This window comes from Gymnoscopelus braueri, assembly GCF_963280865.1.
Source record: "Gymnoscopelus braueri genome assembly, chromosome: 5".
In the NCBI taxonomy this organism is placed as follows: domain Eukaryota; kingdom Metazoa; phylum Chordata; class Actinopteri; order Myctophiformes; family Myctophidae; genus Gymnoscopelus; species Gymnoscopelus braueri.
In genome coordinates this window covers 23,236,889-23,308,977 of record NC_137606.1, presented here as the reverse complement: position 1 = coordinate 23,308,977, position 72,089 = coordinate 23,236,889, and the positions used below count along the sequence as shown (strand labels likewise).

Sequence of the window (72,089 nt, the reverse complement as noted above, 5' to 3'; positions counted from 1 at the left end):
GTGCATGCGTGCGTGCATGTGTGTTGGGAACAAATTCAACATGTTTTCTTGCCTCATCTCTGTGACCTTACAAATCCAGATCACCATAGCTAGGAGACCGATGCTGTATGCAATGAACGTCATACTACCGGTCCTCTCCTTCCTGATTCTGGATGTGGCTTCCTCCTTCATCAACGAGGCCAGAGGAGAAAAACTGGGCTTCAAAGTCACCCTCCTGCTGTCCATCTCTGTCTTACAGCTGATTCTCCAAGACATGCTGCCCTCCACCACTGAAAAGTTACCACAGATAGGTGAGGGAACCTTTCACACCTGGGTCTACAGAATACACTGGAGAATAGAATTCTGAGAATCAGAATTCTGTGTTCCCCTCATTACCAATGCCGGTGTCACTCTGCCCTTATTGTAGCTATGTACTGCCTGGTAATCTTCACATTGATGACCATAAGTGTCCTGGAGACCATGTTGATAAGCTTCCTGGTGGACATGGATGGTCAGGATGCTCTGAACTCCACCAACGCCTCTGAGGAGACTCTGGAAGAAACTGACCTTCACAAAGGTATGTCACACACTCTAAAAAGATACTCGCCTCACATTGCTCCATCAAAACAAATTAAGGATACAAACTATAGACAACAATGGTTGTTTGTTCATCTGTTGTTAATTCATAGATATATCCTCGTAATAGATTATAACTTTGGATAAATGATTTAATCCTTTCAGAACCTGTTGCAGATGGTGAGAATGGTGAAGACAGAACAGTGAGTGATGCTGTGCTGCTGAAACTGATCCTAAAGGAGGTGAAAGAGGCTCGTCAGGACTGCTTCTCTGCTGCTAGGACAGGACAAGACAAGAAGAAGTGTGGATACTACACTACACTGGCCAGATACATAGATAGTGTGTTCTTGGTAATGCACATTATTACCGTTGTAGCATTTCTGGCGTACATGTACAATGTGTGGTTTTTTCATGCATTTGCATAGTAATAATAGGATTATACATAAAATAGATGACCTGTCTGTCTCTGTATCTATCTGTATGTCTGTCCCCACAAAAGTAGACCAATCAACTCAGCTCAATCTTCTACTTAAATCACAACTCTGAGCTCACACTGCTACGTACAGTGAAACACAAGACCAAGCTCCATAGGCAATGTTTATCAATGTTAGCATACAAAGCTCACGTTAGCATGTGAGTACATCATTAGTGATGTGTGGGCATTTTTAAGATACTATATGCATGTCACTGTACTGTAGTTCAGTGTAAAAGGATAGGGGGACGCAATTATCCCACTAGAATAAGATCTAATACATCTTTTCAACTTAGATTTTAAGATGTGGATTATTAAGAGATTCAAACCAGTTAACCAGACAACTGATACATAATTTATCTGTCTGAAAACTCTGTGTCTATATTAAAAGTGTAACTATTATAATATACTGGGGCATCCTGGTGGCTTGAATTAAAACATGGTCATGACCACATGAATGTTCAGTTCATAACCATCCCCTCTTTTTACTTACTTGATGTCTCTCTGTTTTTAACAGTGAATTACATTTTTAATATGATGAAAAATAGTGATAATGATGATGTTGATTCAGTGTCATAACTTCACAGAGAGCTGACTGCAAGGGCACTGTCCATGGAAACAATATCAACCACTTATTACTACAGCCAGTAGAGCCTACAGTTCAGTGTTTTGGCTTGCATCTGGAACTTTGGGAATTAAACGATAGTAATTCCAGTGGTGAAAAAGGGCAGAGTAACTGGACTAAATGACGCAAGTTTGCTGATGACAACACAGTGATAGGTCTTATCACAAATGATGATGAGCTAATCATAGACTACAGGAGGCCATGCAGAGAACACTCCCCCATCCAGATTGGCGACGCTGCAGTGAGTTCAAATTCTGAGAGAGTATCACCTGGGTTGTATACACGGAGCGCGTGCGGTGAAAAAGGCACAGCAATGGCTCTGCTGTAATTGTAATTGTACTTTCTCAGGCAAATAAGGGCTCTCAGGGCCCCAAGGTCCTGAGAGCCTTCTACAAGGGCAACTAGTCAGCATCCTGACTAGTTGCTGTACTGCCTGGTATGGGAACTGTACTGACCTCAAGACAATGCAAAGGGTTCTGTGGACAGCTGAGCGTATCAGCCGATGCGACTCTCATCATACAAGTCCTATGGTGGAAATTATTTAAAATAAACTAGAAACACTGTCACCGTTATTTGCCGTCAAAATTGTGTCAAATATATTATATCTAGAACGAGGTCACGGTCGCTATGTGTTGCTATGGTAACATAGTACACGTTTTGACCGTGCTGAGACCGTGCTGAAACAGGCTGTTCATACTATTTTACTATCGAACCACCACAACACCTGACATAATATTTATGAATGTTTCTTTGTCATGTCTGTTATCACATCTCAATGTAAAAACTGTTTGTCTGACTATTTACACTGGTAGAAATACCTTCCAGGGAGGTATTGACACAGGCTGTCTATTTAATTATCATGGCTTGATTAGGAATTATATAAGTTATAAATCTGATGAAGCCTGATGTGACAATAATAGCGAAAATATGAGGGAGATGAGTGACACAGGCCAGGTTATGATGGATACAGGATAGGTGGGCACTAGGGACATCTGGGCACCTCAATGAAAAATTACCAATTTTGTCCAAAATGTTACAAAATAAAATATTAGTAAAATGATGTTAAGTAATGTAAAGTATACATGATGAGAACATGCACGGTACATCATTATCAGACTTAAATGTATCCTTCAACTTCTTGTGTATGCCCCAAAATGGTTTTGTAGCAATTTGTAGCAATTGTAGAAATATTAGACCTTAATTGTCGAATGTTTAAGCATGTTCTAATCATGTATATGTGACAGGGTTGGTTTTGCAGTGTCCATAGAGTTGATTAGGAAATGACCTGCACCTGGTTAATTGGGTGCAGCCTTTAAAAGGCAAGCTGCAGTACAGAGTGGGACAGAGCAGTGCAGAGAGAAGAACGCTGTGGAGAAAAACCGATGGCAGAGGATGGAGACCTGGCTGGAGGGAAGACAAGCCACCATGGACGGGGGCTGGAGTCGGGCCATCGAGGACATGGGCACCCCAGCCGGGTAAATGGTTGCTTGACACCAGGCGGGGGGTGCAATCTGGGAACCCATAGTCAAAAGAAAGGAAAAAACTGCGCCCTCTGCTGTTTTTTTCCTTTGAATTTGACTCTGGGGGGACCTCCCATTAGAATATGGATAATTGGCCGTTAGGTCCGCCCTCAGCCCTCCACTTCCGGTCCACGTGTCTTTGTTTCAGAAGCCACTCAATTCGGCAGAGGGGCCAAGTTAAGACTTGCCCCTCTTCACTCTAAGTACCCTCTCTGTGACACGTGATGTGTGGGGAGCTGTATTTGTTTTAACTTTTTTATAATAGTTATTGCTGTTATGTTATTAGCTAATCAGCTCCACTTAAAGGCTCCGTTTTGGGACAATTAATTTATTTCTGTGGAACACGTCCTCACCTGGCCTGTTTTGATAATCAGCGCATGCTTTTATATTGTCTTAATACTTTAGAATTCTTATTTGTGTGCACATGCATTTTCCAAATATTCCATTTTGTTACATTTTGGACAAAATAGCCAATTTAACACTGAGGTGCCCACTCTTCCTTGGTGCCCACCTATCCTGTTACCATTATGATGACTGCACACAAGTGCAGAGTTTCCCAAACTTTCGCAGCTCGAGACTCAAAAGGGACATTTTTGTTAACTAAGAAAATAGCCGTTCTACAAGCTCACAACGCATCGCATTATGACGTGAGTTTATCACAATATTTCTAGTCTATTATTCTATTGAATTTATTAGTGATGTTGTGGTTGTACAATACTAGAGGTTCGGGCCGCTACATGGCCCGAACATCTAGAGTTTGTCAGTCCCTTTTTTTTATGGCCATAAATCAAGATGCCTGATGTCATTAGTATGCCAAACATAGGTATGGCCAATTTTGTGGCCATATATGGAGATGAGTGATTTGTTTGTGCCTCATGCCATGATGACACATTGACAACACACTCCATATTTGGGCGGAGCTGTTTTGGGAACTCCTTAGTATGGTTTTGGCTGAGTCATGGTGACATGAGTGTGATGGCGTGGTCCAACCGCCCGCCTGTCCTCCCTTAAGCCAATTTTAATACAGGATTAGTGTATTTTATTATTATTAGTAACTTGCATTTGAATAACAAATGAATGATAAAATGTTTAACATAGCCTATTGATGATTTTATGTTTTATCAACTGTCATTGACATTTTCAGATTCTTCTTTAACTCATTGACTGCCAGAGTTAGAACATCGTCTATAGCTGCCCTGGCCAGCGATTACTCGATAGGTAACCAATGTTGGTGTAACTGTCGGATAACAACACTCACAGCAAACAAACAAAAGACCGTACGGGGCGTAGAAAATCTGCGAGTACAAGAAAACCTCCAAATGTATAGATAGATTCCACAGAACCAATTTAGCAATAGATCACAGATGCAGTGGGATGGTTTTAGGAAATGCAACCAGAGGAAGGGTATATAGAGCTACATTTAAAATATGTAGGCTAGATTTTAATGATCCCATATACCTTGTATATGCTAACTGGTGCTTAGTCTTTCAATTGTAGTAAGACTACAATCAACTTTAATGTATCTATTCACACATGGTAATACATGTTTTGTTCTTGCTTGCAGTGGAAGACAAGTTGCATGGTGTATCAGCATGAAGTGAACTGAACTTTGATTATTTTTGAAACGAAGGAAGGAAGTTTGTACAGAAAACACCTGTACAATTGTAATGTGAAAATAAACCTGAAATTCAAGTTCATTTCATTGTCATCAATTTGAAATATAATACAGTAACAGTAACATTATTGTTATTATTATTAGTAGTAGTAGTAGTAGTAGTAGTAGTATTATTAATAACAAGCAGCTACATGTTACCAAAGATTATAATTCATTACAATTATGATTAATTAATTACAAACAAAGGTCTGCTGTTTTTCTTTACCCAAAATATTGTGTTTCATTTGGAGCAGTTGCCTTGTTGCTCATGGGACTGTTACCCTGTGTCTCATCATGTTGCTGGTTGATGTTTATGTAGTCTGTTGATATTGATGAAAACAATTATCTGTGTATCAGAGCCTTCAGAGCCACTGGCAACAGGCTGCTAAAACGTTTCCCCCCTGAATAATTAACCACATGACCACATGACGACTTAATAAATATCTGGCCAGATGGAAACGCTAACCTCTTCACTCCTAAATTATTTCTCTAAATGAGGTTATACTTTGCAAATGTTACTTATTTATTTTTTCTCTCTCTCTCTCTCTCTCTCTCTCTCTCTCTCTCTCTCTCTCTCTCTCTCTCTCTCTACTCAGTGGTGCTGCAAACAGGGGTGCAATGTTCACTGGACGGCCTTGCACGCCTTGCCGGAACCTATTTGACCAGGAGCACACGCAGGCACACGCATAGATTTAAAACTACTTTAAATTCGCACCTCAACAAAGTTTTCAAAGGCTCCCGACTCACACCTAGTGAATTAACATAGGAATAAGCCTAGATGCATATCAATTGTCCATTGTGTGACTTGCAGTGTAGGTGTTAAGCGACGTGCGCGTCACGTCATTGAAATAGAGTGCAAGAACATACCAAATGAGCATTGCATGCCTGGCTGCAAAGTAACTAAGTACAGTTACTCAAGTATACAAGTGCTTACAATGCACAGCACAATGTTGAGGTACTTTTACTTTACTTCACATTTTTGTTAATTTTACTCCACTACAATCATCAGCATTTGAGTTACTTGTTTCTTTGCAGATTTTATTATTATTATCTCCGCCATTTACAGCACAAGCCATTCAGGTCTGAAGTTCCCCATTCATTCCTCAAACTCTGCCAGTTACAACGCAAGCTCCCCACATCTCTATCTCCTCATTAACACATCGGGTGCCAGAGGTTTATTAAAATATTGTACGTTCAGTGCCTGCTATTCTTCCATCCACTTACGTTGATACGTTTCGTGCTGTAGAAGCCCCGATGAGGAAGTGCATGTAAACACAGCGTGCGTGCAAGACGGCGGAGGGTCCCGACTAACGGCTGGAACAATAATATTTCTAACGCGATCCTCCATTGCAGAGTGATCGCCGATCGAAAACGGCTCACTTCCACCACGTTAAAAAGAAATGGAGATATTAAGCTTTTAGTCAAGGAGTTAACATTGGAGAGGCCGACCGGAATGATTTTTGACATGGATCCACATCCGGCCTCTCCTTCTCAGAGACTCCTTGGATGATCCCAAAGTTTCGTTAGAGCGCCCCACGTGGACGTTAATTCTCAATAAGTTAATTCTCAGCAGCCGTTGTTGCGCGAACCCCCCCCCCCCACCTAAGTGGTGCTGCAAAAAAAGCAGTTGAAGGTTTCTCCCTACTAGGCACCGAAAAAGCATATGACACAGCCTGTCAGCTGTTAGAAGAACGGTTTGGAAACCTATTTCTAATTGGGAAGTCCTTCATAGACGCGGTACGCATGGCCAAAGATAAGCTCTAAAGATGGCTATGAGCTAAGAGATTTTGCCTATTTCCTCAAGGGCTGCGAAGCTGCAATGGCTCACGTTAACATATTGAAAGTTCATAACAACTGCAATGAGTTCAAACTTCTGAAATTGCCAGATTGGTTGGTATCCAGATGGAACCGCAAAGCAATGAAAACCAGAAAAGCAAACACTGAATACCCACCATTCAAAGAATTTGTAGACTTCCTGACAGAATGATTATTGTTCTTGTGCTTGTGTGGTAAATGAAGCATAATAGCCATATAGATGTGGAAAGTTACCAGGCCCAGCTGCTTGGACTCAGGTTCAGAATCATTCGGTTTATTCAGCAACAAGTACAACAGCATAAGACCCAGGGAGCCCCTGTCCTACAGCCCTTCGGCTCGGACTGGGCACAGCACTGACTTTACAGTTCACCTTTTAAACCCTGTCGCTCTCATTAGAATAACAGGCAGTTCCATGTGTGTGTGTGGAAGTGAGACCCCCACCTAGACGAAGATCAAGCCCTTAAGTCCTTTGAACATTGGCCGACCTGATTAGCAACTGCATGCCAGCCAGGAAGGATGGGAGTGGAGACAATGGCCTAGACCTATGGTCTCTCAGGTTAACAATGGAGATGTAAATCACACTTCACACCAAGCAGAGTGTGCTTGATTAGCTATGCAGACGCTAGGCTGGGTCTGTCTGCAACATATGATTCTTCTTAGCTTTAGTTAAGTTACTTTTAACTTTTCTGGTTTAGACTTAGTGTTCATAAATAAGCAATAAGGTCTCATAATACACAACACTTGCATGATGACAAGTTCAACCAACAAAAAAATGAAGCCACTGGTCAGTGACACTACACTTAGAATAAGGCACACCAAAACACAAGGCCAACTAAGTCACGCGCATGTACATAAGAAAGTCACATTCAAACATGTACTGTGTTCTTTTCATAATTTGGTTGCAAGAAAGCCCCACATTTCAACTAATGAGTGATTTTGGTGGGAGTGTAAGTGCTAACTATAAAATACTAAAATTGCTAATTCATAATAAAAATAATAAAAATAAATAATTGATTTCATGTAAGGTTAAAAAATGTAAAAACATTGTATTGTATATGTATTCAACTTTATGGCGCGGAACGTTCCCTGTCTGCCAGTAGCACACACGGGACCCATATTGACTGATGCATGATTGCATGTCATTACACACGGGTAGTGCAAACAAACCTGTTTTATGAAGCTCATCAAACAGTTTGTCATTTCATCTGTCTGTGAAACATTAAGCAGACTGGAACTGTAACTACAGAGGCAGTAGGCATAGACTTAAGTCAATGTTTACATGTCCATATATTATTACCTTACAATAACTAAATCATGCAACCCCAGCATAATTGGCATAAATGATGTAATAAATAAGCTGAAATCAGGAAATAGCTACAGTATAGACATAAAATATGTTTATTATTTTCATATCCAGAAATGTGTCATCTTGCCATATCTAAATCATGCATCCATTTGTAATTAGTATGATTTTCATAAACAATGTCATAATTTGGCAGAAACCAGGACTTACAGTAGATCTATTTTTGCTAATAATTGAGATAGGTGATCTGAGAGTCTAAGTCTGTTTGGATGTTCATAATTTAATCTCTTCCAATAACTAAATCATGCAACCTTTCCTTATTAGTATTATATGCATACATTATGTAAACAAATAATTATCATATCAAAAAATGAATACAAAATTACTACCAAGATTATGTTATTGTAATAGCAATAAACTTTATAGTGCACATCAAATGTGCACAAAGAAATGATGACCAAGTATAAATATACAAACAAAATGAACACTAATTAAACTAGTCTTGATGGCATCTTCCATTACACAGTTTTGTAACCATGTTAAATGAAGGATCTCCATCTCAGTCAATGACACTACTACACTTAGAATAAGGCACACCACACACAAGGTCAACTAAGTCACGTACATGCACATAAGAAAGTCACATTCAAACATTTAATTTGTTATTTTCATAATGTTGTTGCTAGAAAACCCCACATTTCAAATAATGAGTGATTTTTATGGGAGTGTAAGTGCTAACTATAAAAATACTAAAATGGCTAATTCATAATTTCATAATATGAATAAATAATTGATTTCATGTAAGGTTAAAAAGTGTAAAAACATTGTATTGTATGTATTAAACTTCATGGTGCGGAACGTTCCCTGTAAGGTTAAAAAAAACAAAAACATGAAGTGATTAAAACTTTCTGGTGCGGAACGTTCCCTGTCTGTCAGTAGCACACACCATTATTGATTGATGTCATTACACACGGGTGGTTTAAACAAACCTGTTTGATGAAGCGCATCAAACAGTTTGTCATTTCATCTGTCTGTGAAACATTAAACAGACTGGTACTATAACTACAGAGGCAAGTGTGTCCTTGATCACACCTGGACTTTTTGACAATGAGGCTCCATCTCCCAGCTTGATCAACACATCTTCTGGATTTCAGACCAAATAAGGTTATCTGATCTTCATCTATTTTTATGATACTGATATTATACATCATTTGCTTGTACATACATTATACGTTTGTAGGCATAAGGAAGCTAAAGAGAGAAAAAAAAAGCTAAAGTGCACTCAATGAAAGTTATGTTTTGTATGTCAATGTTTTGAAGGTCCGGGGACCCCCAGGGGTCCGTGAGGGGGTTCCCACAGCATAATAACAATACCCAGGCATGGTAACAGTGGAGAGTAGCTCAGGCCTGATGGTGGATTTGAAATCACTGAACTAAAGGCTTCAAAATGGGTCTGTATAGAAACTGTCACATCCCCTTAGTTTTTTCACCTCCTTTTTGACTGGAGAGTAGCTCCAGTCTAACAGACAGATAACAGCCATCTGGCCAAAAGGGGGAGTTAACCTCTGAAGCTATTTAAAGAGAGGCGGGGCGTCGGTGAAAAAGGGGTGGAGTTTGGTAAGGAACGCTTTGTTTGTGGGAAAAAGGGGGCGGGTTTGCTAAAAAACGGTCTGAAACGCGTCATCATTTGTTGGCCGTCCACCGATTGGTTGTGATATTGCCCTGACAACCAATCAAACCCCTGACTGTCCCTTCGGGCTATAGCATCTAGCTCCATGTAGCCCCTCCCCCGCGACAATCTCGTGTGTGTGTGTGTGTGTGTGTGCGCGCGCGCGCGCGCGCGCGTGCGCGTGTGTGTGTGTGTGTGGGTGTGTGCGCGCGCAGCGTGCGTTATTGTGTTTGCCAGAAATATTTTCGTGTTTTGGTTTGTCTGACAATGGATATACTACTGATCTTAAGACAATCGTCTGTCACGACCGTCATTGATGAACTTCAACCTGGTGTTTGCACTTTCTCCATTTACGGCCCTACATCTACATAAACGTTCAGATTTCAAATATAAATGTAGTACTTACCTCGTGGCCACGGACGTTATAATGATGTACGGTTCCTCAACAGTATCCGTTTATTCCGTGTTGTTCAATAAAAAGCATTTTAATCCGATCGACGGCCATTTCCTCATACAGTTACAATGTATCAGAGTGCAATACACCTCCCAACCGCTAGGGTCGCTTAGTTGAAAGCATGGAGAAAATTCGGAGAAAGAGGCCATTGATCGAATTAGAATGCTTTTCATTGAACAAATACGGAAGACACAGGTACTTCTGACGGCCCGTATATAATTGTAACATCCATGGCCATGGGGTACGCACTTTATATTTGAAACCTGAACGTTTATGTAGATGTACGGGTTGTAATGGAGAAAGTGCAAAAAACAGGTTGAAGTTCGGCCATGACGCTGGTGACGGACGACGCGATCGTGTTTCCACCCACAGTGATGTGTTGCTTTTTTCCTGTATAGTTGTTTTGACAAGGTGTCATCTGAACTACTACAGTACTAGGCTAATGTTAACCTTGCTATTTATAGTGTTATGTGCACACTACAGTAGGCCTATGTTCATTATGTGAAGGCCTGTAGTGTTATGTGGCAGTACCTTTTTTTATTTGACAACTTCAGTACTACTTTGTAGATTTTGATTATTATTACAAAACTTACATTAACCACTTCACCCCTAAAAACATTTCGTCCATTCGAAAAGAGCCGATCTACAAGCTCACAGATCTTGTAGATCTGCTATTTTCAAAAGATGTCACACATTTGACAGCTTGTGCAATGGGATATTCTGCATAATGAGTAGCCTACTTTCTAGTTTTGGTACTTTAAGTACATTTAGATACCAATGTTTTTGTACTTTTACTCAAGCACATTTTTAATTCCGGACATTTACTTATAACAGTCATTTTACATTTTCTACATTGCAGTATTGATACTTTCACTAAAGTAAAAAAATGTGCATGCTTTTTCCACTGACTGTATGTCCAACCACGAGGTTAGTGCCAGGGACCACCATAACATTTGTGGTCTAAAAATGTTTGCAAAAACATTGCAAGTTTTTCACATTTTGTCAAAGTTTTTGAAAATAGCAGATCTACAAGCCCACAACGCGTCACACACTCTCTCACTGGATAATATGTATTGCGGCTGATAACAAACCCAATATAAGATCAGCCGGCAGGCTAAGCCTGGGAGATTTAAAACTGTATGACGCGCATTAAAAGATTCAATTCCAAACGAATGCTCCAGTTTAAAATGCTTTACTTTCAAGTTCAGTGTCACCAATTATTACAATTTACAATGAATAAATAATGTAATAAATATGTGCCAAGAAATCGAATAATTTAAACAGTGAGCAATAACCAATAAAACAAAAGCGGTCAACAAAACATAGCTCTCCCAGCTCACCCTGCCTCCATGGGCAAACCAACCAATAAAGGTGAGCAGGTGAGAGCCATTATTTATAGCCACTGAGGCCACCCATAGCGACACTCCCACCAACCAATGTGCCAATGCGGTGCCTTTGTCAATCACATCAATTTGTGCCCATTTGGCTCCTACAATATGTTATCCAATGTATTCATTCAGATCCAAACTATGGTAAGTACGTAGCTAAGCTACCAAAATGCTATATTTCACCATAGCAGATCCAAACTATGCCATCAAAATAAAGTATTAAACGTAAAAATGCAATATTTCACAATAGCAGATCCAAACTATGCTAAGTAGGTAGCTAAGCTACCGATCGTCCATACTGCCAGTAAGTACATGTTGACCATAAATAAATAAACTTCCCTCTATTGCCTACATGACGAAAATGTGCTAATATATATATATAAGGCTAAATCACCTGTTGTCGTGGGTTCCTTTTGTGGACCTGTAATGTTCATATAACCATCATAACAATAACTTGATATAACATAGGCTACTTGTGGCCACAATTTTGTAAGAACAAATAAAACATTATCAACCTGTAGATTTGTGTTACTTGAATGCTGTGATTGGTAAGCTAGGAAGACATAGTCTACTATGTGGTCATTAGCCTAAATGACTATCTAGGCCAGTGATTCTGGCTCTTTAATTTTAAGGACCCCCGTTTGATATGTACCAGGGCACAGGCCCCAATTTTTTCAGCCAAGGACCCCTTAGCTGACAGAGAGATGAAGCAGGGATACTGATACAAGACCACCAACAGGAGACTCAACCTTTACAGACATATATACATATTATTTTACAAATATTTTGTAGATTTATTTGGTAGATTAGCATTAGCATATGGAATGTGGCCAATCAAAACTGTCATTTATTATGAATAGCCTCATTTACATCGATCAAAACATATGACAATGTCATCTAATGACACTGCTGTGCAATTGATTCTGACGATGGGAAATGACTCAAATCAACGTACAGACGCATAGTACCCCCAAAGCTGAGCCACGCACTCTTATTAAATCATGGTCAATATTGCTTAATTTCTGCTCAAAGTTGAACTACAGTGAAGATCTCAGGCGTAGCAGGTCGTGGTTAACGGAGACAGTAGGCCTATGTGGACTGGAGTGCAGATCACAGGGGCTGAGGGGCCAGACTTGACGTTGAAGGGTAGAGCTCCACCATGGGAATTGTACAATAATAATGAATTTAAGTACATCCCTGTAATTTGTTAGCCCCTTTGTTACTTAACTCACATAGCTGACAACATGGGTTAAAACACAACACTTAATCTCAAAGTACATTTCTTAGCAAAACAACACAAAGACAGCTTCTTGGTTACTGTGAAATGTTATGCAAAAGGACAACGTGTGAATGAATGAATTACACTCTGTGTGTCTTTGCTCAAACACAGTGTACTTTATATAAAAGTTTCACAACAAAACAATTACATACAATCTGACATTCTTAAATATAAATGCACAATATTTTAACAGCATCATGTTCACAGGTTCTTAATGGGGCTAACAGATATCTAGAGCTCAACAGTAACTCAAGATCTATTTGTCTGTCTAGGGACGTATTCATGTAGTAAATGGTGGCAATCACTCGACGCGACTACGACACATCAAAACACGCAACATTGATACTGACTTTGGGTTATTTATGAACACTCACACATTAACATACACGGGTTAAGTACCACACAGTACCGGTTTCCATCAGCCAGGCCTTGAGACACTAGCACACACATTAGCTCTTGTGATATGGCTGCTAGCTACTGTAGCATGAGTTGTTGTGGCGTAACATTTGAAGGTTATTTAACTGCATAAAACACAGAAACACACAAAAAGAAAATAACGCCAATCATACGAAAACATACATAAATATATAAGCAACATACACAAATACAATGAAGGCGTTTATCCCACAGAAAAACCATTAGTCATGCACATTCATCTTACCAACCATCTACATGCAATGCTTTCTCTGGCGCTGAGAGTTAAATGATCAAAACAACCATTTGCGCACGCGCAGGATCAACTGTGACGCACTCTTCAGGATTGAGGACCAAAGCAATCGATCACAGACTCACCAAAACAACACACTAGTCGATCCCAGAACTATAGATCAAGTATTGAACGGTTTTAAACGTACCCACACTCATACACAAAATAAGGAAATGACCCACAAATAACTGATCCCCCTAATGAAGTTAGGTAGGTAAAAAAAAAAAAGTATGAACTGGCAGAGGCTATAACTTCCCCTCGCGGCTTGGTAAGTATGATAATGATGAGACAGAGGAGTTTCAAACAGATGCAGGTTCTGAAGCTCCGTGAAAACTAGTAAACATGTGATACAAAATATATGCATTAAAGTCAAGTCTAAAGTATCACAAAAACATAATTCATCATTGGTTGTTTGCCACCGATTGGTTGCTGCAACTTGGATTCATGCAGGGAGACGCCCCCTCTCTGGTCTGAACATTTTTGAACGGCGGCCATTGTTGCCTACAGGCACTGCAGAGAAGTAGACAGACTATGGAGGCATCAGAATGTTTTATTAAATTATAGAATGCACCAAAACATTAATAAGTGTCGACTTGAATCTATTTAAGCCACAATAAAGCCCCGATTTTATTTTTGATATGTTTTGGACATATTTAGCATAGTTTCAGGTGATTTTCTGTGATCCTTTGTTCATTTAAGAGCATTGAAATGTCACCTTAAAATACATTTTCATAAATTACAGAATGTACCTAAAAAAAATTAAGTGTCCAATAAATATAAAGGTAATTTAGATAAAGTTCCGACTTTATTTTTGATATTTTTTTGGGGTTTATTTAGCATAGTTTTAGATGATATTCTGTGCACATTTTCTTCATTTAAGCACCACTGAGCTCCTCATGCCGTCTCTCTCTCTCTCTCTCTCTCTCTCTCTGTGTAGCGTAGCCTAACAGTGTGTGTGTGTGTGTGTGTGTGTGTGTGTGTGGGGGGGGTGTGCTGCTGCTGCTGCTACAACGTGTGCGACAGAGTCTCCACACAACAGTGTCCAACCGAGTTATACTTCTCCAGTACAACGGTGTCTAACCGAGAGTTATACTTCTCCAGTACAACGGTGTCTAACCAAGAGTTATACTTCTCCAGTACAACGGTGTCTAACCGAGAGTTATACTTCTCCAGTACAACGGTGTCTAACCGAGAGTTATACTTCTCCAGTACAACGGTGTCTAACCGAGAGTCCATGCAGATCACAGTTGACAAATATTATATATTATCGGAGCTATTATTAATCAGTGGTGGAAAAAGTACTCAAATGTTTTACTTAAGTAAAAGTATCACTACTCCAATGCAGAAGTACTCTGTTACAAGTAAAAGTTTGGAATTAAAAATGTACTTGAGTAAAAGTACAAAAGTATTGGTATCAGAATGTACTTAAAGTACCAAAAGTAAATCACAAAAATGTTTGAAAATAGCAGATCAACAAGCTCACAACGCGTCGCTTGTAGATCGGCTATTTTCAAATAGCCTATGTATAAAATAGGGCTTAAGTGGTTAATGTATGTTTCATAATATCATCATTTATATCTGAAAAGTAACTAGTAACTAGAGTAACTAGTAACTAGAGAGAGAGAGAGAGAGGACACACAACTTTGCGTGCAGCTCATTCACACCTCGCGGTTAATTCGCTCATGCGTTAATGTGTCAATAACGCGCTAACTTTGACAGCACTACTTCTGTGTCTTTCCTCCAGGATCCTTCTCAGATCATGAACACAGAAGCCACGTCCTAGCTCTCCAGTCACAATGACATCTATTGTATGTCATTCGTCCTTGTTTAATACAGTCTATGGTTCGAATAGTGCAGGCATCACACTGTGTGCGAGCACTATGGACAGGCTATCCAAAGCACTTCTCAGCTCAAAAGGAGTTCTCTGTGGACACACACATAAGGAGGGGGTAGATTAGAGCAGTGGTTCTCAACCTGTGGGTCGGGACAGATGACAGTTAAGTGACAATTTAAGGACTTTTAAGACCTTTTTAATACCTACACAATGATTATAATGTATTAAATGAAAAAAGACGATTAATGCATCAAAAGTAATCAACAAACTATACTATAAAAACTGGTCGAACATTGGCCAAATTGTCAAATAATATAAGAGGCATTTGTATTTATTTTTTAAATAGCCAATCTACAAGCTCACAACGTCTCGTGTTGCGAGGCGCTGTGAGCTTGTATTGAGCTGCTATTTTCACAATATTTGTCTGTGGGAACTGAGTCAAACTAAATTCAATGCCTCAACTCCTACAATTCCAAGTGCTTGTCAGGGTGGGGGGTCCCCAGTTCATATATGATTATTTTGGGGGGTCGCGTCCTGAAAAGGTTGAGAACCACTGTTTTAGAGGGTAGCTGGGCTGCTGAGGAGAGAAGGTCACGTTAAATGAAATAAATATAACGGACTAATATACAATAATAATACATAATAATATATAATAATAATATTATTAAATATAATACCATATAATAATAGGTATATAGTATAATAATAGACTTAAATACAATATATAAAATGTATTCTACCTTCTGATCGCCTTTAGCATGCCTGTAATTTGAGCTTTAAAATCAGATAAAAAACAAACAAAAAAGTGTTCATTCCAGACAGAGCCGAGAACATGAAGGCCCTTTTCTCAAATCCATTGCGGGTTCTCGGCTACTGAGGCAAGTAAGTAAAGTCTCATAGGCTGGGGAAAAAAAAGTTATACCCATGTTGGGCACAAAAAGGGGGTTTAACTGATATGAGAAGTTTATATAAAAATAACAGTTATTTACTTTCGATTCAGTGCAGTTTAGCAACAGCCCCATCTCCCATGTGTTCTCCAGACACAGTAGGCTATGGTCCTTTTGCCCCTGAGGGGAAAGCATTTTCCAGCATTAATTATGACATTTCCTTGATAAATAATACATTTTATCATTAGACTCACCCGATGGCAGCGGCAGTCATGCATGGCAGCAACAGGAGCAGTAAGAGATTGATCAAGATCAAGGACATTTCAATATGTTACACATCCTGTCTGCTTGCATTTCTGTGTTACAGTTTCACGATGGCTCTAAACATAGCTGCGTTGGTAGCACTGTTGGTCTTCTATGCCTTGATCCTGGCGATGGGGGTCTGGGCTTCTAGGAAATCCATGAGGGAGGAGAAGAAATGTGTGGGATTCAGAAGTGAAGTCACCATGATAGGGGGACGCAACATCAACATTTATATTGGCATCTTCACAATGACAGGTGAGAAAATACAATTTGTACGACGATGCATATGTCATAGATCAGGGATTCACAAACCTTTTCATGTCAAGGACCCCCAGATTGATGTGAACGCCGACCCCCAATCCGAAAAGCTGTGCCAGGGAAACTTTTCACAATTATTGAAACATTTCACAATTGTTCAATATTTCCAAATGTTTCAAAAACAGATCTACAAGCCCAAAAATATATGAAGAAATGTAATTATCTGAAAAAAACATGCATTGTTATAGCCTTCCAAGAAAATGGTTTCACAAAGACTGGTGGCGTCATCTTTACATCGGTACGGCTGGGTCTATACAGTAAGTCATCGCTCTCCACCAGACTTTGTCAGCTCGTGAAACCATTTTCTGTATTTTTGTAACCAACATCCCATTGTCAGCTTTAGGTAGAGCAATAATTCTTTGTGAGATTGCCTTTTCCCATGACGCCCCTGTTCCCATGCTGTAGTTTGAAAACCATTGGTGTTGGGCAGAAACCTTGGCCCTCATTTATCAAAGTGGTGTAGACCAAAAAAACAGGTGTACGGCGAGATCGCCGCAATTGTCGGCATTTATCATTCAATCGTGACTTTGACTTGAGCGTACGGCACGCGGAGCAGCATTGTCTAACAATTTGACAAGTATCTGGACACATGTATCCACTCCAAAATGTATATCTAACACACCATTAAATAATCCCTATAAGTATATAAACTTATATACAGAAGATACGTCCTCTGGAGTTGTGTGCAACCTGGGCTAAGGATAAGAACCAGACGCTCCAAACCTGTGCCCAGCTCAGGTGATCTTCACCCTGTTAGTTAGGGAATTTTAGCAAAATATTTGGACCATCTGTGAAAAAATTTACTACCAATAGCTTTCTTCACCAATGTGTTCTTATAGGTGTCTAGAATCACCTCTCAAAAAGTTCAACCCCAAATCCTCGTGGAAAATCCTGGAGAGCCAATCAAAGTTAAGGAGCCCAGAGGGCTTGGGTGAAAAATATGAAAAGAAATAAAAGTCTTGTGAGGTGTCTAACTAGGGGTTTTCAGGGGTGCTGAATCCATTCCAACCATTATTTTTGAGTAAAAATGTCTCCCTGGCCATCTAATATTGGTATATTGGTTATTGTTAGTGTATAATCAGTGTATAATCAATGGTAGGGGATTGGGGTGTTGTTGAATTGATTATATTTTGAAAAATAAAATAAGAAAATATTGCTAAACACTTGATAAGAGTGTACACCTACTGTGCACATGCTCAGTGGGATACACTGTCTGCATGTGGGGAAGGAGCGGGAGTGTTGCATCCTGGCAAATATGTCTGGACGATTTTAAGGTACGGTAGTTTATCTACTTTTTGGCATTTATTTTCCTCTGCTGGCAAAACTTTTGATTACTGTGAATTTAGATGTCAATTTTCTCTAGCCTATTGCTTACATTGAACAATCATTAGTTAAACAATCATGACACTTGTCTTTTAGTAGACAACATGGAAGAGGATTCTGTAGCTTGTGGCTTAAGGTGCTTCATCTGTGGTGGTCCTGAGACTGAGATTCAAAAGCTCTCAAAAGTCACCCAAAAAGGCTATGCACAGATGTTGTCTTATTCTGAGAGTGTGGATGATGCAGCATTAATCAGAAGACTACATGAGGACTGGAAAAACTGAGATGACCCCAAACTAAGATACCATTTGGAATGCAAAACCGAGCTATACAGTCGTGCAAGAGGTATATCCACTGGAAATCGTACGTTTTTTTCAATGTGATGAAAGTTGCCACTTGCAGATTTCAATCCTATTCTATGTTGTGAGTGACATCATAATTTAATAAAAACTTTAAACATAATCTATTCTTTAGAGCAAGATGAGCAAGACCAACGGCCAGACAGGAAGAAAAGACGCAGGGCATTGTCTGGGTCAAGTAGTTCAAGTGCTAGCTGGCACACTTGATCTACCATAATACTTGCATCCTTTGCAATGAAGGTATCAATGCTGGCACATTGAAAAGAAACCCTGGTAAGTCTTTTGTATGTAAGATTCAAATGAATTTTGATAATTGTTTTTCTTGCTCCTCATTGTAGGCTTCCACTCAAAGTAGAATAATTTAATCATGCACATACTGTATGTGGCTACCTTTTATCCAGACAGAGCTCGGCAGTTGTATCGTGCACCTGATAATGTCTACCAGGACCAACTGAAAAGGAGTTTGATGCAGAAAGCAAAGCGACGAGGTGATGACTGGGGACGTGAAGTCGCTGGTCGCCTGTCTGGTATTATAGATTTGGTGGCAGAAGAGGCAGTATATCATATTCGATGAAGAAGAGACTTTGAGAACCCTGTTACAAAGTCTAAGGTAACATTATATGGATACGCAATACAGCTGTACAATACAACTCACATTTATTAGTCCCCCTCATTCCTGGACCCATATCAATCTTGCAGAATAAATTATTTTGAAATCAAAAGTTTCACTATTAAAAATTATATTTCTTCCCTCAGGATAAGAAATGTGAGTTGTATTGTACAGCTGTATTGTGTATCCACATAATGTTACCTCAGACTTTGTAACAGGGTTCTCAAAGTCTCTTCTGCATCGAATATGATATACTGCCTCTTCTGCCACCAGGCGACCAGCAACTTCAAGTCCCCAGTCATCACCTCGTCGCTTTGCTCTCTGCATCAAACTCCTTTCAGTTGGTCCTGGTAGACATTATCAGGTGCACGATACAACTGCCGAGCTCTGTCTGGATAAAAGGTAGCCACATACAGTATGTGCATGATTAAATTATTCTACTTTGAGTGGAAGCCTACAATGAGGAGCAAGAAAAACAATTATCAAAATTCATTTGAATCTTACATACAAAAGACTTACCAGGGTTTATTTTCAATGTGCCAGCATTGATACCTTCATTGCAAAGGATGCAAGTATTATGGTAGATCAAGTGTGCCAGCTAGCACTTGAACTACTTGACCCAGACAATGCCCTGCGTCTTTTCTTCCTGTCTGGCCGTTGGTCTTGCTCATCTTGCTCTAAAGAATAGATTATGTTTAAAGTTTTTATTAAATTATGATGTCACTCACAACATAGAATAGAATTGAAATCTGCAAGTGGCAACTTTCATCACATTGAAAAGAACGTACGATTTCCAGTGGATATACCTCTTGCACGACTGTATAGCTCGGTTTTGCATTCCAAATGGTATCTTAGTTTGGGGTCATCTCAGTTTTTCCAGTCCTCATGTAGTCTTCTGATTAATGCTGCATCATCCACACTCTCAGAATAAGACAACATCTGTGCATAGCCTTTTTGGGTGACTTTTGAGAGCTTTTGAATCTCAGTCTCAGGACCACCACAGATGAAGCACCTTAAGCCACAAGCTACAGAATCCTCTTCCATGTTGTCTACTAAAAGACAAGTGTCATGATTGTTTAACTAATGATTGTTCAATGTAAGCAATAGGCTAGAGAAAATTTACATCTAAATTCACAGTAATCAAAAGTTTTGCCAGCAGAGGAAAATAAATGCCAAAAAGTAGATAAACTACCGTACCTTAAAATCGTCCAGACATATTTTCCAGGATGGAACACTCCCGCTCCTTCCCCACATGCAGACAGTGTATCCCACTGAGCATGTGCACAGTAGGTGTACACTCTTATCAAGTGTTTAGCAATATTTTCTTATTTTATTTTTCAAAATAGAATCAATTCAACAACACCCCAATCCCCTACCATTGATTATACACTGATTATACACTAACAATAACCAATATACCAATATTAGATGGCCAGGGAGACATTTTTACTCAAAAATAATGGTTGGAATGGATTCAGCACCCCTGAAAACCCCTAGTTAGACACCTCACAATACTTTTATTTCTTTTCATATTTTTCACCCAAGCCCTCTGGGCTCCTTAACTTTGATTGGCTCTCCAGGATTTTCCACGAGGATTTGGGGTTGATTTTTTTGAGAGGTGATTCTAGACACCTATAAGAACACATTTGTGAAGAAAGCTATTGGTAGTAAATTTTTTCACAGATGGTCCAAATATTTTGCTAAAATTCCCTAACTATGTGGATTTATTTGGGCCATGGGAGATCGGAGATATAACCATCCTAGCACACACCAGCCTTCATCCGTTAATGTTTATGCATTCACTCATCAATCACTCCACAAACGTTCAGATTATGACTGCCTTGCCGGGCTATCTCTCATTAACGTGGCTTCACAGCAGCCCGTTACTCACAGGGAATACATGATTGCTCTATTTTAGTGTAACTCTAAAGCAAACTGTGCATGTCGGTAATGTGTTAGATTAATATATACAAACATACTCCATTCATGACAATGGGATTGGTGTCATTCATGTAGGCTGCTAGCCTACTTGTTAACAATTGTACCGTTACGGAATACATGAAAGACTGCTGTTTACACAGTGTGGAAAAATGCTACACAGTTGGGCTTGCAAGTAGGGGTGTGTGTGTGTGTGCGTGTGCGTGTGTGTGTGTGTGTGTGTGTGTGTGTGTGTGTGTGTGTGTGTGTGTGTGTAGTCGGATGCGGACATGACAGGCAGCGAGGCGGGTGGGGGAAACTCGTTCTTATTGGCTTTCCATACGTTGTTTGGTCGTATTCCGGTCGTTCATGTCGTAAAATCGGGGCGTTTCGAGAATATTTAAGGGCGTGTTATTTAAATGATGGTCGGTTTCTGCCGTCAGATTTATCAAAGCTCAGACCAAATGTACGCTAGGATTGGCTGTATAGGATTGCTTGATAAATCCCACATGGACGTGAGCGTAAACTCATTCCTGCGCTCAAATTTAAGCTGGTTTCTACGTTCCATTGATGAATGAGGGCCCTTGTATCTCCATTTCATCTTTATAATAAAATAAAATGAATTCCCTACTTTGTACATAGCGTATGACAGCTTTGTGCAAAAGTACTGAAAAGATGCAATGCGTTGTGAGCTTGTAGATTTGCTACTTTTGAAAATGTGTGAAACATTTAGCCTATAGTGACATGCCCAAAATAGGGACATCAGGTTGAAAGTGGTTAATGCTGCGTTCACACCGGCGGCAAGCTGAACAATGAATCAACTTTTATCGTCAATGTTATCTCTATGCAAATCAGCTTTTTAAATTTTTTGATGAGCTTTTAAAAGCTGAATTCTAGCCAATCAGAGCACAGCATGATCTGAGTAGCCCGGGGACTAGCTCATTCAGGCAATGTCTGTATTATGTAATATAAATTTTGATTTGTCAAGAACATGGCATATTTATGGTCTGAAATAAAAGGATATACAACCAAACAAGTCGTGGAAGCGGGGAAAATCGGTTGTGTTCCGTGACGGCCTCTCACCCTAGCTCTCCCAGGGAGAAGCCTTGCTCCCAGGGCAGAGGACTGTCACACGGTCTGCCGACCGTGCCTGGTTCTCACCGGGCGGAGCGGGGTATTGCAGCCTATGTGACCATTGAACGCCGGACGCCAAACACACACCCACAAAAAAACGAACATTAAAGTTACATACTCCTACATACTGTCATTAAATTAATGATTAATTCATTAATTATAACCTCCATCACCGACACACCATGTGTGTGTGATGATGATCAATCTGGCTGGCCTGCTTTGAAACGTGTTTCTCTCCCCGCTGCAGCCTGCAGCACGTCTTCTGCATTTGTGTGGGTGTGTGGTGGTGTCAGTGATGGAAAAAGTACTCAAATGTTTTACTTAAGTAAAGTATCAAAACTACAATGTAGGTATACTCTATTACAAGTAGAAGTTCCGTATTAAAAATGTACTTGAGTAAAAGTACAAAAGTACCTGCATCAAAATATACTTAATGTACCAAAAGTAGAAAATACTCATTATGCAGAAAGTCCCATTTCACAAGTTTTCAGATGTATAAAATGTATGAAAATCGTTTGAAAATAGAAGAGCTTGTAGATCGGCTATTTTATGAATGATCAGGAGCCTCCGTCATCTGATCCGCTGATGATCCATGTTGTCGCTATGACATGAGTCTTTAAAACCCCTTTATTTATACCATATGTTGCCCACAAAAAGTAGTTTTGTGAGGGAATCATTTCAATTGGTTTGTTGCGTTCAGATATCAATGAACCAATCGCTTCATCTCATTGCAAAAGTTGAAAGATAGATGGATAGATCACATAGATTAGAATATAGGCCTATGCATAATGATAGATAGATAGATAGATAGATAGATAGATAGATAGATAGATAGATAGATAGATAGATTGATCGTTTATAATAATAATAACAACTGATAGATAGGCCTATAGTACATAATGTATATACTGTGTATATATATATATATATATATATATATATATATATATATATATATATAGGCCTATTATTATAATTAAGGTTTCGAGGCCTATCAGGCTCGAAGCCTTATTGCATCTCTTGGCTTTCACTATTCTTCTTCCGCCGTTTTTGGCAGTTCTGGCCTAACCGCGTGGTCACTTTTTACGAAACTCGGCAATATGGTAGAGGGCTATGCCAAATGGCGAAGACCCGAAACTCACAACCATTGGCCAAAGGGTGGCGCTATTTCACTCAATTGACTTTGAACAGGTACAACTCATGCCCTGTTTGACCTACAGCCATGAAACTTCGATACACACATGCGTCTCCTCATGCCTAACAACTTTCACACTTTTGACCTCTGACCTTTAGATCTCCCACCATTTCGAATTATATGAAAAGCAGTTAAAATCAAACTCCTCCTGGGATTTTTGAGCAATCTGCACAAAACGTTTTACACATGAACTTTGGACCTATACCGACAGACGTGAGCGAGCGGATTTTCCACAAGTGAAAACGTTAAGCTTTTATGAGCCAATGAATATTGCAGTTTTATGAAAATTATTCGTCTGCCCCTAACACATACATGCAGACTCACATTTGTTTGACATTTTGCAATATTGTAGAGGGTCATTCCAAGTATCACTGAAACCAATCTTACTCCAATTGGTCAAAGGGGGGCGCTATAGCAATTTTTTTAAAATGCAAACTTTAAACAGGCAAAAGTCATGCCTCGTTTGGCCGACAGCCGTGAAACTTGCTTACACATGTGCCTTGACTCATGAGGAACATATCTATCACTTTGACCAGTAAGCTCCGCCCTTAGATTTTACGCCATATTGAGCAGTTTGAAAAACATTTAAACCCAGGATTTCTGAGCAATTTGCGTGAAACTGTGTCAAATGTGTGAGCTCCTTTTTCATCAGTTCAGGTCTGTTGGTCCAATGGCTTAATCATCTGCCTTGAAACCACAGGGTCGCTGGTTCAAATCCCACCTCATGCAGACTTCATCTCAATTGCATTGCACACGACATGACTGTATCAATGAATAAACGTGCAATTGTTAAATGAAACGCTTATTGAGAGTAGTTATTTTCAATGTATGATGTACTTCATTCCCTCTTTTGTTTTGTTTTGTTGGATTCTCCTTTTTCACTCACTAAGACTGTGGGTTGAATAGCTTGATCAGTACAGTGTTAGCCTCATGTGCCGAAGGTCCACGGTTCAAACCCCACTCATCACAGTTTACATTTAAATTGCATTGTACAAAACATGACCCTGTTAATTCAGACATGTGCAATTTTTAAACAATAACATGAAATGCTTTTGAGAGTAGTTGCCCCAGGTACGATTCCAGGCCAGACCAGCAAATGTGTCGATGAAATGAAATGTGTCCCTGAGCAAGACTCTTAACCCCTAATTGCTCACAGGCCCTCATTGGAAACAACGCCGCAAGGACTTTCATGAACGGACCTGTTAAAGGAATTATCCTTATCCTTTACACTGTCTAACCGCAAGTCTGTAGGTCCCTGGTTCAAACCCCAATTTAACCAGTCCAAATATAATTTACTGAACAAAAATCCTGACTTTGTTAATTAATGCATGTTCACTTCTTCTCACTCTGTCACTGCCTCTCTCTCACTCTGGCACTGCCTCTCTCTCACTCTGTCTGTCTGTCTGTCTGTCTGTCTGTCTGTCTGTCTGTCTGTCTGTCTGTCTGTCTGTCTGTCTGTCTGTCTGTCTGTCTGTCTGTCTGTCTGTCTGTCTGTCTGCCTCTCTCTCTCACTCTGTCACTGTCTGTCTGTCTGTCTGTCTGTCTGTCTGTCTGTCTGTCTGCCTCTCTCTCACTCTGTCACTGTCTGTCTGTCTGTCTGTCTGTCTGTCTGTCTGTCTGTCTGTCTGCCTCTGTCTGCCTCTATCTCACTCTGTCACTGTCTGTCTGTCTGTCTGTCTGTCTGTCTGTCTGTCTGTCTGTCTGTCTGTCTGTCTGTCTGTCTGTCTGTCTGCCTCTGTCTGCCTCTCTCTCACTCTGTCACTGTCTAACTCTGTCTGTCTGCCTCTCTCTCACTCTGTCACTGTCTGCCTGTCTCTCACTCTGTCACTGTCTGTCTGTCTGTCTGTCTGTCTGTCTGTCTGTCTGTCTGTCTGTCTGTCTGTCTGTCTGTCTGTCTGTCTGTCTGTCTGTCTGTCTCTCTGTCTGCCTCTCTCTCACTGTCTGCCTGTCTGTCTGTCTGTCTGCCTGTCTGTCTCTCTCTCACTGTCTGCCTGTCTGCCTGCCTCTTCCTGTCTCTTCCTTATCCCTCGAAACCGCTTATTGCTGCTTGCAGCTATATTTATTGTTGTTGTTGTTGTTGTGAACATTAAAACATTGTGAGCTTGTAGATCTGCTATTTTCAAATGGCCGAAATGTATAGAGTTGAAGTGTTTTTTGTAATAATAGTCAAAATCAGTAACTAAAGTTGTCAAATATTTGTAGTGGCGTATAAGTACAATATTTGCCTCTGGGATGTAGCGGAGTAGAAGTAAAGTATTGATAATTGGAAATACTCCAGTAAAGTAAAAATACCTCAAGTACTTAAGTACAGTACTTGAGTTACTTTATCTCTGAACCGGCACGTACGTATGCGTGTGTGTGTGTGTGTGTGTGTGTGTGTGTGTGTGTGTGTGTGTGTGTGTGTGTGTGTGTGTGTGTGTGTGTGTGTGTGTGTGTGTGTGTCTGTCAGCTGGGGAGACGGCCTGCCATGGTCCTTATATATAATATATATATTAATAATGTCGCTTCAGTACAGCGAAGCATCAAACCATGAAATAAACTGCTACTACTTTTATACTTTAGCTATGAACTGGCTGGCATGTATAGCAATCCTGCGACCCCTCTCCCCGGGCAGAGGAGAGGACCACGGCAGTCACGACATAGATTCCCTGTCGAATCTCCTAATTACACCAACATTGTTCTTGTGAAGTAGTTAGTTTGTGCTTTTTTATTAAGATTATTAAGTTAAGTCATTTTTAGCATAGGGAACCACCGAGTGGTGTTCACTGTGAGAGTGTCTCCTGAGACGGACTAGTGGAGAGCAGCGGTATTCTGTTTTAACAGCCTGTTTTGTCTCGCTTCATACAAGCACACTTGCGGAGACTTGAGTAACAGGTACTTGGACACGCCCAGTTTGATCGCTAATCCAAATGGATTTCTGCTTTTTTTAATGTCCAGCTTCCTTTGGTGTGAACGAAGCATAAGTCTTCCATGTGGGCTTTCTGCAGTAAATATTTAACCAATGAAAAGTATTAAGAGCTTGTGGCTCTCAATACTACATTGGATCCATTGGAATACAAGTTCTGTTTTTTAGTGTCAATCTAAGTGTGTGTCTGTGTTCATGTGTATGTGTATGTGTATACAGTATGTGACTGTGTTAACTGTGTTAACTGCTTTATCTTCATCATCAGCCACCTGGGTTGGAGGAGGCTACATCATGGGTACTGCTGAGGCTGTCTACACTCCCTCTCGTGGCGTCATCTGGGCCCTAGGGCCCCCTTCATTTGTGCTTTTATTCCTCGTTGGTAAGAAGCAGCATGTATATTCTTTCCATTTTCTGTAGGACTGTCCATTGTAGTCTGGGAAGAGCTGAGATTTAAGCCGGTGTATTTGTTTTTAGAAAAAACACAAAACACACTCCAACATCTTGTTTATTATGCCCTCAACTTCACTAAAATAGGATTTGGGTACAAAATTGGTGGGAAGATTTTTTTACATTTTGGACCCGCAAAATAATCATAGAACTGGGGACCCCCCAAAATAATATGTACTGGGTAACCCCCAAAATAATCATATTGGAACTGGGGATCCCCCACCCTGACAAGCACTTGGAATTGTAGAAGTTGGCATTTAATTTTGTTTCCTCGGTTCCACAGATAAATATTGTCAAAATAGCACGTTTATTTGACCAATGTTTGACCAGTTTGTATAGTATAATCTGTTAGTTACTTTTGATGCAGTAATGTTTTTTTTTCTTTTAAATTAAATTATCACTTCACTGTCTTCTGTTGACCCCCCCCCCCTCCCACCAACAGGAGGCTTGGTCTTTGCTAAACAAATGAGGTCTAAGCGCTATGTGACGATGATGGATCCATTTCAGCATCGCTATGGCAACACAATCACCACAGCCCTTCTGCTTCCCAGTCTCCTCGGTGACATTCTGTGGGTGGCCTGCACCCTGTCTGCCTTGGGTCAGTCATAGCCTCGTTCCCAGCCTTTTCGCATTTCCGAGGAGAAAAGCCTGGTCACGACTTAATGCAGAGTAGAGCTGGGATCGGGCCCGAACACGTCCCGTTACCGACATATTTGTGTCCGACCTGAATCGAGCCCGACCATTAATTATTAATATGCGTCCGACCCAGGGCCCGGTACTGACGCTTTTTTTCCCTCACTTTTTCTTTTCTTTCTTTTTCTTTGAGGAAGGCACTTTATTAGTCAGGCAAGGTGCACATTATAACACGTTTGCGTGTCAGTGTAATAAGTGGCTTCCTCAAAGAAAAAGAAAGGAGGAAAAAAAGAAAGAAAAAGCGACTGACTGATTATACTAGTAGGGGCCTGTAAGTTACCATGAAAGGGGATCATTTTATATCTATACAGTACATTGATTATTAAATAGTATAAGACATGCACAGCACTGCACACACACACCTTTTCCACAGTTCAATCAATCAATAGCCTTTATTAATATTCGGTCTTACCAGCATTGACAATAGAGCACCGAAGTCTGACGTAATGTACACATCCTAGGTTTGTCAACCTGGTTCGCGGTTTTCCACCCCCATTCTGAATCCCCATAGACGTATTTAATATCGCGTCAAATAAGAACTGTGTTCCAAAAATAAACAAATGACCCTGGCGGTTTTACTCTTATGGATATGAAGCATCAACTGACGGTGAGAAAACGCTAATGTTACTTCCGCCAAATTAGTTAAACTTTCGCCAGAAACAGACTGTATCAAATATAAGTGACTGACTATCATAAACGATACAGAACCTCCTCCCTGACAATATCGCCGAGACAGTTTGTTTATTTTTCGACCACAATTCTTATATGAGACGATTCGATGATGACCCAATGTTATTCTCCATAGCGAAATTACTTTACGAACCTGGGGATGAACGAGTGACGTCAGGACTTCTGTACTCTATGGACATCAGCTTTTAAAGTCCACATAGCGGGCAGGCTATTAATATGATCATCATGGATCAGAGTTATTTACTCAACTGTTGACTGTTTAACAGCTTATAAATCAAGCTATTAACATTTACCAATCCAACCATCGTGGTTTACATGTTGTCATGGAGGAAGAGGATAGCATCCACAGTTGGCGGGTTCAACCCTGTCCTCCTCTGTTCAATGGTTCTTCCAGCTGCGCTAAAGTTATGTCCGCTGCTGCTGCTGCCGGTTGGGAAAATGCTGTTAATTAGCTATTTTAACATTTAAACCTATTATTAATATCATTATTTGGATAAAGTAGTACAACGATTCATAAAACCCATCATAATCATTTAATGTTTTTATCATGATCTGACAATGTCAGCGCGGGTTCATTCCCGACAGCCTGCTGCTGCTGCTGCTGTGGGCTGCAGTTATAGATCAGCCTTATTCGTCGTACGATGGTGTCGCGCGTTGAAAATATCAGAGCTACAAGCTCACAACACGTTGCAACGCGTCGCCTAGTGAGCTTGTATGTCTGCTATTTTCGATATGCAACAACACCGGCATACGGCGAAGCACAATTCAAACTTCACACAGCTGCTGCGTCTCCTCCTAATCAGCGCTGCTACGGTGTCATGATAAACAGAACCGGGGTCCCGACGCCCGAGGTGATAGAATCTGAACCAAGCCGGACCCAATTGACGATAATAAAACACAGGGACCCGAAATCGTATGGGTCATGGATATTATACAAAGCACAGCACAGTCTGTCTGCAATGGATAAAGGTGAAAGTTGGTGACACATTGCAGGCAACTTGAGGCAAGTAATCAACATTCCTTGCGCCATCATGATATAACATTAACAAAACAAAACAAAAGCTTTAGGTTTGGCATATTAAGGTTGAATGAGATGTAACTCTGGTCCATAGCATTAGAAGGAGTTCTCCTTCCTTTCCCCTCACACCCGCGGTAGGCTGTGCAGCCTCTCGTCTTTAGTAAAAAATCAAAAAATGCACTTTCGCTACTCACCAAAACAAAGACCGTTTTATGGAGTTGAAAGCCTACTCTACTTAGAGGGAACACTCGGAGCCCCCCACCTCACGTGTAAAATACACTTTTTGGACAGAAAATGTAATATTTCACCAAAAGGAAAAAATGTTTTGGTTACTCCACTGCGCCCCCTACAGATTTTTCCTTCCGGTGAAATATTTTCTTTTCTGTCCAAAAAGTGGAAACATCATCATCTTTAATTATTAGAGATTAGACATATCCATTACTGGTTAAATAACGTTATGTTTTCTTTCCTACAATATTTAACAACTACTAAAGTGCTCTCCGTGGAAGGCAAGTGAGGTTGTAAATCTGCTATCTTCACTGAAAGTTTGCCTATTGCCGTGGTTGGTTCACCTACAGTATTATGACATGTTTAGAGTTGGGACACTAGGGTTCAATTGGCTTATAGACACGTGTGTATTGTGTGTTTTACAGGTGGGACAGTCAGTGTGATTCTTGATCTTCATTCGTCCTACGCCATCATCCTGTCTGCAGGTGTTGCTATCACCTACACAATGCTGGGAGGCCTTTACTCAGTGGCCTACACCGATGTCATCCAGCTGTTGATCATCTTCATCAGTCTGGTGAGAGCAGACACAATAATAATACTACTAATAATAATGAGAAATTATGCATGAGAAAACAGCAAAGAAAACAACTTTTTTAGGGGAAAAAACTCTAAGAAAAGGCTAAAACTAAGGAATAAAGTCAATAAAAACACTGGAATGAAGCGAAGGGGGGAGGGGGGGTTAGCTGGGGAACGCCATATTGAAGAGGTGGGTTTTGATGGCGGTTTTGAAGGTTATAGTCCGTGAGCCAGGGGGGTTGGTCATTACCATCTGAGGGGAATAATGCTCATAGTGATTTTTGTCAAGGTATGCATGTCTAGAGTTAGAAAATATGTGATAGCCTTGCACCAATGGTAGCTTTATGGGTGCTATCATGCATTTTATGTTATAACACTAGGCGAAAATTACATGGGTCAATATATGAAAACATACTATTAACCCCCCCCCCCAAAAAAAATATACAAAAGGTTTTTCAATTGGTTCTGGTACGTCTAGGCATGCTTAAGAACATACAAAAAAATCTAGGAAATTATATTTCTCGTAAAGCCATCATTTTCAAGATGGCGTCCAATATGACTGCCAGGAGCTTAAATGGCTTTATGATACTGTTCAACCTAGAAAGGTGGTTTTGGTGTCTAAAACTAGGTCTTAGGGTTCAAGAAATATGGCTGAATCAGTGAAATTACCATCAGTTAATTTTGTATTGCCAAATCAAAGATGGTGTCCATCCCATGGTGATGTTCCATTGTACTAAATTATGTTAAAAACAACAAAATATTGCAGTTGTGTGAGGGAATCTGTGAACTTCGTGAACGTGATTCATATGGGGACCTGGGGGGGGGGGGCATTCATAGGTGTAGAATCTATTTCTAATGTTATATTTTGACTTGCTGGTCAGTCTTTGGCCTATGTGCTAAAGGTCAGGTCAAGGTCTCTCTCGCACCTTATCGTCCAACCAGGTGTCCAAGCAGGCAGCAGATATGGTCACTGGTTGACATGTACAGCAGGCCTTATTCACCTCACAATTGACATGGAGCCGTTTGTTGACACCTTGCAGGTATATAAGCTCTATAATGTAATTGTGCATCCCGGTGGGATGCATGTTATACAGTCATTCTTCAGCTGCATTGCAAAACTGATGCAAGGTTCAGCACTGGAAGTGGAAATGCATGTGGTTGCAGAACATGACAGGCAAGTTCAGTGGTCAGTCCTGAGTGTATCAGCAGCACTCTGAAGTGGTTTCTATCAACTTGGCCAAAGACATTTGAACAGATACAGCAGTAGCCTACCTGGACACTGCACATCTCCATCCTACTGGCTGACAGTGGGTAGACAACTTCTTCCTACACTTCACATCCACCAGTTTGAATGCGCAGGGAGACACATTGACATTAACTTCACCTTTTCTCTCATGAAGCACATGACTGAAGCACTTCTTCCATGCTGGCCATGTGCAGTGTGCTTGATATCTAACCCAGTGCCTGCTGAAGATGCATGTGCTCCATGCCATAGCATAGAGGCTAAGCTAGACCTTGTCTGTCGGCACCATGATGGATTCTGGATCATGTCTCTGCTGACCAGTCTGGGGAGCAGACTGCCATAACGATCAGGAAAGATGCTGTCATGATGCATGTGAGTGGAGTGGACTGAAGCCTTCCCCAAAATGTGCAGAAACAGAGGGAGAGTTGAAGCACTGGTGTGTCTTGGTCATAAAATATTGGGGTGTAGGATTCCTCACACACAGAAAGATCATCTCTTCAATCCCATCCTTGGCTAATTTGCCCCCATGCTGTTGTGAATAGTAATGTCCTTTACCCACATGAGATGTCATCATGAAGAGTAAGAACATTAAGCAGAAGCCGTTGAGCATGTTGTATACCTTCAGTGCTGACGATAGATACTGCATTTAGTCATGATGAGGCAGACATCACCATGAGTTCCTATATCCCTGATGCAACCATCTCTGGAAAGGGTGTGATACACATGCTCAGTGATTACACTGATGTTCTTGTCCTGTTGTATGCTGTGTATTGGGGTGTATCAGTTGGACCTACAGTGTAAAGTATAGATGGAGCATTGGGATGGGACAGTCTTATATGTATGACAAAGGCAAGATCAGAGCACACTACACTTTGCTGGCAGGGAACTTCCCAGGCTACCCTGATGTGCTGGGTGAGGTGGGTGCCACAAGTCAATGGCCCTTCCTCCAACACCGACCAACCTGTTGCACCACATGTGGGCTCATTTATTTACAAGTGATGTTGTGGAAAGTGGCAGACCACCAAGCCCCACCTGACAAGTCGTTTGATGTCACAAAATTTGGATAGGAGATCTAGGATATTCTTGTTCCTGTCATTGCTAAGGGTGACCCCACCGTCAGAGCTATGTGACATGGTGCAATATCAATTTAGGGCACAGAGAGTGAGAAGTACATCACTGATGTACTGTAACTGCTCTGGTGAAGATGGTTACTGATGATATGTTCAAGCTACAGATGAGGAGTGATGTTAATAAGGAGGATACTTGTAAGGATGAGGTAGAACAGGATGTGGGTTGGAGAATACAGATGTAGTTGCAAAAGATACATATTTGATATTAGATTATATCATTTTACATTCATGTTATTATGAATACCAGTTCTTGTGACATGTTAATGACACTTTTCACAAAACAAAATCATGAATAGTGAACCATGAATGTTCATCAAGTTGTTTCCATTTGTTGTTCTCCCAGAGGTCAATTTTAACCTTGACAGTGACCTTTGACATGATTGACCTGATATTAAAAAAATAACATCAGGAATGGATTCTACATATGAAAACCCTAAAAAATAGGTATTAAACAGAGGTATTCTAAGACAAGCGGATTAAAAGTAAAAAATATATTCTGTTTATTGAATTTCATAATACATTTCCTTAGAATCTAACATGGTTTTAAATCTATAGGTAATTTACAAAGGAACCCTTTGTGTTCCATCTTTCATTAAAACCAAAGTACATCTTATGTCACATATAGTCACTATGTTGTCACTGCCTGTAATAGAAAAATATTCTAGATATGCAAATTTTAACAACCTTTCTGGACAATATATAGTCTGAGCTTTATCCCAACCATTTTTCAGAGAGAGAGGGTCAATAATAAGAGAGAACCATCAGTTTGAAGTAGAATGCTTAATTCGGATTTTGAAAACTGTGTTTTGGCTTGTGGTTATAAAAGGAGTGATAACACACAGATAGCTACCACCGATGCAAGGCTATCACATTTTTCCTAGCTCTAGGGGTGTATACCTACCCAAAAATCACTATGAGAATTATTCCCCCCAGATGGTAATGATGACCCCATTTTTGGGGTCCTGGCTCACGGACTATTAGGAGGGTGCATGGGGGCTTCTCTGAGAGTATTGGGAAGTGTATTTCACAGAGTTGGGGCAGCAAAAGCTCTATCGCCCCAGGTACAGTACATGAATGTCAGGGGCGGCATAGCTGAATGGGTAGAGACTGGGAAGCAGAAGGTCTTAGGTTCAATTTCCGGCCCTGGCAATATGTCGAGGTGTCCCTGCATGAGCAAGATCCTTAGGTTTACTTGTAACTGCACTCGGATATTTTCACAATTTAGCTTTTTTCTTTTGGAAATATTTTGGGAAATATATATATTTTTTGAAAGAGTGTGGCAAGTTTTGATACATTTTGATACATTTTGGAAAGTGGTTAAGGCAACCTCCATCCCCCATCCACGATAGCATTGGAGGTGCAAAACATAATTATGTTTTTGTTGAACTATTTCCTTTCCTTTCCCAGTGGCTGTGTGTTCCCTTTGTAATTCTCCACCCATCATCATCTAATATGACACTCACACCTTTACACTCATCGCCCTGGATGGGGGAGCTCAAGACGGAGGATGTTGGAAAATGGATCGATGAATTCCTCTTATTGGTTAGTTTTTGTTTTCCCCCAAATCCTATTCATGTACAGTGTGCATCTGTGTTTACATATCCGCACTGTCAGGCGGAGACTGTCAATGTCCATATTTCATATTTGTATATATTTTATAATTATGGTAGGTTACACAAAAGTAGCAGAAACAGCCTACAAGCTGGAAGATCTACAATTTTCACAGAATGTTTGCCTCAGAATAGCTATAGAGTTCATGTGGTGACTAAATAATAACTGCATTGGATCCATTGGAACGCAGGTTATTTTCTCCATTGTCTTAAAAGTAATAGTTACAAGCTACAGCTACAATTCAATTCAATTTTATTAAAGTGTCAAATCACAACAAGTTGTCTCAAGACACTTTACATGTAGAGCAGAGACCCGACAGTCCCACCCTGAGCGAGCAATTTTGCGACAGTGGCAAAGAAAAACTCCCCCTTAACTTGAAGAAACGTCAGGCAGACCCTAGGCTCTAGGGTGGGGGCCTTCTGCCTCGACCGTGTCGGGGGGAAAGAAGAGAGAGAGAGGGAGAGACAGAGGAGAGACAGAGAGAGATACAAGTAGTAATAACAATATAAGAAAAAGAGGTTGCGCATCAACAATGGGTTCTCAGTGGAGTGCTAGACCCAAACTCAGTATACATATAAAAAAAGGAATTAAAAAAATTCCAAAAAGGTAGCACATCCAAAAAAAATTCAATTAAATGGAGGACAAATTACTCACATTTCCACTTTTTTTATTGGCACACCAATAAATTGAACGCTTACGCGTTTCGGCTATGAGCCTTCCTCAGAGCATTCATATCACATCAATTCAACTCACTTTATACAAAGGGTCAGAGTTCACCAACAGCTGAAATCTCAAGTCAATCACCAAGGTCCAATCACTAGTATGCAAGAACACAGACAATTACAGGTAATTTGAGGCATATATCATAAAGTAACAAATTAACACATCCAATACACAGTGAAGGGGTATCAAAGATAGTCTTAACCCAAAAAGCATTTTAAGCTATAATCGTCATTAAGTCCATTGGGTGTCATAGTGTTGAGTGTGTATATCCACTGCATTTCTCTCTGGGCCAGTCTCTTTAGAATATCACCTCCTCTGATAGGCATCACAATTCTCTCAATCCCACAGAATTTTAATGAAGAGGGTGAACCATGATTTGCTTCAGCATAATGTTTTGCAATTGCATAATCCATATTTCCTGTACGGATTGCAGTTTTGTGCTCTGATATTCTTTGTTTGAGGGGTCGTTTAGTTTGTCCTACGTATGCTAGACCACAGGGACATAACAGCATGTAAATCACATGTGTCGATTTGCAGTTGATAAATTCATGAATAGGAATCTTCCTTCCAGTGTGGGGATGATTGAATGATTTCTTGTCCGTTGTGTTGTTGCAACAGGCACAGTTACCACATCTATACATTCCAGTTGTTGTCAGCCATGTGGTCTTCTTTTGAACCATATTTTTGTACATGACTGTACCTTTGATTGTGGGTGCTCTCCTAAATGCAGCAAGGGGTGGGGATTTGCAGAGGTCTTTCACAGATGGCTCTGTTTGGAGCACATGCCAGTGTCTGTTGAGTATCTGTTTGATTTGTGAAGCACAGTGGTTATATTCAGTGCAAAAACAAGCCCGACTTGGATTTTTTGTTTTTGGTGCATTAGATAAGAGATCAGAGCGGGAGGTGTTATTGGCATATTGTATGGCTTTCTGAATAGAATTGGAAGAATAGCCCCTGTCCTTAAACCGAGTACTCATAATGGTTTGTTTGGAGTGAAAGTCATCAAGATCTGAACAGTTACGTTTAAGCCTCAAAAATTGACCTACTGGGATGTTGTCCTTTAGGTGTCCAGGATGGTTACTGGTAGCATGCAAAATCGTATTGCGTTCCATGTCTTTTCTGAAAATAGATGTGTGAATCATTCCAGTTTCATCCTTGGATATAGTTAAATCCAAATAATGAATCTTGTCAATGCTCTGCTCACAAGTGAATTTCAGGAAACTTGAGTTGTTGAGATATATCACAAAGTCCATTAGTTCAGTCTGTGTTCCCTCCCAAAATAACAGGATATCATCAATGTACCGTTTATATAATCTTATCTTTGAATGATAGGGGTTATTATTGGAGTCATGTACAACTTTTTCTTCCCATTGTCCCACAACCAATCCAGCCACAGAAGGCGCTGTTGCTGTCCCCATTGCAGTCCCAGATTGTTGGAGGTACCAGTTGGATCCATATTGCATGTAATTGCGACTCAGAACAAGGTGCAACAGTTCTAATAGAAACTTATTTGGGGGGTTTTGTGTTATTTCTCTCTTAGACAAGTAATAGGCAGCCGCATTCAAGGCATCTTCATGAGGAATGCAACCATATAAATTTTCAACATCAAGAGAGACCAATATTGTGTTCTGATTCAAAGTGCAATTACTCAGACAGTTAAGCACATCTTTTGTGTCTCCAAGGTAGGCGGGCAGATCCTTCACAAAGTCTTTCAAAAAGAAATCAACATATTTTGATAATGGTTCAGTGAGGGAGCCTCTTCCTGAGACAATTGGTCTGAGAGGGGGTTCTGTGGGATGTTTGTGGATTTTTGGAAGGCTGTAGATGATGGGAGTGACAGGATTCTGATTAGTCAGGTAGGCATGCTCTTTTTTTGTGATCCAGTCTGATTCAAAAGCAGCTTTCAATAGATTGTCAATTTCAGATTTGTACTCATTCAGAGGATTTCTCACAAGCTGCCTGTAGGTGGGGCTGTTAAGGTTTTCAAGCATTTTCTGATTATAATATTCAGTATCTAAGACAACAACTGCAATGTATAGATGTGGTAACTGTGCCTGTTGCAACAACACAACGGACAAGAAATCATTCAATCATCCCCACACTGGAAGGAAGATTCCTATTCATGAATTTATCAACTGCAAATCGACACATGTGATTTACATGCTGTTATGTCCCTGTGGTCTAGCATACGTAGGACAAACTAAACGACCCCTCAAACAAAGAATATCAGAGCACAAAACTGCAATCCGTACAGGAAATATGGATTATGCAATTGCAAAACATTATGCTGAAGCAAATCATGGTTCACCCTCTTCATTAAAATTCTGTGGGATTGAGAGAATTGTGATGCCTATCAGAGGAGGTGATATTCTAAAGAGACTGGCCCAGAGAGAAATGCAGTGGATATACACACTCAACACTATGACACCCAATGGACTTAATGACGATTATAGCTTAAAATGCTTTTTGGGTTAAGACTATCTTTGATACCCCTTCACTGTGTATTGGATGTGTTAATTTGTTACTTTATGATATATGCCTCAAATTACCTGTAATTGTCTGTGTTCTTGCATACTAGTGATTGGACCTTGGTGATTGACTTGAGATTTCAGCTGTTGGTGAACTCTGACCCTTTGTATAAAGTGAGTTGAATTGATGTGATATGAATGCTCTGAGGAAGGCTCATAGCCGAAACGCGTAAGCGTTCAATTTATTGGTGTGCCAATAAAAAAAGTGGAAATGTGAGTAATTTGTCCTCCATTTAATTGATTTTTTTTTGGATGTGCTACCTTTTTGGAATTTTTTTAATTCCTTTTTTTATAAGTAATAACAATAGTTGCAAATATAATAGTTTAAGATAGCATATGATAATATAGTACAACAATAATGTGTATGCAGTATATAATGGTATAAGAATGTTAAGATAATATACAGTAAAGTGTAGTGGTATAGTGTAATGTAGTAGGAATCCACGGTCGTGCTCCATGGAGAGGCCTGGTCCGCAGTCACACTCTTGATCTGCAGCTGGGGGTCCGTAGTGACAGTCCATGGAACTGCGACTTGGGAGATAAAAGAAACTCCGGGGAACGGGTCCCCGGGAGTGAAATTAGTGGCAGGCCTTACTAGAGCGTGAATCCGTACAGTTTTAATTACAATTGCACCAGTGGGACACAAACCCACACAACCAAAAGGGAGGGCGAGAAGAGAGAGGACGAGAGGAGAAAGGAGAGAGGAGAGAGGAGGGGGGGGGGGGGGAGAGGGGAGAGAGGATGACTATAGGGTGACTGAGTACTGAGAAACACTATACAAATACAAATTCAAAAGGTAGGTCAAAAATCACCTGGCATCTGTCTACATCTATACACTTCGGCTATAGGCTTTATCATAAAGTAAGGTTTTTAATCTAGTCTTAAGTATACACAGTGTGTCTGCTTCACGGACTGAGACTGGGAGAAGGTTCCACAGCTGAGGTGCCTGAAACTTAAATGCTCTGCCTCCTGTTCTAACCTTTTTGGGGTTTCCTGGAGCCGTAAGCATTTTTTCATACTGTGGACGCAATGGTGTTCTGGCTGATCTCTTCTTCTGGTTCCTGTCAGTATGTGCGCAGCGGCATTCTGGACTAGCTGCAGGCAATTTAGGGACTTACTTGGGCAGCCTGATAATAAAGCTTTGCAATAGTCCAGCCTAGAAGTAACAAATGCGTGAACATGTTTTTCTGCATCATTTTGAGACAGAATGTGCCAAACTTTTGCAATATTACGCAGGTGAAAAAAGGCAGTTATTGAAAATTGTTTTATGTGGGACTGAAAGGACATATCTTGGTCAAAGGTAACTCCCAGATTCTTTACAGTGGCCCTGGAGGTCAAGTAATACCATCTAGGGTAAACTTCTCATCGGCTAATTTATCTCTAAGGTGCTTAGGGCCAAGTACAATAACTTCAGTTTTGTCCGAGTTGAGGAGTAGGTAATTACGGGTCATCCAACTCTTGATGTCTATAAGACATGCTTGAAGTTTAGCCAGTTGATCTATTTCATCTGGCTTCATCGATAGGTATAATTGTGTATCATATTTCCTAATGATCTCACCCAAAGGAAGCATATATAGAGTAAATAGTAATACAAGCTTTCTGCCCGACAGCGGTGATGTCCATGTGTGGTTCAGTTCCTTTGTTTTGCGTCTGATGGTATTACTACTATATTTCATTTATTTTATTTGGCTTGACCCCAGTCTCTGATAGCCTGGTAAACCATCCCCCTTCCGGAAATCTCATTTGCATTTGATTTCAGGAATGAGTCTGGCATGAACTCCTATTTGGCTATTTGGCTGTGGGCGGGAGCTAGTACCGTTGACTGACAACCCCTTCAGCCAATCAGCAGTTCGTTCCACCACCACCACAGAGCAGCGTGGCGCAAGGGGACATTTGAAAGGGCCATGCCGAAAATAGGTTGCTTTATTCGGATACATGAGTGTCACTACATACCCCTGCCGGTTCTCTGATTTTTTCTTTTTAAATAGGCTCTGTCATGATTAATTGACCACATCTATTAACCCTCTAAGACCCAGCGATGCTTTAGAGCAACAATTATATTTTATAAAGAAAGGAGTTTAAATAATTTGTTTTTCTGTTATTTTTTCACCTCTAAATCCTCATTGGGTCCTATTGTTTAGTCTTACAATGCCATTGGCCAGGATATTTGCATATAAATACCCCCCACAGAGCGGGGAATCATCACAACTTGAAACATCTCTGTTGGAACAGATCTCTTTTTTCTCTGGAAGATATTCCTCACAAAAACGTAAGTAATATGCCTGTAATATTTGTTTTGGTGAACATTACAATGTCTAGAACATGTACATATGCTATTATTGTGAAATATATGTCCCAAATTTAAATTAGATCATGATTCATACTTGTTGCTTTTGGTCAACGTTGGGCCCTCTTGGTTGCAAAAAATACAAGGGTAGGCCTAATGTTCACCTGCTACTGTTCAGCCTTATATATAGTTTTCACAATAGATTTAAACAGTTATATGTGTATTTCCCCCACTTTGCATTACTATATATATATATATATATATATATATATTGAGCTGTAAGCCTCAGAAAATGTCCACCCAAAGTTTATCTTTCCCCCTAAACAATACATATTCAACCATAGTTTAACCAATATATTCCCTTGTTATTTCTCAGTATGTTTAATTTTCTTTCAATACTACAAGGACAGTGGGACCAATGTGGTAATTTTTGGGGGGTTGTGGGGGTTGTTCATTATTCATTCGAGGCGTGGTGGGTACTTAGGGGCAATGTAATGATGATGACCACTTAGGGGCAATCATCATCAAACAATAGGTTGGCCAGACAGTATTGTATGACTTGTGAAATGTTGTGAGCAGTGATGTGTAAGAACTTAGCAGTACTAAATGTACTAATTGTATGTCTTTATTTTATTTCAGAATGCCACAACAACAGAAAGGGCCTCGCTTCACAGCAAGGGGTGTTCTGGATATCGTGATGAACGGAGAGAGTGATGTTGACATAGACATCAATGAGACTGATGAAGAGTCAGATTAAATTGATTTAAAAATATGGCTTATTGGTGTTATTATTCATAATGTATACTGTTCTGAGGCCAAATATTATTCATAATTGATCTGAGGCCAAATAATAAACCATATAAATGAATCATTAAGTTGTTTTAGTGAAGTAATTACACATTTGCCATGTTATCCATAAAAATGGCCTATAGGAAGTTTTGCTACCTGATGGACCCAACGTTGCTAAATGTCAACATTTGCATAAAAACTTACCAAAACATTTTTTTTAAAAAAACATTATATTTTCCTCTTCAAAATACTCCTACAAGACCATCTGAAAGTTTTTTTTTTTTTTTTGCAAGTACAAATATATCCGGGTCTTACAGGGTTAAGTTAAACAACTAAATGCAGTCCGAAAAATGTCTTAAAAGTAATTTCCGTGCCACAAAAAAGAAGTCTGAGAGCGTTTTGAAGTTTTAATTTACGGCGGAGAAAGTTTTAATGGTGGCCGTTCGTTTCCGTTCGTTTTCGCTCGGCTGCACTCGGCTCCATTCGGCTTCCACCTGATTGGCCAATGTGGGCTGTCAATCACAGAACAATGAGCGAGGATGCTGATAGGAGAGTTCATGTTGTGAACTCCGCAGAAACGCCCAGACAAGCTCTCAGGCCAGACTCACTCCTGAAATCAAATGGAAATGAGATTTCCGGAGGGGGGGTGGTTTACCAGAGTCTGGTGTATTAACTCAGCTGTGTGGAACCTCATGCACACACCCTGGCACATTCCTCGTTAGTGGCAGAAAAGATCACAAAGTGAGTAAGTGGTGCCTGCTCTGTTTGATAAGTTTATGCTGATATTCAGTTGGTACTACTCTGTTTGATGTGTGGGCGCTGGTATTTATGCGGTTCTACTCTATGTGATGTGTGGGTGCTGGTATTCATGCGGTACTACTCTATTTGATGTGTGGGCGCTGGTATTCATGCGGTACTAGTGCCGCGGATCATATGAGACGCGTTGTTAGCTTGTAGATCAGCTCTGACGCAATGCACTGTGTGTGTGTGTGTGTGTGTGTGTGTGTGTGTGTGTGTGTGTGTGTGTGTGTGTGTGTGTGTGTGTGTGCAGTCCCTGGGAGGACTGTGCTCCCAGTCCTTCTATCAGAGGGTCCTTTCTGCTGCATCACCTGCTCAGGCCAGAATCATGTGTTTTGCATCAATGATCATCTGCTTCATCATGGGGATTCCCTCATTCATCATAGGAGCAGTGGCTGTTTCTGCAGGTACTTTACAAACACACAACTTGCACACACTGTTAAAGCTGCAATCCGTCACTTTTGTCCTACCCAGGATTCGAACCCTGACCTCCTGCATGAGACCGATTTTCTACCGCTGAGTTAAGACCTCCTTGGCCAGGGGGGAATATTGCCCTTATGAGTTTCAGGCAATACCACTTGTCAACCTAGCATGGAATCCAGACTGATTCGCTCTGTTTGGCCATGGTCCTATTTGACTCATATTTCCAAAAGTCACCAATTACGTAGGCAAGTCACGAAGCCACTGGTCCCCCCCACAGACCAACCAGAAGCCGCTGCCCGCGGGTGCCCGTCCTGCCCCTTGGAAATAGGATCAGTACCAGACTCAGAAGCAAAGTGAGAAGAAAAAACCTGCCGAACTGAGAGAATCAGTCTGGATCCCAGGCTATTTGTCAATGGAAGAGTATAGGCAGACCTCCCCCAACCACTGTAGTATTAACATACTCTACAATACAGATTGGTTCAAATAATGTTTACAAGTTTGAGATTGCAGCTTTAAACTCGCACTCTGTAGGATTTTGGATATCATTTTTCAATGGTATATTTTCACAATAACTATTCCACATAAATGTGTTGTGTCCACCACTAATCTAAATACTGTTTTTATTTGCGAGTGTCTGGCCCTATATTCCCACTACTCTGAGTTTTTGTCCTCGTAAGATGAGAAAAGTCTGGGCATGATGTTAGATTCCCACCAAATAGTAAAAAAAAAAAAAGAAAAGCATGCACGTGCAGGAAGGCAGTAAGGCACAACAAATGCAGCAACACCCGGAGCAGAGGCGATGATTGACAGGCAAAATCCCTCAACAGCGACACCCGCAGGCAAAGATGTATTCTTTTCATTGCAGTTGAAAAGGCTTTATAAATCTGAGAGAAACTAGAAAAAGTGCTCCTGGGAGCACAGGTCTCCACCAGGTCAGGTACGTTACTGTGGCCTCCTGGTGGCGCTATAATAGGCCAATGTGAAAAGGGTGCCATTTATTCTTAGGCCTTTAACGGCAATCGGACAGTGCATTCATGATTTGAGGCATTTTGTTCCAAAAATGTGTTTTGCTTTAGACCTGCTGGTGGCGCTATAACAGGCCAATGTGAAAAGGGTGGCATTTCTTCCTCGGCCTAGTGGGAATGAGCGTGTGAAATTTCACGGAAATCGCAAGTTGCGTTCATGATTTGAGGCATTTTGTTCAAAACGGACCAATCCTGCAAACTTTGGAAGCCAACCTTAGCCAATGAGGATGGAATATGGGAAATCGGACAGATTCGTGTTGATCACATGACTATAGAGATACTGTGTACCGATTTGCATGACGTTTGGATAAAATCTGTAGGAGTAATATTAAAAAATCACACCCAGTGTGAAGTGGGCGGTGTGGTCATCTCAGTGGTCATCATAGTGATGGAAGCTCACTTCCAAAAAAAAATGATTTTTGGAAGTGCATAATCCTATTTATAGGTTATTGATGTCATCATGTGTCTCGCTATCCAATCACAGTGCTGAATAGAGTCAGCCAATAGAGTCAGCCAATCACAGTACTGGAAAGTGGGCCAATCACAGTGCAGGAAACTAATACTAATGAGGTGTCCCAACCCCACTTATAGGGGCGGCTACACCGCCCAAAAAAAAGGGTTTTGCACAAATCGGCCTCCTGGTGGCGCTATAACAGGCCCATGTGAAAATTTGGGGCAAAGGTTTTGCATTGGCATCCAGGGAGTGTGTGTGCCCAGTTTCGCAGCGACCGGGCCAACGGTGCCGGAGATTAGCTATGGATCACTGGAGTGGAATTTTCAGTTGAAACATTTTAATACACGTTTGAAGGACCATGATAAAGACTTTTAATGTGTTGTAAAACTGAATGTCATGAAACCTTTAAAGATTGATTGATTTTGTTCCGAATTGTTGCCATCTTGCTGATCAATGATGACATATTTGTCATTGGGCTGCCCTCTGCTGGTCCACTGACTATAAGACAAAAACATGTTCAAGTTCATCTTCTCATCACTTTGGATGTCCGGTTCCCCCTTTCAGACTGGAACCAGACAGAGTATGGTCTTCCAACTCCGTTTGAGCGAGGGGAGGCAGGGAATGTGCTTCCACTGGTCCTGCACAACCTCGCCCCGTCCTGGGTGTCTGTGTTGGGCATTGGGGCATTGACTGCAGCCGTCATGTCCTCTTCAGACTCTCCCATGCTTTCTTCTGCATCCATGTTCACTCAGAATATCTACAAAAGCTACCTCAGGAAACAGGTTGGATACTTTGCTTTATGTGTACTATAACCATATGTAAATTTGTCTCTGCATGTTTGCGCCTGCTTGTGTTTATGTGTTTTTATGTATATAGCAGTGACTATATCACTTTGCATCCTGCCAAGAAATGCTAAACCGTTGTTGTGATAAGCACAGAGGACCTGTAGGGCTTTCAGCTATGCAAAAGAGGTTTTGGTATGATAGCAGATGGGTGCTCTATTAAAGCTGCAATCCATAGCTTTTTTTGTGAATAAAACATTATTTGGACAATTTCTATGTTAATACAATATAACTAACACAATTGCAGTGGTTGGATCTGCTCTTCTATTGAGACATTGTGGTTGGGTAGGACCACTACTGGTTGACAAGAGCAATGGCATGAAATTCTGAGGGAAATGTCTCGCCCTCCCAAATTAGCTGTCCGTTATTATCTCAACAGTAGAAATGTCAGCACTCGCAGGGGGAACCAACCAAATCCCGGGTACTACATGGTACAACTTACCATCCTAAATCTCTTAAAAAGAGTCTTACTGTATCACATTTAACCATGTTAGACGGATATGTGGCTCTGATGAGGAATTTCGAGGAACAGTCAATTATCGTTAAAGACCGGTTTGAAAAAGGTGTTACAGGGAAGAGTGGATATAAACATGTAATATGTATGCTGAAATGTCCCTGTGACCTTAGGAGCTCTGAATAGCAGGATCACTAAAAACAGGAATGCAGGAATGTACCTACGATGCATCCAGTCCAGTATTTCTACTCTCAAAATATATTGGGATGGAGGTGGACCCGAATGAGGATTTTAGCATTGGAACAATATTATATTAGTATGATTCATGGACTCCATTGATTCATCATCATGATTAGGCCTTGCACTCTGGTTGTATGATGTGTGTGGTCAGTGTGGATGCTGTGATTTGCTGTTTCCTCCCCCAATCGTTGTTACCTTTGAAAAATGGGGCATGGAAGGTTAAACTTGAAGATTACGTTTTTTTTCTTCAATAATGGCAATAATTATATAGTGTTTGCTTCATCTATGTTGCATTACTTGTGCTACCTTTGTATGTTATTTGTATATTCAATTGTATGATTGTTCACTTTTGTGCTAAGGTCTTGACACGCCGGTTTCATCATCCCATGACCTGCACCTGTCATTCATATTTAGTCTAAAGAAGAGCTTTGGCTCTAAATGTTACTCACTCGTGTGATGCCCCATATATCATCACTCGTTGGATGCCTAAATAAAAGTCACTTAAAGGACGACTTCACTCATTTTCAACCTATCTTCATATAATTAGGCCTCACTAATGTAAGATAAAGATCACTAAAATAAGAATCTACTCGGCCTGTGTCTCATAGGAGAGCTGAGGACACTTCAGAAACCTGCCTACTAGCGTTATTATATATTTTTTAACGCGAGAACAATGGCTTCCATTATAGCATGCTAACTTTCCAGGATTAGAAAGCCTGCAGTTTCTATTACAGTAGCTTGGATTCCCCCATCAATGATGTCACTGGTAGGAGGGTTTCTGAACTGTCCACAGCCCTCCTCTGAGACATAGACAGAGTAGACAAAAATGTTACCATATTGTAATGAGCATTAGTGAGGACCAATTATATGAAAATAGGTTGACAATGGGTGAAGTCGTTCTTTTACGGGAGCTACAGCTACAGAGCTTCTTTTTGTTTTGCTTTTGATCCTTGTTCGTTTTGAGTGCATCACCTGCCTTCAAGGTTTTTCGATGTGTGTGACTTCTTTTGATCTTGTTCGAATCCCGGGTAGGATATGAAAGTTATGGATTGCAGCTTTATTGAATTAAAGAAATACATTTGGGACCTTATCAGTGAACGAGTATAAACACTTCTGAGACCAGAGTTTTAAGCCTGATGTACACTTTGTCGTATGATGGTGTCACACGCTGAAAATAGCAGATCTACAAGCTCATCCACAACACATTATGAGCTTATAGATTTGCTATTTTCTGCGGGCCACACCGCCATACAAAATTCGGTTATAGGCACCAGAAGGAGATCAGACGGCCAACACTGATCTGCATTGTCATTAAAGGATCTACACCATGAATTTAAAAAATAATAATAATATTTAATATCATATTGTTTATGTCCCTAAAACGTTTTTCAAAAGGTTTGAGCCTAAATCAAGCCTCAGATACTCATTCCAACTAACTTCTCTCTGGCTTATAAAGCACTTTCACCTGCAATACCATATTGTCCTGTTTGGCACGGGCGCTATTGAGCCAATTTGTATGCATGTTATCTCCTGGTTCTGTGTGGAAAAAGTAAAAAAAATAAAAATAAGAAAAAAATAATTTAAACAAATACATTTAAAAAAGATTATTATTATTTTTTTGATTGGAACTGAAAAACGGGAGGGATTGTACCCTGACGTGACGTCACGTCAGGGTGCAAATCAGTTTGGCCTGTTTTGAGACCAATTTACAGAAAACCCCAGATTTTCTGTGAAAGCCTGAGTGTTCAAACTGGGGTATTTTTGGGGATAGAAGAGAGGTAGGGGAGACCAAAAACACACAAAAAGAAGAAAAAGTTTAAATTCATGGTGTAGTCCCTTTAAGACACAGTCATAAAGCAAATACTTGATTTAATATTGCATCGATGTCGTCATTTTGTAATAACAAGTATTTTCCACTCTCTCTCAAGGCATCAGAGAGGGAGTATGCATGGGTGATCCGCCTAAGTGTGCTGCTGGTGGGCTTGGCTGGCACCGGTCTGGCTTTAACTGGGCAAGGCGTTCTGGCTTTCTGGTTGATAAGTTCAGACCTGCTGTACTGCACGATCTTCCCGCAGATCATCTGCGTCGTACATTGTCCCTTCGCTAACGGATACGGTGCGGCCACCGGCTACTTCCTGGGGACTTTTCTGAGATTTCTGAGCGGGGAGCCTCTACTCCACATCCCCCCTGTCCTGATGTTTCCCGGTTGGAGGGAGGATGAGTTAACAGGGGACGTCCACCAGTATTTTCCCTTCAGGTCTTTGATAACGTTGCTAACCTTGCTCATCATTCCCTCAGCCTCCTTGCTGGCACGTCTGGTGTTCACCCGCCACATGCTGCCTCCTTCCTGGGATGTCCTTGGTGTCTTGAGGGAGGCTGAGAAGGCTGTAAAGGGTGTAAATGGAGCGGGGAGAGCAGAAGTAATCATACCTGCTGCTACTGAGACTACTGAGAATTTGCTGGCTACCTCCTCCACCTCAAGCTGCTAGGAGGATGGTAGAGCCCAACCGGTGATACATATTTTATGACAATTACCCCGATTTTGGAGAATACTTGACCACTGAATATTGATGACCGCAATTGATAGCACTTTCTAATAACTATACAGTTATAAGTGTTTTATTGCTGATTGATAACCAAATTTTTTAATTTTAGATTCACCATTTATAAATAAGTATTATATCAATTTACAAACCAGTTATTTAGGAGTTGTTAATGGTTCATAAGATCATTCAGAAAGTCTTAAGTAAATTATATTCAGACCATTTGTATGTATATTTATGAGTACATTTGTACATGCATGGTTAGTGAGCTTGTTAATACATGTTTTGTTACACTTATTCATATACTCAATGAATGATTTATTAAGGTAGTTACTACTTGTTAGTTAAGTATTTCGCGTGAGCCCATCTAAAGTGATGACTATCTATGCCGTATAAAGCATTTATAAATGAGATAGAAGCAGTGATATAGAAAATGCCAATATGTATTCCAACAAACAACGACACCTGAGACAGAACATGGCCCTTGCAGTGTAAAAATAAATAAACATAATTTTGCTGTATGAAAATAAACAATAAACAATCTGCTATGCTATAAACATGTAAACATGGCTGGAAAATTAAATAAAGATTATTGTACTGTATGAAAACAAAACAATCTATGTTCTGCCCTCACTATGTGTATAGCCACCCTTGCAGAGTTAGGCAGACGGTTAACATCAGAAGGAAAAAAGGACTAGGAGGAGACTGATTTCCATCTGATTTGACCCAAGTCTTGTTTTGGGTTTCTTCTTATAATTATCTTTTTAGTTTTGTTCTTATTTGTAGAACTACAATGACATAGAAGAATGATTTTTTTTTTACACTGTGTACTGAATAATGTTTTCCACTGTAAATATTTAAAATTGTTAACAATGCTTTTAAAGAAATGAATTAACTTTTAAACTTTCAGAATTAAGCAGCTAAACATTCACACAGTTGCAATGATATGAAATAAGCATACATAAACCACATGAATTGCTTAGCTATTAAAAAGTTTTGATTTGCACAGAATGTATAAATCCGTTTTTGTATTCTAATTGGCATGAACTGAAAATACTCGAAAATAGTAATATGCAAATCACTCCCCATATGCACAAATAAATCACTTAACAAATAATAAAAATCACACCCTGTGTGAAGTGGGCGGTGTCTTGCTAGCTAATCACAATACTGAATGGAGTCGATCAATCATGTACAAAGGATAAATACATTTATTGAAACACTCTTTATGATGGACAAAACCATAACTTGAAAAAAACCAAATTTTGGTTTTTTTCAAGTTATGGTTGCTTATATAGGGCTATGCACATGTGTCATGTGACACTGGCCAATCACAGTCCTGAATAGGCTGTGATTGGCCAATCACAGCGCAGGATAATTCTACTAATTTCCTGGGCCCAGATCACAGCGCAGGAAAATGTACATTTTTCCAAATCTCACTTATAGGGGCGGTTTCACCGCCCAAAAACACATCATTGCTGCCTATTGGCATTAGAGTTCTCAAATTCTACCCGAACCCGACCCGGCCCGACCCGACCCGACGTTTTCGGGCCGAGCCGGTCCTCTAAAGTATGCTAATTGGTCGGGCCGAGCCGAGCCTCGGGCTCCATGAAAAAATAAATAAAAAAATTAATGATTTTTTTAAAATATTTAATTTTTTTTATAATATATTTTTTAATTCTGTTCTGTCTGAATGTGTATTTATCTATTATGAAGATGGCGCTGACGGCGCTGACTTACTGGCGTTAACTTGCACTGTGCTGCTCACGCTCATGGCTCAGACAGCAGAGCGAGAGAGAGTAAAAAAAAAGCGATTCAGGGCGAGCGTTCCGGTGGTAAACAGAACACTCGCCACAAAACACACTCGCCCCCATTCATTTCGTGGACAGAGGCCGCCGGATTAGACCCGGGGCGAGTGTGTCTTGGGCGTTCTTGTAATCCATTTCCGCATATTATGTAGCCATGGTTCACGTTCATGTTTCAGGGCTACCGCATGATGCATCCATATCATTTTTAATACAAAAACCCACGTCAATTTCGGTCTACAGTACACCAGCCTTCAACAATAGTGTACATTCAGTGGTCAGGTTCGTTCAGAAATCAATGGACCCTTCTCCCTGTCACGACCGTCATGGATGAACTTCAACCTGGTGTTTGCACTTTCTCCATTTATGGCCCGTACATCTACATGAACATTCATATTTCAAATATAAAGTGCTTATCCCATGGCCACGGATGTTACATTTATGTACGGGGCGGGCTCTCAGAAGTACCCGTATCATCCGTATTGTTCAATAAAAAGCATTTTAATCTGATCGGTGGCCATTTTCTCCATGCGCTTTCAACAAAGCCACCCTATCGGTTTGTAGGTGTATTGCACTCTGATACATTATGAGAAAATGGCCACTGATCGGATTAAAATACTTTTTATTGAACAATACAGAATATACGGGTACTTTTGAGAGTCCCGTGCATAATTTCAACATCCGTGGCCATGGGGTAAGCACTTTATATTTGAAATCTGAACGTTTATATAGATGTACGGACTGTAAATGGAGAAAGTGCAAACACCAGGTTAAAGTTGATCCATGACTAACAGGAGTTTTCATGTACCGCAGGGTAAGACTGCCAGGAGCAGTTAATAAATAGACGAACAAATGAATTAATACACTTAAACAGGCAGTGCTGTGATTCTGAATTTTGTTACGATTACAGTGATTAGTAGCCTATTATTGACACCACCTGGGCGAGTGAGTCGTACTCGTATCGTGTAACTTTCCTGAAGAAGCTGTGTATGTGTTCAACAACACAGCCATTCAGCCTTGTAGTTTAAGTGCAGATTTCAGCTTGGGAAAAGCAGCCTCAAACGGGTTTGGGTACGTGGTTCATAGTCACCATTGCGTTATCGTGCTATTCCTATTCTTGCTATTATGTTGCAAATGATTGTGTGTGTGCTGACGCAATAACATTGACAGCTATGGCAGGTGACGAAAGTTTGCCAGACCTATGCCAGGCTAACAACGGTTGCTAAGCTGGCATTGGACAATCGCTTTTGCGGTGGGGTTTAGCGAAGGGTCCATTGAAGAACGCAGGAGCAAGCTTTCCATAGCCACGCGCGAGAACGTGCATACACGCAGTACACTACACGTGTCGTTGTTTTGTTTACGTTGTCAAAATGTTTTAATTTGAAGGTTTAACAGGATGTTCAATGTGTTTTTGTGAGTTAAGATTACTAACCGGCGTGCTCTATTAAGTTACACAAGTGGCGGAAACGGTGCTTTCTGATTTTCACAATACAATGTAATCCACCCGCGTTTAGTTCAGTATTATAATATTTTTCACCCAACGCGTGTAAACTTAAGCTAATAGGTTAACAACAGTCTCGAGTCGGTCTCAGACAGTCAGGGAGGGGAGAGGAGACGGAGACGATGCATCGCATTGCACAGAGGTGTGTCCGTGAGCCAAAGACAAGGATTTAACTTCATTTAAATCAACACAGTCAGTGTAAGTTAATGTCAGTCAGCGCCGTCAGCGCCATCTTCATAATAGATAAATACACATTCAGAACAGAATAATAATAGTAAAAATATTAAAAAAAAAAAAAAAAATCCAAAAACTTTTTTTTCTTTTTTTTTTCCCCTCTGGTTTTTTTCGGGTTTCGGGCCTAACATGATGGAAATAGTCGGGTTCGGGCCGAGCCTCGGGCCGGCCCAGTCGGGCCCAGTTAGGGCCGAGCCTTAATTTTCAGGCCCGTTGAGAACTCTAATTGGCATTAGCATTAGCTCAGAGCAGAATAGCCTATAAGCTATCATGACACACAGTAGGCTGCAGCCTTATGTGTCCCGGCACGACGGACAGACAGTCTTTTCGGAACTAGAGCAGAAAAGAGCAGGAAACAAACTTTTTTTTTTTTCATCTAAAATGTGCTAAAGCCACTATAGCAATCTGTATATCAGGCTACATTTCACTTAAATGTCAGAGCTTAACGCGACATGTAAATATGACATGAATGCATTAATGTGAAGTGGAATCGAAAATAGTGTTGCGGTCCGCCAGGAGATCGCCTGGAGTTAGCCAAATATGGCTAATAGTTAAGTTAATTTCAGTACTTACCCACTGTTTGAAGCCAAACGCGGAAATGTCTGCGCTCGATTAGTTATCGACGCGAGTCGCGTTATTATTCCCTTACTTTTCGCGTATTATACATCCCAAAGAAACTATTATTAACCACGTTATGGTGTTATAATGACTCAACTTTATAACAACATAATATGGAGTCTTCTTTGCTGGTTTTGGAAAAGGGGAATCGTTTCCACAAAGTTCTTCTTTGTTGGTGTGACAAATGAGCGTATTGCCAGATCTTGCGAGAGAGAGAGATAAATAAGCAACCAGGTCTATGAAAACAACCCCAAAATAATTAAGTGACTATCATAGGCCACATGAGCACTTTAACCTACTAGCATTTATTGGTTATTCTAAAATAGCCGATTTGAAAATAGCCGATCTACAAGCTCACAACAAATAAAAAGCAACCCGCAATTACCAATACAAGCAACTTTACAGAAAACATGGTTGCTTATAATAAGCAGACATGGCAACACATCAGCGGCAACCAGTGGCTTATGCATTTTTTCAGACAAACAAACATGTGTAAACAAGTGTGTATGTCACCTAACTATTTTGGATTTCTGCATAGTGTAACATTACTGTCCTGTTTTAAAATGAACAAGAAAAAGTGCTCCTCGGAGCACAGGTCTCCGCCAGGTCAGGTACGTTATTGTGGCCTCCTGGTGGCGCTATATAATAGGCCAATGTCAAAAGGGTGGCATTTCTTCTTAGGCCTTTCAAGGCAAGCGGACACTGCATTCATGATTTGAGGCATTTTGTTCCAAAAATGTGTTGTGCTAAATTAGACCTGCTGGTGACGCTATAACAGGCCAATCTGAAAAGGGTGCCATTACTTCCTCGGCCCAGTGGGAATGTGTGTGTGAAATTTCAATCGCAAGCTGCGTGCATAGTTTGAGGCATTTTGTTCAAAACGGACCAATCCTGCAAACTTTGGAAGCCAACCTCAGCCAATGAGGATGGAATATGGGAAATCGGACAGATCCGTGTTGATCACATGACTATAGAGATACTGTGTACCGATTTGCATGATGTTTGGATAAAATCTGTAGAGGGAAAGCGATTGCATTTTCTGGCAGCGGAAGCTGCCACGGAGCTGTCGCGGCGGAGCAGCGGGCTGCCGGCGGGGGAGCAGCAGGATGCCAGCGGCTGAGAGGCAGGTGCCGGGAGGCGGGGCGGCAGTTTCCTATGCCTAAACCTAACCCTAACCCCTAACCCTAACCTCAGTAAAACTACCTAAACCTAACCCTAACCCCTAAACCTAACCTCAGTAAAACTATGCCTAAACCTAACCCTAAACCCTAACCCTAACCTCAGTAAAACTGATTAGTAGGCTACAGTTTCCGCGCTGCTACTGATTCCGCGCTGCCGCTCCTCCGCCGGCAGCTGCCGCTCCTCCGCCGGCAGCTGCCGCTCCTCCGCCGGCAGCTGCCGCTCCTCCGCCGGCAGCTGCCGCTCCTCCGCCGGCAGCCCGCCGCTCCTCCGCCGGCAGCTGCCGCTCCTCCGCCGCTCCGCCGCCGGCAGTCAATGCCGGCAGCTACCGCTCCTCCACCGGTAGTTCCGCGGCAGCTTCCGCTGCCGGAAAATGCACTCACTCCTTCTGAATCTGTAGGAGTAATATAAAAAAAGTTTTTGTACAAATAAGCCTCCTGGTGGCGCTATAACAGGCCCATTTGAAAAAAAGAATTGGCATCCAGGGGGTGTGTGTGCACAGTTTCGGAGCGACCGGGCCAACGGTGCCGGAGATTAGCTGCTCGCAGACGGACGGACGGACGGACGGACAGGGGGTAAAACATACTCTCGCCATGCCTTTCGGCCTGGCGGAGACAATAAACATAAAAAATAAACAAGGTTACTGTAGAAACATTAATGGAACCAAATTGAATATTCATAACAGTATAAGCCAGTAGTGAAAAGGGAAAATGTGCATTTATGAATTAACAACTACAAGGGATATTTCACTTTCAATGAAAAGTCTATTCAGGCTTTTGTCTATTCAGACCGTTTTTAAGTTGCTTGATCTAGTATTTAGATATTTTCTGATATTCATTTTATCAGACACGCCCCCTTCCTATACAAACCCATTATAACTTCAAACTCCATTTTAACCATGTTAGATTCATCAAAAACACCCGTCCTTGGTTCTGGTGACTCACCCTGCCCCCTTTTTTGGAGGGAAAAGGCAGAGGCAGGAAGAGAGAAAGAGAGAGAGAGTGAGAGAGAGAGAGAGAGAGGGAGGGAGGGAGAGAGAGAGAGAGAGAGAGAGAGAGAGAGAGAGAGAGAGAGAGAGAGAAAGAGAGGCAGTGAGAGAGAGAGAGAGAGAGAGAAGTGAACATGCATTAATTAACAAAGTCATGATTTTTGTTCAGTAAATTATATTTGGACTGGTTAAATTGGGGTTTGAACCAGGGACCTACAGACTTGCGGGTAGACAGTGTACTGTCTGAGCCATTGGATAGACAGAATTGGATTTCATGTGTCGTAAGTTATCATACAGCATGGGTTGCTTATTATATACATACAAGCTCATAACGCGTCACATTGTAGATCGGCTGTATGTGGTTACTGTAGGTGTTGTATTAATAATTACATCTGCAAAGTAACAAGTAGCTAAAGCTGTCATATGCTGTAATTGTAGTAGAGTAGAAGTAACAAAAATGGAAAGTAAAGTAAAAGTACCTGAAAATTGTACTGTGCTTTGTAAGCACTTGTATTGGTACTTGAGTAAATGTACATGTACACTTTTCAGCACCATTGAGGAGCCAATGACTGACAGGCTAGGTATCACCAGGTGCACTAATTGCTAGAGTGCAGAGGAACATGGGTTGATATTAATGGTATTAACTCAAAATGTATATATCACACAGCTTAGATTTTTTTGATTAAATCGGAGAGTGATGTAAAAAAAATCTGTAGTGTAAAAGTTGCACGTTCATCAAATGTCAATGTATATTCTGTCTTGTGTCTGGGTAGCTCAGTTGGAAGAGCTCTTGACTCTGAACCGCAAGGTCATGTGATCGAATCCTGGCAAAGGCAACACTGCATATGAGTAATCTGGTTCCCTGGTGTATACAGTATGTTACAGGTACCAGGATTTGGCACCTAGTAGCAGATATATATTACCTGGAAAACAGGTTAAAGTTGTTTAGAAGAATAAGAGAGAGTGAAACATGGTCTTGTTTCCACCGAGTCTTCTCTCAGTTATGATTTATTTCACATAAACACACTTCACAATAAATCCCTAACTGTCTACTGCTTGCATTTGTCCTTTTTACTGTTATTTACTCAGCATTTAATACTGTATCCTTTTACTCAGCATATAGCAATACTGCACTTTTTACTGTCTATCTAGACATACATGACATTCACTTGTTCATAGTACCTTCACCACTAAATCCAAATCACAACAAAATACAATAACCATTCTGTTCAATTCAATTCAATACCTTCAAAATCACCATATCTTGTAACCTCTTGTGTCTCTTATCTGCATTAACACTTCCCAAATTCGCATTTTTATACATAAGATGCTCTAAGCAGCATTAGGACTTGCATAATCAGTACCAGTAACACTACCAAATGAACCTATTTACATCTGCATGTTTTGCAGTTACAGTTACATGGTTTGAAACCATTTCCCCCAAAACCGTTTTTATCTCTGTTCAAAATATACATACACATTAAATAATAAATGGAGCCAGCCAGTATACAAATCAAATCACAAACCTAATAAAAAGAATGGAGATGTGATACCAGACACACACAATTAACGTGGCACACGACGGAGCAACGTGGTGGACGCCATTACAAACATTTCAAACAATGAGACACTTTTCACTCACTCCTTTTACACTTAAATTCGACCCAAAAGTAAACACAGTAAACTCCAGACGTTACATAAACAACAACAATCATTTCTGTGTGCTTTGTGAAGTATTACCCTCCTGGAAAACAGGTTAAAGTCGTTTAGAAGAAATAGAGACAGTGAAACATGGTCTTGTTTCCACCGAGTCTTACGTGAGACACTGTCTGGGCTTTCTGTCACGGGCAGACCTCCTGACATCTGACTGAACCTGTCCTACATTTCCTCACCTCACCAACAGTTCTTGGCGTTTTACTTGACAGGGCTTTCACAGCTTCAAGGTCTCGTGGGTCTACTTTGTCTCAACATGTTCTTCAAATGTTTTTGCATAACAGAGTACGTCGTCTAGATACGGGATACAGCATTCGTCCCTGAGGGGGCCTAACATCTCCTCCATGCTCCGCTGGAATGTTGCAGGCATTTGAGAGTCCAAATGGGATACGGACTCGTAGAGACCCCACGGAGTAATGAAGGCGGTGAAAACCCTCTGCGACGAAGCCCTGGTGGTAGGCTTTCCCTTGATCTAAAATACTAAACCAGGTATAGCCCCCAAGGGTGTCAGTCAGGTCTTGTATTCTAGGCAACGGGTGACGATCAGGGACAGTCTTTTTATTCAGGAGGCGGTAGCCAATGCACAGACGCAGGCTGCCGTCCTTCTTCCTGACACAGACAACTGGGGCAGAATATGGGGACTTGGACTTGACTATCCAGCCTTTCATTAACAGTTCCTGTATGTATTCCTTTACCTCCTTAAACAGTGGCTTTGGGACTGATGAGTACGTTTTCTGGACAGGGACTGTGTCATGGAGGGTGATTGTCATCTGCAGGCTTGGTATGCATCCAATGTCATTACTGTTCTGTGCAAAAGCTCCAGCCTCTTCACAGAGCATCTTGTTCACTATTTCCTGCTGTTGATCATCAAGGTGACTGAGGTCGACAGGGGGTTGGAATGGAGTGGGACTGGGGACAGCTGACGTCGAAGCAGCACTGTTGAGGGGCACTGTGGGCTTGGGGGTTTCAGGTGGGATAGGGGGTTGCCATGGGGATGGGCCATGGGGATGGGCTGGTGACAGTGGGGGTTGTGGCGGCACTGCTGACGGTCACTGGGGGCTGGGGGGTTTCAGGTGAGTCTGTTGTGATGACCTTCTCAACACAGTGGATACTGCCAAGGGCTGTCTTTCTTGGGAGAGTGACTGCATGTTTTGTGTTGTTCCCCACAGGCACTGCTATATAGGGCTTTCTGGGGTTTTGCACCTTCAGCAGGCCTTCTCCAACATCCAGCTCCGCCAGTGGTATGCTGTTGTCATCAGGCTCAAACAGGAAGATTGGGTCAGACAGTTCCATGTGGGGCGGGACTTGGCACTTGACCCAGGCCACCTGACCTGCTTGAATGACAGTGTCTTGTCTACCTGTTCTTAGTAGAGTTCTCAACGGGCCTGAAAATTAAGGCTCGGCCCTAACTGGGCCCGACTGGGCCGGCCCGAGGCTCGGCCCGAACCCGACTATTTCCATCATGTTAGGCCCGAAACCCGAAAAAAACCAGAGGGGAAAAAAAAAAGAAAAAAAAGTTTTTGGATTTTTTTTTTTTTTTTTAATATTTTTACTATTATTATTCTGTTCTGAATGTGTATTTATCTATTATGAAGATGGCGCTGACGGCGCTGACTGACATTAACTTACACTGACTGTGTTGATTTAAATGAAGTTAAATCCTTGTCTTTGGCTCACGGACACACCTCTGTGCAATGCGATGCATCGTCTCCGTCTCCTCTCCCCTCCCTGACTGTCTGAGACCGACTCGAGACTGTTGTTAACCTATTAGCTTAAGTTTACACGCGTTGGGTGAAAAATATTATAATACTGAACTAAACGCGGGTGGATTACATTGTATTGTGAAAATCAGAAAGCACCGTTTCCGCCACTTGTGTAACTTAATAGAGCACGCCGGTTAGTAATCTTAACTCACAAAAACACATTGAACATCCTGTTAAACCTTCAAATTAAAACATTTTGACAACGTAAACAAAACAACGACACGTGTAGTGTACTGCGTGTATGCACGTTCTCGCGCGTGGCTATGGAAAGCTTGCTCCTGCGTTCTTCAATGGACCCTTCGCTAAACCCCACCGCAAAAGCGATTGTCCAATGCCAGCTTAGCAACCGTTGTTAGCCTGGCATAGGTCTGGCAAACTTTCGTCACCTGCCATAGCTGTCAATGTTATTGCGTCAGCACACACACAATCATTTGCAACATAATAGCAAGAATAGGAATAGCACGATAACGCAATGGTGACTATGAACCACGTACCCAAACCCGTTTGAGGCTGCTTTTCCCAAGCTGAAATCTGCACTTAAACTACAAGGCTGAATGGCTGTGTTGTTGAACACATACACAGCTTCTTCAGGAAAGTTACACGATACGAGTACGACTCACTCGCCCAGGTGGTGTCAATAATAGGCTACTAATCACTGTAATCGTAACAAAATTCAGAATCACAGCACTGCCTGTTTAAGTGTATTAATTCATTTGTTCGTCTATTTATTAACTGCTCCTGGCAGTCTTACCCTGCGGTACATGAAAACTCCTGTTAGTCATGGATCAACTTTAACCTGGTGTTTGCACTTTCTCCATTTACAGTCCGTACATCTATATAAACGTTCAGATTTCAAATATAAAGTGCTTACCCCATGGCCACGGATGTTGAAATTATGCACGGGACTCTCAAAAGTACCCGTATATTCTGTATTGTTCAATAAAAAGTATTTTAATCCGATCAGTGGCCATTTTCTCATAATGTATCAGAGTGCAATACACCTACAAACCGATAGGGTGGCTTTGTTGAAAGCGCATGGAGAAAATGGCCACCGATCAGATTAAAATGCTTTTTATTGAACAATACGGATGATACGGGTACTTCTGAGAGCCCGCCCCGTACATAAATGTAACATCCGTGGCCATGGGATAAGCACTTTATATTTGAAATATGAATGTTCATGTAGATGTACGGGCCATAAATGGAGAAAGTGCAAACACCAGGTTGAAGTTCATCCATGACGGTCGTGACAGGGAGAAGGGTCCATTGATTTCTGAACGAACCTGACCACTGAATGTACACTATTGTTGAAGGCTGGTGTACTGTAGACCGAAATTGACGTGGGTTTTTGTATTAAAAATGATATGGATGCATCATGCGGTAGCCCTGAAACATGAACGTGAACCATGGCTACATAATATGCGGAAATGGATTACAAGAACGCCCAAGACACACTCGCCCCGGGTCTAATCCGGCGGCCTCTGTCCACGAAATGAATGGGGGCGAGTGTGTTTTGTGGCGAGTGTTCTGTTTACCACCGGAACGCTCGCCCTGAATCGCTTTTTTTTTACTCTCTCTCGCTCTGCTGTCTGAGCCATGAGCGTGAGCAGCACAGTGCAAGTTAACGCCAGTAAGTCAGCGCCGTCAGCGCCATCTTCATAATAGATAAATACACATTCAGACAGAACAGAATTAAAAAATATATTATAAAAAAAATTAAATATTTTAAAAAAATCATTAATTTTTTTATTTATTTTTTCATGGAGCCCGAGGCTCGGCTCGGCCCGACCAATTAGCATACTTTAGAGGACCGGCTCGGCCCGAAAACGTCGGGTCGGGTCGGGCCGGGTCGGGTTCGGGTAGAATTTGAGAACTCTAGTTCTTAGGCGGCCAAATTGCACAGGGGGTTTGTCAGTCTGAATGAAGTTCACCAGGAGCTCTGCTTTCTCTGCTGGTATCACCATGGCGTTACAGAGCAGGCTAGTGAGGGTTGGAATCAGCCTTCCAGGTTGTTCCTGTATCATCACCTCCAGTACATTAAAGCCCAGCAGGGGTCTCTCCAGAACAAGACTGCTTACAAGGAAAGGCACAGTGATTGACAGGTTAGGATTTTCATTCCCCTTCAAGTTAACTGTAAGGGCCACCCAACCATCAAATGGAAGGATCTCACCATTTACTGCATAGACTTGTAACTCCTCTTCATCACCAATGATTTCATTAAGGGGTCTAACAGGCATGTCAGGTAAGTATCTGTTTTTCCAAACTCTATCAATCATGCTTACTTGGGCCCCCGTGTCAAGCAGAGCACTGACTGCTAAACCGTTTAGGTTACAATGGGTGAGAGCCCTTCTCCCCACAAGCTTGGCTTGGTTGCTTCTGTATCTCTTTTATTACTTTGTCTTTTGTTTCAGGGCCATACTTTTTCTCTTTGACTCTTTCCTTGTCAGGCTCACTAGTATGACAGGTGTCAGTTTGGGACAGTAATTTGGAACCGGTCAATGGTTGTCCCTCTGCAGGGACCGGCTCCAGTTTCCCTGCCGTGGAGGTCTCTTCAGGCAGCCCACAGCCCACGGCCTTCCTCACCACAGTGGAAACAGTGAGGGCAGTTAGGCAGATTCTGTTCAACACATTTAACACAGCCATGGTCTCTCTCTCTGCCTGTCTGTCTTGCCTGTTCTGACCTGTGTCTGCTGTTCTGACTTTTGCGGATGGATAGACTGTTGCATGACTCTCATCACTCATTACTTTCTTCATCTGTTTGAGGATGACCTCATCAGGGACACTGGGGTCTACAAGTAATGGTTTGAGCTCTCTACGAATGTCATCATGCTTATGGCCTAGACCTTGATACACAGTGTGGAGAAAAACATCCTGAACTGTGCTTGCATTGTATTTAACATCAGTATCAGCATGTTTTGAGGCCAGCAATATCCTTTGTTTTAGTCCTATGACTCTGTATAAGAACTGCTGTGGTGTTTCACTATATTTTTGTTTAGTGCACATAAGTTCTTGAAACAGCTCTGTGTTACTTTGTTCACCAAGGTGGGAATGAAGAAAACCCTTCAGCTCATCAACAGTTAAATCATCCTTAAAGGAGCATTTCACCCCTGGAAGAACTTGCAGTCACTCAATGTTAATAATATTTGTAGTAGATAACAGTAGCAAAATTTCAAATTTGCACCCTATGGCCAGAAAAATATAGAAAACTGGGGTTTGACTGGATGACTGGGGTTTGGCTGCATTACTACAATGACCACAATGCTTTGGGGCACTGCCCTTCCTTGTGGGGAGGAGGCTGCGTGGGGGCGTGGTCTACATTGTAACTTTCCCCTCCCAGTTCTCACTACAACAACATCAACAAACACATACAGCACATTGGCCAGTGTTGCCATGTCTGCTTATTATAAGCGGCTGGTTTCTAAAATGTAGTTGATATTTGGGCTCGTTTCCAAATGTTTTGATTGTTGTTTAAACCAGTGGTTCTCAAACATGTTCATGTACTTTTCCACGGACCCTCATCTGTGCACTGCGCGCCAACATATTTGCCAGGGAGACCCTACCAAAAATGTGTTGTTAAAATGTTAAAAAAATATTCCACATTTTGCACTTTTTTCCCCTCAAGATTTTTTGGAAAATAGCAGATCTACAAGCTCACACTGCGTCACATCGTTACGCGTTGTGAGCTTGTAGATCGGCAATTTTCAAATAGCCCATGTCTAGGTTTAAAGTGCTCTTGGCACAGGTATTTTCTTTTGGGCTTGTTTTCATATACCTGGTTGCTTATTTCTCTCACAAGATCTGGCAACACTGAATGCTGAAGAATGATGAATGTTACATTCCAACTTTTCCGACTTTTTTGTCTACCTTTGGATCACAAAACACGACATCGAAGCCATGTTCTTTCTTGGACCACGTGAAATCTGCCTCTTTGCAAGTTTGCTATATGTACCAGGATGTCAGTGCCATCATCACCGTGTCTTTGTTGCGCCAGCAAGGTGAAACTATTAGTCTTGGCTGCTGTTGTATTGTGTTCTGTATTGATTTGATTGTATCTTATAGTAAACTAAATATCACTTCAACACATTGTCGGGGACAGGGATCGAACCAGCAACCTATGGAATCACAGGCTGCCTCTCTTCTCATTGAGCTAGAGATATGGCCTCCCTGATGGTGTCTGTTGATATCTATACATTTTTCCATCTGTTATGAACCAAGCCTCTGTTTCGCTAACTACTCTAGATCACTGGTTCACAAAACATTTACCAATAAAGTTTTTTTTTTGTCTCCTCGGAATGGAAACTAGTGAAAATAGTCGATCTACAAGCTCACAACGCGTTGCTATCTGGGAATTTAACTTCGATTTTTTTTTTTTGTGTGTTTTTCGTTTTTTTTTCATATTAACACAGATCGAATGTTGAAGAAGGTTTCTATTGCAAAATATAGTCGTGGGAGAATCATTAAATGGTTACATTTTTAGGGCAAAGTAGGCTCTACTAGTAACACAGGTCTCTGTGTTACTTTGGGGGGTGGAGAGACACTTGGCCGAGATTTGCATAGTGGTTTCGATTGGTCATGGCTAGCCATTGTTCTCCGGATCTGCTATTTTCATGAAACCTGAAACAACAACACTAGTTAGAGATCTGCTATGAAAATAGCAGATCTACAAGCTCACAACGCGTCGCCGCCTTGTGAGCTTGTAGATCTGCTATTTTGTATTTTGATTGAATACTTTATTTAGAAAAGACATTAATGAAACCAAATGGACCCATTTGGGTATTTTTTTCATGTAAGCCAGTAGTGAAAAGGGCAAACTTGCAGTTATGCATTAACAACTCAAGCCCTGTTTCAAACAGTGAAATTAAAAGACAATTTGTGAGCTAATTAGTATACATGGCAACACTAGTACGTGAAAAAATCTATTATGATGATGATTATTTAATATGCCTATTTTTTACAACACAGATCCTCTATGGAGGTCCCTGGCACTAAATAGAGTGACTGAAAGGTGTCAATGGGGGAGTGATTAAAGGAGTGGCTAGGCTGAATAAATTACTTTAATAATCTGTAAAAAAAAATCAAAAATGAAAAATGCCAACTTGCGGCATAAAGCATTTTACCCAGTCACATTTGACAAAGTTTCACGCAAATTGCTCAGAAATCCTTGGTTTAAATGTTTTTCAAACTGCTCAATATGGCGTAAAATCTGAGGGCGGAGCTCACTGGTCAAAGTGATAGATGTGTTCCTCATGAGTCAAGGCACATGTGTAAGCAAGTTTCACGGCTGTCGGCCAAACGAGGCATGACTTTTGCCTGTTTAAAGTTTGCATGTTCAAAAAATTGCTATAGCGCCCCCCTTTGACCAATTGCAGTAAGATTGGTTTCAGTGATACTTGGAATGACCCTCTACATTATTGCAAAGTTTCAAACAAATGTGAGTCTGCATGTATGTGTTAGGGGCAGACGAATCATTTTCAAAAAACTGCAATATTCATTGGCTCTTAAAAGCTAAATTGTTTTACTTAAAAAACTTTTCTTGAAGTGGGATTTTAGATATTGGTCCAAAGTTCATGTGTAAAAAGTTTCGTGCAGATTGCTCAAAGATCCCAGGAGTAGATAGATTTGTACTGTTTTTCATATAATTCCAAATGGTGGGAGATCTAAAGGTCAGAGGTCAAAAGTCAGAATGTGAAAGTTGTTAGGCATGAGGAGACGCATGTGTGTATCGAGTTTCATGGCTGTAGGTCAAACAGGGCATGAGTTGTACCTGTTCAAAGTTGGCATTTTCAATTGAGTGCTACAGCGCCACCCTTTGGCCAATGGTTTTTGGCAGGCATTTTAGATTTAGTCTTAAGGTCCTTACACACCGGCGAATATGCGAATATACGCAAAATTCGGACTCGTTCCGAATAATTAAAAGACGCTTTTGTATATTGAACTAATTTAATTACGTCAATATACATATTGTATTTAAGATATGACTGCTAACAGTATTATCATAAAATATATCCCATTTTTAGGGGATAACACAATAGGATACAACGTGTGTTACAACACATACTGTAATTCACACAAAATACTGCATGTTCAGAAAATAGAATGGCCTAGATCAGGTTCTCATTATCAACCTTTTTTTTTTACCAGTACCACCCAGAAAATAGTTGTCTCTCCAAGTACCACCATTATGACTGATGTTAAAATACAGTAGCGTACACCTGCCCCATCCTATTCATATGCACAATTCACACAGGAGGCAAATGTATTCCTACTAAAAATGTTGTATTTTTGACAGTTGTGTACATTATGGTAGCACTAAACTGGCACTTAAACTCATGCAGTTGAAAGAAAAACGTCTTAATAGCTTAACCACATGGTACCCTCTTTCTAAGCAATGGAAAAATTAGAATGTACACTGTACTGTACATAGTGTATGTAAGAACTAGGTATATTAAGTTACTGTACTGTTGAGTTCCAAGGATTTACTCGTCACGTCACAGTCATAGGCACGATGCAAACAACCATTGAAGCCCTACGTTACTGACGTACCCCCTTTTTCACTTGCTTTCACTTGCCCCTGTCCAGCCAAAAAAGCCTGCATGTTTTACTCATAACAATCCATAGCCTTGATACAAGGCTAAACAATCCAAGTTAGCTTTTAAAGCCATTGGTTCTCAAAGTGGGGTCCGGGGACCCCCAGGGGTCCTTGAGGGAGTTCCAGGGGGTCCCCAGCTAAATGATGGATAGTTAGGAACCAAATGGACCCTTATGGGTCTGTAACTCTGAGAGTGTACAAATGGAACCAAATGGACCCTAACGGGTTCATTTGGTTCCATTTTGTACACTCTCAGAGTTAAATGAATTTTATTTTACAATATGAATTGGGGTCCCAGAGATAGAAATGCCATAAAATAGGGGTCCGTAGCCTTATGCATGCCAAACTGGGGGTCCTTCAATTAAAATGGTTGAGAATTGACTGCTAGAGCTGTAAAAATCATCTCTTATGAGGGGGTCCGTGGCATATCTTTTCAAATGGGGGTCCTAAGGGCTAATAAGTGTCAATTTGGGGGTCCTTGACATGAAACAGTTTGAGAACCACTGGCTTAAGCACGCCAGCTTTAGCCTGAAGCTAGCGTCAGATGTTATGGAAAACTTTTAGGAAGTAGGAAAAACATTACCACGGGCCAATTGTCGAGTAACATCGACTTATTATGTCAGTAAATGGACTGCCGTTAGCTTACCGTTGCAAAAATAGTAGCGTGGCACACCTTAATTCTGGTGTCTCTTATCTCCCTCTCCCGTTAGGTGCATTAATTAGGTTTCCTTTCTGATGGATTGTAAAGTAGTATGTATGTCCATAATATATCCATTCTTCTTTTCAGACCACCTAACCCATTAAAACCTAATAACATGCCCACTATCATAACTTAAGGCAGCTAGGCAACTCGCGTCTTCACGTTCATAACAACAACAACTACACGTGAAGCCGGTATCTATCAGTGTTGCCAGATTCTGTGAAAGAAACAAGCAACCAGGTCTAGGAAAACCAGCCCAAAAGAAGTGACTATGGGCCACATGAGCACTTACAACTTAGTACTTAAACCTACTGTATACATCGGTTATTTGAAAATAGCAGATCTACAAGCTCACAACGTGTTGCATCAAGAGCGACACGTTGTGAGCTTGTAGATCTGCTATTTTCAAATAAAGTTCTTGGTGGAAACTTATAATAAAAGAACATGGCAACACTGCCCAGACGAGGCCGGTATCCCAGCCAATCACAGAGCCCCCCCTCCCAAAAAAAGGAAAAGAAACCAATCACAGAGCCGGATGTTGCAATGCATCCTAGAACCCTCCCTGTGATTGGCCACTATTCCCCAATTGAAATAATATCGCTATAATATTTTGATCTCTTCATGCATTTTGAACGTCCAACCCAATAACAATTTCGTCTCGTCATCGTCTCGTCGACGAAAACACATTCGTCTCGTCATATTTTAGTCATCAAAGAGCTATGTTCAGCACGTCAACGTTACGTCTTCGTCATGAAAAAAAGGGGCGTTGACGAAATCATATCGTCTTCGTCATCGTTGACGAAAACAACACTGCTACCATATTGCCGAGTTTCGTAAAAAGTGACCACACGGTTAGGCCAGAACTGCAAAAACGGCGGAAGAAACGAGGCAGTTTCAAAGAGGTTTCGAGCCTGATAGGCCTCGAACCCTCAATAAATGAAAAAAGTTATCAAAAAAACACGGCCCCCTCACGTATTAGGAGGGCAGGGTGAGTCACCAGAACCAAGGACGGGTATTTTTGATGAATCTAACATGTTAAAAATGGAGTTTGAAGTTATTATGGGTTTGTATAGGAAAGGGTGTGTCTGATAAAATGAATGTCAAATATCTAAATACTGAATCAAGCAACTTAAAAACGGTCTGGGGGGCTCACAAAAGCCTGAGTAGACGATAAAATGACCTAAGGTTTTTTTGAAAATGAAATATCCCTTTAAGCCCTGTTTCAAATAGTGAAAATAGAATACAAGTTATGAGCTTCACCTTTATAAAGGCTAAATGTGAATTAATAGCAGCATTTTTATCATTTCCATTTTTAATATGAATAAGAACTTTAGTGTCAACTTTCTAATAATATTTAGGTACTAGCTTGTATAGATTCACTTTTATAAACACTTTCTAAAATGTGTATTTCTCACTACTGGTTATGCAGGAATGCAATAGTACTACTAGTTTAATTGTGATGGAGATAATAGAAGTCCAGTATTGATTTAAAATAGAACAATTTGAAGGTGCTCAGGTGCAGATTCATTATTTTATCTCCATCACAATTACACTGGAGTACCTACATTCCTGCATATTGCTGTTGTCTTGGAGGATAAAGTTCACAGTTTAAACATTAAGCAACACTCTATAGCAATGATTATAATGTAGTATGTAGTGTCAATGTCCTGCCTCCAAAGGATGGATTTACTTTATATGGGCACAAGAAATAAATAACTCCAGTATTGATTTATAATAGGCCAATTTGCAGGTGTTCAGTTGCTCGTTGCTCATTGCAGATTAATTGCCAGTGCATTGTTGTGTATGGTGGAACATACTGATGTTATTAACATGACTTTGTCCATAGCCCAGATTTTGTTTACTAGAGACTAGAGAGACATGGAGACTCCTGTTACTGAACACACACTCTATAGCAATGATTACAATGTAACATTGTAACTCTGTTACTTACTGTATGTTTGCAAAAGTATTGTAACCCTTATTGATGATATTTACAGTTTACAGTTACAGTTTTACAGTTTAGACATTTAGCAGACGCTCTTAATCCAGAGCACTTTAGAATGTTTGCACTGTGTAATTTGCACAGTCAAGGTTTTAGTCTGGTGGATCATACCTGATGTTATTAACATTACTGCCCTGTTATAAAATGAATGAATAAACACTAAAATAACCAAGGTTACTGTAGCACCATCGTTCATGTAAGGTATTATTCCAGTAGTATAAGTACTTGATTAAACCCCATGAGAGTGTACAAATGGAACCAAATGGCCCCTTTTGGGTATTAATGTAAGGTAGTGAAAAGGGAAGGGGAAACGTGCATTTATGAATTAAGAACTTAAGCCCTGTTTCAAATAGAAGACACTTTGTGAGCTTCACTTTTATAAAGGCTAAATGTGAATTAATAGCAGCATTTTTATCATTTCCTTTTTTAATATGAATAAGAACTTTAGTGTCAACTTTTTAATAACTGTTCCAGCCTGGGGGCTGGATGGATGGTGGATGAGTGGTAAAATGTTTAGGTAATAGCCTATACTAGCTTGAAGTTTTGCCATTTCTTTTAAAACTGTGAAGTGTTCACTCAAAGACCCTGACCCTGGGTTTGAAAGTTCCCCCAACCCCCTTGCTGTGCATTTATTCCACCGACACCAAGACCATATTCATTTGCTGACTTTTGACACTGACGTTTTATATTTTTTATATTTCTGGCTTTGTGATCCACTGTTGGCACATTTATTCAGCGATGTTTACATGTCTATAGGAATGCAGATTGTTAATTGTTTATTTTCATACAGCACAAGAATGTTTGTTTTATTTTTTACACTGCAAGGGCCATGTTCTGTCTCTGTTGTGTTTGTTGCAATACATACAGTATCGAAATTTTCTATATCACTGCTTCTATCTCAATTATAATTGTTTTATAAGGCATAGATAGTCCTCACTTTAGATGGGCTAAACGAGTAGTAACTACCTTTATAAATCATTCATTGAGTATGAATAAGTGTTTATAAAGCATGTATTTACACACTCATTAACCATGTACAAATGTACAATAAATATACATACAAATGGTTTGTATATAATTTACTTTCTAAATGGTCTTATGATAAACATGTTTTCAGCTTCATTCTTTCACCAGAATCATTTCAAGAGGTTAAACAAGAACAATGTGATTTAGTACTAGATTTTAGAGGTACTGCTGGGATTTGGACCCAGGATCTCCTGTTTACGAAACAGGCGCTTTCACCAGCTAAGCCACAGTACCTTACTGATGTTTGAGATACAAGATGCAATGCTCTGATCAAGTAAATTCAACATTAAAGTTCCAAACTAATGAATCTGTCCACTTTTAGGCTATATTTTACACAATAAAAACAAAACAGAGACATCATTCCATTATGATTGGAACTGTTGCCAAGAGCACAAACTAGTAGACATGTTCAACCTGTAGAGGGCAGTGCATGACACATTTCCTGCACTTTTTAAACTGGAGAATTAGTACCAGATTTGTGTAGAAGGAGAGGACCTCATATACAGATTGAGATTATAAGTGTCTCATTGATTAACCAACACTCCCAGTCAATCAAATAGCCATTGTCTGCGCCCGATGTGGAGCTCGAACCCACGACCCTGAGATTAAGAGTCTCATGCTCTACCGACTGAGCTAACCAGGCCTAATTTAGGTTTTACACAGCCTCATTCTTTCACCAGAATCATTTCAAGAGGTTTATGAAAGAAATAAACAAGAACCATGTGATTTAGAACTTGATTTTAGAGGTACTGCTGGGATTTGAACCCAGGGTCTCCTGTTTACACGACAGGCACTTTCACCAGCTAAGCCACAGTACCTTCCTAGATGCTTCACGTTTGGGATACAACATTCAATGCTCTGATCAAGTAAATTCATCATTAAAGTTCCAAACTGATTAATATATGTTTTATGTTACTTAACTTGCACGCCCAGTCTTAAAACACAGTTGATAGCCTTGATTAATACATTTATTGTTGATAGATATAGTCATATCATAATGGTCATTGTTAATGACACTGCTTGCTTATTTCATATTCATTTGTATTCATTAATGAGTGAATACAACATTGTTGAAGTCTGAAGACACTAATTATCTGTTTACTGTACATGCATTCATTAATCTGTCCACTTTCATGCTATATTTTACACAATAAAAACGAAAACAAAACAGAGACACCTTTCCATTATGATTGGAACTGTTGCCAACAGCACAACCTAGTGGACATGTTCAACCTGTAGAGGGCAGTGCATGACACATTTTCTGCACTTTTCTAAACTGGAGAATTAGTACCACATTTTGGTGTACAGGGAGATGACATCATGTACAGATTGAAATGTCTCATTATTATTTGAACAACACTGCCAGTCCGTCAAATAGCGATTGTCTGCGCCCGATGTGGGGCTCGAACCCACGACCCTGAGATTAAGAGTCTCGTGCTCTACCGACTGAGCTAACTAGGCCTACTTTAGCTTTTACACAGCTTCATTCTTTCACCAGAATCATTTCAAGAGGTTAAACAAGAACAATGTGATTTAGTGCTTGATTTTAGAGGTACTTCTGGGATTTGAACCCAGGATCTCCTGTTTACGAAACAGGCGCTTTCACCAGCTAAGCCACAGTACCTTACTGATGTTTGAGATACAAGATTCAATGCTCAAACTAATGAATCTGTCATCTTTCATGCTATATTTTACACAATAAAAACAAAACAGAGACATCATTCCATTATGATTGGAACTGTTGCCAAGAGCACAAACTAGTAGACATGTTCAACCTGTAGAGGGCAGTGCATGACACATTTGCTGCACTTTTTAAACTGGAGAATTAGTACCAGATTTGTGTGTAGAGGGAGAGGACCTCATATACAGATTGAAATTATAAGTGTCTCATTGTTTAACCAACACTCCCAGTCAATGAAATAGCCATTGTGTGAGCCCGATGTGGGGCTCGAACCCACGACCCTGAGATTAAGAGTCTCATGCTCTACCGACTGAGCTAACCAGGCCTACTTTAGCTTTTACACAGCCTCATTCTTTCACCAGAATCATTTCAAGAGGTTTATGAAAGAAATAAACAAGAACAATGTGATTTAGTACTTGATTTTAGAGATACTGCTGGGATTTGAACCCAGAATCTCCTGTTTACAAGACAGGCACTTTCACCAGCTAAGCCGTAGTATTGAAATGATACGTGTCTCATTGTTTAACTAACACTCCCAGTCAATCAAATAGCCATTGTCTGCGCCCGATGTGGGGCTCGAACCCACGAACCTGAGATTAAGAGTCTCATGCTCTACCGACTGAGCTAACCAGGCCTACTTTAGCTTTTACACAGCTTCATTCTTTCACCAGAATCATTTCAAGAGGTTAAACAAGTACAATATGATTTAGTGCTTGATTTTAGAGGTACTGCTGGGATTTGAACCCAGGATCTCCTGTTTACGAAACAGGCGCTTTCACCAGCTAAGCCACAGTACCTTACTGATGTTTGAGATACAAGATGCAATCCTCTGATCAAGTAAATTCAACATTAAAGTTCCAAACTAATGAATCTGTCCACTTTCATGCTATATTTTACACAATAAAAACAAAACAGAGACATCATTCCATTATGATTGGAACTGTTGCCAAGAGCACAAACTAGTAGACATGTTCAACCTGTAGAGGGCAGTGCATGACACATTTGCTGCACTTTTTAAACTGGAGAATTAGTACCAGATTTGTGTGTAGAGGGAGAGGAGCTCATATACAGATTGAAATTATAAGTGTCTCATTGTTTAACCAACACTCCCAGTCAATGAAATAGCCATTGTCTGAGCCCGATGTGGGGCTCGAACCCACGACCCTGAGATTAAGAGTCTCATGCTCTACCGACTGAGCTAACCAGGCCTACTTTAGCTTTTACACAGCCTCATTCTTTCACCAGAATCATTTCAAGAGGTTTATGAAAGAAATAAACAAGAACAATGTGATTTAGTACTTGATTTTAGAGGTACTGCTGGGATTTGAACCCAGGGTCTCCTGTTTACAAGACAGGCGCTTTCACCAGCTAAGCCACAGTACCTTCCTAGATGCTTCACGTTTGGGATACAACATTCAATGCTCTGATCAAGTAAATTCATCATTAAAGTTCCGAACTGATTAATATATGTTACAGTTACTTAACTTGCACGCCCAGTCTTAAAACACAGTTGATAGCCTTAATTAATACATTTATTGTTGATAGATATAGTCATATCATATGGTCATTGTTAATGACACTGCTTTCTTTTTTCATATTCACTTGTATTCATTAATGAGTGAATACAACATTGTTGAAGTCTGAAGACACTAATTATCTCTTTACTGTACATGCATTCATTAATCTGTCCACTTTCATGCTATATTTTACACAATAAAAACAAAAACAAAACAGAGACACCTTTCCATTATGATTGGAACTGTTGCCAACAGCACAACCTAGTGGACATGTTCAACCTGTAGAGGGCAGTGCATGACACATTTTCTGCACTTTTCTGAACTGGAGAATTAGTACCACATTTTTGTGTACAGGGAGATGACATCATGTACAGATTGAAATGTCTCATTATCATTTGAACAACACTGCCAGTCCGTCAAATAGGGATTGTCTGCGCCCGATGTGGGGCTCAAACCCACGACCCTGAGATTAAGAGTCTCATGCTCTACCGACTGAGCTAACTAGGCCTACTTTAGCTTTTACACAGCTTCATTCTTTCACCAGAATCATTTCAAGAGGTTAAACAAGAACAATGTGATTTAGTGCTTGATTTTAGAGGTACTGCTGGGATTTGAACCCAGGATCTCCTGTTTACGAAACAGGCGCTTTCACCAGCTAAGCCACAGTACCTTACTGATGTTTGAGATACAAGATTCAATGCTCAAACTAATGAATCTGTCATCTTTCATGCTATATTTTACACAATAAAAACAAAACAGAGACATCATTCCATTATGATTGGAACTGTTGCCAAGAGCACAAACTAGTAGACATGTTCAACCTGTAGAGGACAGTGCATGACACATTTGCTGCACTTTTTAAACTGGAGAATTAGTACCAGATTTGTGTGTAGAGGGAGAGGAGCTCATATACAGATTGAAATTATAAGTGTCTCATTGTTTAACCAACACTCCCAGTCAATGAAATAGCCATTGTCTGAGCCCGATGTGGGGCTCGAACCCACGACCCTGAGATTAAGAGTCTCATGCTCTACCGACTGAGCTAACCAGGCCTACTTTAGCTTTACACAGCCTCATTCTTTCACCAGAATCATTTCAAGAGGTTTATGAAAGAAATAAACAAGAACAATGTGATTTAGTACTTGATTTTAGAGGTACTGCTGGGATTTGAACCCAGGGTCTCCTGTTTACAAGACAGGCGCTTTCACCAGCTAAGCCACAGTACCTTCCTAGATGCTTCACGTTTGGGATACAACATTCAATGCTCTGATCAAGTAAATTCATCATTAAAGTTCCAAACTGATTAATATATTTTGTATGTTACTTAACTTGCACGCCCAGTCTTAAAACACAGTTGATAGCCTTAATTAATACATTTATTGTTGATAGATATAGTCATATCATATGGTCATTGTTAATGACACTGCTTTCTTTTTTCATATTCACTTGTATTCATTAATGAGTGAATACAACATTGTTGAAGTCTGAAGACACTAATTATCTCTTTACTGTACATGCATTCATTAATCTGTCCACTTTCATGCTATATTTTACACAATAAAAACAAAAACAAAACAGAGACACCTTTCCATTATGATTGGAACTGTTGCCAACAGCACAACCTAGTGGACATGTTCAACCTGTAGAGGGCAGTGCATGACACATTTTCTGCACTTTTCTGAACTGGAGAATTAGTACCACATTTTTGTGTACAGGGAGATGACATCATGTACAGATTGAAATGTCTCATTATCATTTGAACAACACTGCCAGTCCGTCAAATAGGGATTGTCTGCGCCCGATGTGGGG

The 72,089-nt window shown here is 40.6% G+C and overlaps 1 protein-coding gene across 1 annotated transcript; it reads left to right on the top strand.

Moving 5' to 3' along the window:
• Positions 1-16,535: 16,535 nt before the first annotated feature.
• LOC308085815 (high-affinity choline transporter 1-like) lies at positions 16,536-46,910 on the top strand (the record flags this gene model as incomplete). The annotated part of the gene is made up of 8 exons (XM_080429125.1): positions 16,536-16,719; positions 26,488-26,601; positions 27,112-27,267; positions 29,724-29,872; positions 33,655-33,789; positions 41,273-41,390; positions 43,450-43,667; positions 46,350-46,910. The coding sequence occupies 8 exons, from the start codon at positions 16,536-16,538 to the stop codon at positions 46,908-46,910; spliced, it is 1,635 nt and encodes a 544-aa protein (XP_080285251.1).
• Between the last annotated feature and the right edge of the window lie 25,179 nt (positions 46,911-72,089).